The 72,089-nt window shown below is 35.7% G+C and overlaps 1 protein-coding gene and 1 pseudogene across 1 annotated transcript; both read right to left on the bottom strand.

The window, feature by feature from the left end:
• Positions 1–21,498: 21,498 nt before the first annotated feature.
• LOC150036031 (uncharacterized) lies at positions 21,499–22,269 on the bottom strand. The gene is made up of 2 exons (XM_090313550.1): positions 21,808–22,269; positions 21,499–21,699 (listed from the first exon to the last, which is right to left on the bottom strand). The coding sequence occupies exons 1-2, from the start codon at positions 22,267–22,269 to the stop codon at positions 21,499–21,501; spliced, it is 663 nt and encodes a 220-aa protein (XP_090169676.1).
• Positions 22,270–37,370: 15,101 nt separating this feature from the next.
• LOC120077277 (thaumatin-like protein 1b pseudogene) lies at positions 37,371–57,513 on the bottom strand (annotated as a pseudogene).
• Positions 57,514–72,089: the final 14,576 nt, after the last annotated feature.

Below are 72,089 nucleotides of genomic sequence, written 5' to 3'. Positions count from 1 at the left end.
CTTGCGATGAAGATTTGGAGTTCAAAGAAGAAGATGAAGAAAGAGAAGATGCGACAACATCCTTAGAATCCTGCCATGTAATAACAGAGACAGTGAACAATGAAGAAAAGTTGAATTTGAATGGAGAGAGAAAAAAACATAAACCTTCCTTAGAGCAACCACCTACACAGGAGCTGACAACTCTACCAAATCATTTAAAGTACATTTTCCTTGGCTAGAATGAAACCTTGCCAGTAATAATATCCTTTGTGTTACCAAAAGAAAAAGAAAATGCACTGCTCAGTACTCTGAAGAAGTATATTAAAGCAATTGGATGGATGCTAGTAGATATCAGAGGTATTAGCCCAACGTATTGCATGCACAAAATTCGGCTCGAAGAAAACCAGAAAGGCTCGATAGAACCTCAACGTAGACTGAATCCTGCGATGAAAAAGATTTTTAAAAAGGAAATCATTAAATGGTTAGACACCGGTATCATATACCCTATCACCGATAGCACGTGGATTAGCCCCATGCAATGCGTTCCCAAGAAGGACGGAATGACAGTAGTCCCGAATGCAAACAACGAGTTAATCCCCATGAGGACCTTCACTGGCTAGCGGATTTGTATGGACTACCGAAAGCTCAATGCGGTGACTAAGAAAGATCATTTCCCTTTACCTTTCATTGATCAAATGCTCAACCGACTAGCAGGGAATGATTGTTTCTATTTTTCTCAATGGGTATGCGGGCTATAACAAGATTATGATACACCAGAAGACCAAGAAAAGACCACATTCACCTGTCCATATGGAACGTTTGCTTTTCACCACATGCCTTTTGGATTATGCAATACGCCGAGTATGTTTTAGAGGTGTATGATGGCAATCTTCTCTGAGTACCTGGAAGACTCAGTTGAAATCTTTATGGATGATTTCTTAGTCTATGGGCAGACGTATGAAGTCTGTCTGAAAAACTTGGAGAGAATATTGAAAAGATGCGAAGAGACCAATCTGGTGCTGAATTTGGAAAAATGCCATTTTGTGGTTAAAGAACGAATTGTGCTCGAGCATAAGGTTTCAAAGGAGGGGCTAGAGGTGGATAAAGCAAAAATTGAAGCCATTGAAAAACTTTCAGTTCTACAAATGTGAAGGCTTTAAGGAGTTTCTTGGGACATGCAAGGTTCTACAGACGATTTGTGAAGGAATTCTCTAAAATAGCTTGACCGTTGAATGCGTTGCTGGAAGAAAATAGAACTTTTTACTTTGATTCACAATGCCTCACCGCATTCAAAGCACTGAAGGACGCATTGACTACAGTGCCTATTTTGATCGCACCCGATTGGACAAAGCCATTCGAGCTGATGTGCGATGCCAGAGGATATGTGATGGGGGCTGGTTTAGTACAGAAGGAAAAGACAACGTTACATCCCATTGCATATGTGAGCAGAACATTGAACTCCACGCAGGCAAACTACACCACCACAAAGAAAGAGCTTCTAGTGGTAATCTTTGCAATTGAAAAATTCGGACCTTACTTTTTGGGATCCAAAGTTATAGTTCATACCGACTAATCGACAATAAGATATTTAATGACCAAAAAAGATGTGAAGCCGAGACGAGGAAGCCAAAAGAAATTGCTCCCAGAAAGATCGAGAGACTACCAGAAGAAATACAAAGGAGAGAGGGTCAACCCTTGCGAGAGCAAGAATCCACAACTAGAACAGAGTTGAAGTGACAAAGAGCAACGTAAAAGGCCACGGGAAGCAAGACATTGCTTACCGGGATTGTTATCTTTCAAATCCATTTGTTCCCTTTCACTAACTTCTAGTCCCCTCGGTGTGGCTTTGAATGTATATTGATTTTCGCTTCATGACTTTCGAAGTCATGCACGGCAGTGCCACGCCGGTTTAGAATTCGATTCTCTCCTGGGCATTCGATCTTTTAAGTCCCTACTTTACCTTCGGACCATTAGTCATCCCTTTTTTTTAGGAGTTCTGGTAAGGGGGGTGGGACCTTACCCGAGAAAACCATCTAAATCTTCGCTATTTCACACAGGAATTTTAGTGAACCTAATAGGGTGCAGTGCATTCTGTTTTTTGTTTACTTTATTTGCAGAAAATGAAAAATTCATTTCAATCTATGTTCAATCTCTCCATACCACGCATGAGTGGCTAAATTTCTGAATGGGTTGAGGAGCACTTAGCTAACATGACTTAAGATTTATATTTTATGCGATCATCTTGTCTTATGTATGCATCATTCACCTTTGGACATACATGAGAAAGTAGTCTAAAGATAGAATCTAGGATTGAGAGAGTCGAATTAAATCACATAAGCAAGACTAGAAACTTAGACATAAGTTCTATCTGTGTTGGATAAGAAATTTTTTTTTATTTATTTAGGAAAAGGGAAAATTTATTAGGGACAGATGAGGTTGTGCACGCAATCATGTGTTAGACATGACTTATGCATTTATGCCCATGCGTCTGAGGCCATGCGTCGGAATGAAAATGCATGAATCTAGTATGCAATGACCATGCGTTCCTATCATAAGTTTTCTTACACTCGCGCCAAGTATAACCCGAACTCAAGTTTCTCGGGTAATTCGAGGTTGAACACAGGGACTTGTCACTCAATAATGCTTGTGAAGCAATGCGTTTAAGGCAATGAAAAGAAAAATAAAAAGATGAAGTTTAATGGATTTACACTCCTACTCCTAACTAAATAGATTGAGCAGTAGAAGATTGCATTGAGAATAGGTAGATGCACAACAACCATTAACGCATAATAATGTTTATTATCTTAAATAGCCGGACTAATCCCAGCTCATTGCACTAACGTATCGCACACCTCTTGGTGGTCAGCCGCATGACTATATCTCTATAGTGCATGGTTGCGTCGAGCATAAGATTGTGCCTATCTCTAGGAACAATGCATACTTTGCTTTAGTGTGTTTCATCTCTTACCTTCTCAGGCAGTTAGACGTGGCAACTTAACTTATAGACAAGTAATGCAACATTCCATAGACAAGCGTTACTACAACCTTTCACCAAGCAAAGAGGATTTACTCACTATACTCACACAACGCACACCTCTCGGTGGGTTGCTGCATGTGTCCTATCTCTAGGCTACACGATTAAGCATGCAATCACCTTTGATAAATAAACACTGAAGATAAGCAATGATAGAGATAAAGATGATATAGAAGATGGCAATGAAGGAATCAAGATATATGTTGATCACAAAATGTCTTAATAACTTAAGCTAAAATGTAATACAATACAGAGGTTAGAAGAGAAATGAAGGACTCTACGTCAAGGCTGCCGGTGGTGCCATGGATGAATGGTGGAGATGTCTCTCTCGAGCTCTATCTCCAGTGTAAGTTCCGGTCGTAACTCAGTCTGGTTTGTGGAGATGAAGAATTCTCACTGAAAATCTTGCTCAAGCTCTCATCTGTGATCGCAAACCTCTGACTTGAGGCAGAAGTTCGGATGTCTTGAAATGAAGGTCCAAAAGGCTATTTATAGAGTTTAAATGCCGACAGCTATCATTATTGCGTTATGGCTCACTGATACTTTTGTCGCGGTATGGGCAATGTCACATCGTCTTATCTTGTTGATACTCCTAAGGTATGTGTCCGAGCTTGATTCAGCTGAAGCATTAATATGTCCTTCCCATCTTGCGATCATCCTTCTATTATGGTTGTCACTTTGTGGCTGTAATTCCCAAATGATCACCACATCCGCTTATCACCGCAACTTTCGTGCTATGGACGCATTCGATCACTGCAACTTCCATGCGATGGGCACATGCGATTCAACTTTCAGCGTATGCATTTGTCTTTGCGATCGCCTGGCTTCAACGCATGCATTTGTCTGCGATTGCGTTTTTTAAACGCATGCGTTTGATTCTTGTGATAGCTACAAAAATAGACACTTTGGCTTGGAGTAACGCATAATATTGGGGTCAGTGAGGATTTAGGTGCTAATCGACGCAAAACTAAAATTTTCACAAATTCTAAGTATTATCACCACGTTTTCTACTTGTTAACCCTTATAATTCTAAAGAAAAGGCTTATAATAATTGGCATTTCTGTTAGTTATCAATCTACTATTTACACATTGCATACGCCCTAGAAATAAGATTGGTGGTATGCGGTCACCTTGTCTTATGTGTGCATCATTCATCATTTGGACATACTTGAGAGAGTAGTCTAAAGATTATCGCATCAGCAAGACTAAAAACTTAGAAATAAGTTCTATAGACTTTTTTGCATATGCATCGCATGCGTTTTAGAAATAGGAATTGTGGCATTCTGCATTGAGAAATGTAGTACCGATATTTGTGTGTAGCATGATCGCATAACTTGTGCAAAATCTTAGGAAATGTTAGCTAAACCACTTCTCATCCCCTTCATCGCATACTTATTGTAACTTTATGCTTTCATCACTCTACGTTCAAGTCCATTTCATAAGAAAAATCTCGATCAAAACACTATCCACTTCATTTACTTACCACTGCAATAGAATCGAAAAGTCTGTTGCATACAAACTTAGTAGTCCCTATGTTCGACCCAGGACTTACCAGGAAACCTAAGAAGGCTTATACTTTGGTCTTGTTAGGAAAACTTGCATGATCACCGCATAACACACATCACCGCAAACTTACACCATAACATACCATAATTTTACGTATCAATTTATAATTGAACGACTTCTCCTTATTCACCGAAATCTAGATTTATGTTAAAAAATACTTTCTGTATGGAGGTAACTCCAAGGGTGACATGAAGTACCACTTAAATCTCGATTGTGAACTCTTAGGGACGTGAGAGCTAAAAATAACATATCGTATATGTTATTAATCTCCCACTGAAGTGTTCTAATAACTTTATCATATATAAGTTATTAAACTTCTAGTGAATATTATATATAAGTTATTAAACTTCTAGTGAAGTGTTATATTAATATGGGTAAAAATATATTTAGGTTTTTTTTGGCTAATAAAAACAACCCTAAGCCTAAGTGGTTTATCCAAGTATAACACTTATAATTGGATTTTAACCTACAATGTCTAGGTGATAAACAGTTTTATTACGTCACACTGCTCACGTATGCTTATAAAAACCGGTTAGCAACACTCAATTATTCGATCATAATCTCAAGATCGGAGGTGTTCCATAGACCATCAACTTAAGTACTCTCAGCCTTAGACAAGATTATATATAGGTTGAGTTTGTAACTATGATTTATAAGATAGAAACCTATTTTAACTATTAAAAGAAGTGTTTAATCTAAGTGAGCATGCAACTTATCTTTGTTATGGATTTTAATGTCTAAGTCAAATTTATAACAATTTATAAAAATTAGACATGCTTTACATCCATAACAAGCATCAAAGGCATTTAAATTTAATATAACAGTTCTACTAAATAATAGAAACCCTAAACATGCATTCTTTACATTATAACATATTATAACATATACATAATGCATGTAATATGCTTTTTATGGTGGGATTTTAAATCTACATGGCATACTGTAGGCACATACAAGATTTATTTAATTATAACATATATCACATGCATAAACACATACTGATATGATTTTAGTTTTGGCATAAACAAGCAAACAAAGACCTAAGAAAAATAGCAAGAAACAGCTACAAACTGCTTTTGAACCACTCGAACCACTCCAAACTGGACCCATACAGCTTGAATCAGATGAGAACCACCTAAACCAAACAAATCAAAACACTTTTAAAGGTGAACCGGGTCAAGTTTTAAAAAAACCGGTCAAACCGGTCAATCCTCGATGGTCCTCATTCCCTCAACATGTCAAGCTCGTCAAACCGGTTAAAAAAATCTCGCTCAAACTTGATCTTTCACTCCTAGTTCGAAATCTCACTCGAACTCGATTCAAAATATCGCTCGAACTTGATCTCTCACTTAAAATACTATTAGAATCTCGCTCGAACTAGAAATCTCGCTCAAACTTAATTTAACATCTCGCTTGAACTCAAAATCTCGCTCGAAAATTCCTTCAGAATCTAGTTCGAAACGAAATCTCGTTTAAAACTTGAAATCTCGTTGTCTGTACATTGAATCTCGCTGGAATTGTGAAGATCTAGCTATCGCTTGAACTTCAAATGGTAATCTTGTTGGATTTTTTAGTAGCGTTGCAACATTACCTGTTGTATATCTCGCTGTCGGTGGTTTTGACCAGGAATCTCGCTCGAACTTTGAGCAACATTGCAACGCTCAAAATGAGCATTGCAACACTACCTGGGTAGAAGCACACGATCTGGAAACTACAGCTCGACCTTCTTCACTTTTTTCTACAATTACATCTTAATTTCAACTCCAATGACTCTAAATAATTTACAGACTCTTGAGCACACATATAAGCTCATCCAACAAGAACCAATTACAAATTTAATGAAGGAATCAAATTGAAACTAAATGTCACAACTCAGAAAACCATATCAGTTATAACTTGTAAATAATTTACAAGTTATTTATACTGCCTTATCTAGATATTGTTGCCAGAAGAGAATAAATATGCGCCAATTGTATGAAAATTAGCTTAGAAATACAATAATTTTGAATTATCAAAATTACACCCACTAACATCATCGAGATGGAAAAAATGAGATTTCTACTCTGTTTTGCAGGAAACCAAGTCACCACTTGCGATTAAGGCTCAAGACAAACTGACCAACGCATCTCTGTCACATTGCGCCCATCAATCAACAATGAGAAGATGATTAATGTAGTGACGGCGCAATGCGACAGTCGATCCAGAGCTGACTTTCAACTGCATGCGGTAATAAAAACAACACCGCATGCGAACATTCGATCGAATGATAAAGCTGATCAATGCAAATGCGAAGGATTGTGCTATGTGTACGCCTAACGGTTGTGTAGATTTGACCCTCTGATTGCATAACAGAAGGAATAATATCCCTCCATCTTTGAAATTTCCATAACAACAAGTGGGGACCACAAGGCCGGAGTCAAAGATCTTCAGCTATAAATACCTCATAAAATTCACAGAAAAAGATGCTACTTGATAAGGGGCTAATTGCTGCTATTATATTGAGAAAAATGCTGAGCTGAGTGTTAAACTAAAGAAATCTGGGAACAAGAAGAGACAAGGCCGAGAGGTGAGTCTCAGTGTTAATCTGCCATATCCCCACCGAGAAACTTTATATTCAGATCCCTGCTACCGGTTGAGCAAGCTTGAGAGAGAAGCTTATCCTTCCACACGATCCATCCATTCTGACAAGAAAATCTCCATCCAAATCGGTGCCAAGACGTTGGCGCTTGTTTGTATTTGTTTCTATCTCTTTTCATCATTGTATCTCATCTTCTTTATCTCTTCATTTACACACCATGTATCAGACGCTCAATAGATATATTGAATGTTTCGATCGTTTTCATTACCACTTCTCTGTCTATTTTTGTTCCTTCATTTACCGTTTTCTTCATGAAATGTTCTTAATCCCCTGGTAGTCAATATGAATCAAACGAGTACTTAATCTGTGTTAGAGAGAGATAATTACGTTTAGCTAAGGCATGCTAGACGGCATCTTCACCTGTGAGAGCATAAGTGAAGATGTCATTCTGATCTATCGAGAGAAGGTCAGAAGAATGCATTAACTAGAGAAACTTGCGACGGAATTATACTTGGTTCCAATGCAAGGAAACTTGTGACAACGCACAGCATACTACAAGAGCATCCATTAATAACGTATATCTAAAAGTAGTATTGCTTAAATTGAGTCAAGTCAGGTCATTAGTGCATATCAATGGACTTGTATCTCGTGTGTGCATCACTATATAGCTCAAATTCTTTGTCCAACAAGTTTATGGCCTGTAGCACATTATCTGTCATCTCAGTGCATGCATAATAAGGAATTAATTTCACCATTACAAGTTTAAGGCGTCGTTTTCGGGGATTGGTTAACGGTTTATTATTTGAGTGTGTTTTTAGTATTTTGCAGGACAGATCTCATTGTACTGGCCTTTCGACGCAGAGAGCAACTTGACAGTTTATGAGTATTAGTGCTGAACCAAAATTTGAAGCTGACCCTGAGATCGAGCGTACCTTTTGCACACGGGCATGTCAGAATTGAATTAGGCGAAAGAAGGCAGCAAGTATGGCGGACAACAACGATAATGCGGTATCGGTAGTGAATGAAGGAACTATTCGACCAGTGCAGGATCCTGTCTTCCTGGCAGCTGACCGCAACATTCCCATGAAAAATTACGTAGCACCCAACCTGTATGAATTTTCGCCTAGGATTTCGAGGCCTACTGTCGAGGAGAAAGCAAGGTTCAAAATTAAGCCGGTCATGCTTCAGATGATCCAAAATGTCGGGCAATTTGGGGGTCTACAAGATGAAGAACCATATGCCCACCTGACCAGCTTTGTCGAAATGTGCGGCAACTTCTCTCTACCTGGCATAATCCTGGAGAGTATAAAACTGTATTTGTTCCCTTACACCTTGAGGGACGAGGCCAAGAAGTGGGCTCACTCATTAGAGCCAAATGAAATTACATCGTGGGACCAACTGATGGAGCGATTTATGAAGAAGTTCTTCCCACCAGCCGTCAACATAAGGCGATGGAAGGATGTGCTGAACTTCGAGCAAAAAGAGAATGAGACCCTGAACACTGCCTGGGTGCGATTTAGAAGATTGGTGAAAAACTGCCCGCATATCGGGATCCTCGATTGCGTCTTGATGGAAACTTTTTATAATGGCCTAAACAGATCAACGCAGGTTGTTGCTGATGCTTCCGCAGCAGGAGGTTTTATGGATAAAACATACACAGAGGCTAAGGTCATCCTTGACCGCATATCGTGGAACATAGATGACTGGATTGACGATGGATATGGAGGCCAAGACGCCAACAGAAGAAAAAGCGAAAATGCCATTGTCCCTACGGAGACAATGACCACGTTTGCCGCACAGATGGTCGCGGTGACTTCCATCCTCCAATCGATGGCAAGTAATCAAAGAGCCATTTCTCAACAATCAGTGCAACCTGCTGCGCCGGCTCAAGTGGCCGCATTAAGTTGCATCAATTGTAGAGGGGCTCATGGAGCTGAAGTGTGCCCATCGAACATCCAGCAAGTATGTTCCATCCAGAACAACCCCTTCAGCAACACCTATAATCGTGGCTGGAGGAGCCATCCAAACTTTGGTTGGGGAGGTAATCCCAACCAAGGAAGGCCATTCAACCATCAAGGTGGCGAACAAGGGAATCCTCCTTTTCACCAAAATTCAAATCAAGGGCAGCCAAGACAGACGCATCACCAGCAACCCTCATCTTCTAACATTTTTGGAAGCTCTTTGGAGACCTTGCTGAAGGAATATATGGATAAAAATGACGCAGTGATGCAAGCGCAAGCTTCTTCAATTAGAAATTTAGAGGTCCAGGTGGGCCAACTGGCTTCCGAGCTGAGAAGCAAAGCACCAGGAACGTTGCCTAGCAATTCAGAAGCCCCGGGATCTATAGGAAAGGAGCAATGTCCCTAGGACATTGGGCAGGCAAGTAGGACCGCCTGCGGAGATGTGGATTGCGCTCATTCAAGAAACACATCTGTCGGTCCATATCTCACCATTATGTTTAATGCTTTTTTAAATTCTTGTCTCTTTGAATTCTTGAATTTTGTCTTCACTTGCTTATTTAATTCGTTCTTGACTTTATGAATTTAATTCTTCATTTATTTCCTTGGCATTTATTTCCGTATAGTCTTTAATTCTTTAAGCTTTTCTGTAATTAATGCATTGATCTTTAAATGGTGAATGATTGAGTAATAAAGAAAAATTTATTGCCGCAAGTCATAGCACTTACATTGATGAAGGAAAAAATAATAAATAAAAATAAAATCATATAATCAACAAGTATGCAAGGGAATAATGGACGCAACTTGAACCAATAAGATATGCTTTGTGTTCACTCAACTTAACTGTATTGAGCTGAGGGGTGTGTTGTGCTCGTATATGCCCTTTTCCTATCCTTAGCTAAATGCACTATGTTGAGGTATCCTCCAGAAATGTGTTTGGTTAAGGGGTGTGTTGCGGGGATGTATGCATTGTTGCCCGTCCTCTGCGAAGATGCATTTGCGTTGGTGAGCACATTGTATTAATCTTTATCTTGCGTCCATTTGAATAAAATATTAAAGAAAATTCTTTTTATAATGTGGGGAAGTCCAATCATTTCGTATTCCAAAGTAATGATGATTCGACAGACGAAAGGAAATTTTTTTTTCTGAAATCCCATAAATGAGAGAAGTCGAACGATGCGCCTTTTGAGTGTCTCGAGGCCAGTCGCAACAAAAATTACGTTGGGCCCACTACGGCCCAACCTATAAATAGGACCCTTACCTCATTTTTGGAAACGTTACCTCATCTTTGCATTCAGAAACCTTAGCGCCGTAGCATACAGACTTCCTTCTTCCCCAGCATCCCAGCATTTTACCAGTTCTTCCGAGCTTAGCTTCCATGGCTGACCAAACTTCCAACCACTCTGCTTCACCATCCACCCCTACCTCTGACCAAGTAGGCATGCGAGAGGCAGCATTTCTGACTGTCAGTCGCAGACTCGCCGCCCAAGCCCACATTGTCCCCAGACTCGCCAGGAGAGCCCGGAGAAACCCCCTGGTTGTTAGACCTCCTCTGTTCAAAAGGGGAGGAAGCACTGAAAGCATATTTGTTCTAACACCTACCGTCTCCACTGAGAGTGAAAGGAAGAGACGCGATGATACGGAGGTGTTTGGCAACATTCTGAGTAATCTGGAGCTAGGAGGTGGACTACCCGAGGCAGGGGTTGTAAATCAACCACTGTTTATGGAGAAGGAGATGGGGCTAATGACGGAAGGAGTGGTGGAGGAGGAGGCAGTGGTGACTGAAGAAGAAACGAGAAAAGGCGTTTTGGCCCCAGAGATCCCGAGGTGACTGTCAACGCAGAAGCCTATGATGGACCTCCCAGAATTGCGGATGAAGAGATTGCGGTGGAGGAGGCCAAGGAGGCTGAAGTTGCATTGGAGACCCTTGACGTTGCATTGGAGGAGGTTGCAGGGGAGGCACAACCAGAAGGGGCTGAGAAAAAAAAGAAGAAGAAGAAAAACAAAGGAAGGAAAGCTGGAGAGGTTGAATCTTCCCATCATCGCAAGGAGAGAAAGAGCAAAGAGAAAAAGGATGATGATGAAGATAAGGAGGCCAAAAAGGAAAGAAAGAAGAAGGAGAAGGAAGAAAACAAAAATGCGCCGGTGTGAAGAGAGGCGCCTAAAAAGAGCAGAAAAAGAAAAGCAGAGGGCTGCGAGCCCACAGAAGGATGGATAATCAACCTCCATGAGGGACGATAGGGGGGAAATGGCACAGTTGATGGAATCAATGCAACCCGAAACAACGCAAATGGTTTCAACAGATGAAGAAGAAAAAGCAGAAGGAACCCCCTGATGCGGCGTCGCAAGGAGAATGCGCTGCAAGAGTCCATTATTGACCCGCAAATATTAATGATCACAATGGAAGAAAAAGAAAGAAAAAGAAAAGAAGAGGAGGAGAAGCAAGAAAAGATGGAGAGGGGAAAGCTCATCATCGCAGAAGGAAATAGAAGAAGAAGATTGGAGTTCGAAGAAATGCGAAGCAATAATGAGCTTGCAAGACTTGAAAGGATACGGAGGCGCGAGGAGGAACAGCGTCTGTTGCTGGCCTCTGAGCAATTTGAAAAAGAATTTGCGAGGGAAGAACAAGAAAAAGAAGATGAAGAAAGAAGGAAAAAGAAGGAAGAGGAGAGGACATTGTTGGAAGAGAATGAGAAAAAGCGCGAAGCTAATATGCGGTGCTTAATGAAGAAAAAGGGCAAAGAATTCGCAAAGCACGAGAAGAAGGAACAACGCAAAGAGTGGGAGAAGAAACAAAGACAAACAGCCCGCCATGCGTTGACTAAGGAAAAAGGAAAGGCAATCGCGGAGAGCAACAAACTCGCATCGGTCAGAAAGCGTTCATCAAAAAGAAAGGAGAACGATGACGTGTTGATTGAGATAGCCTTCTATCCCACGCCGACACCACTACTTGACCTCATCACGAGCGTGATTGTGGAACATGGGTGGGACACATTCTGCCAGTGCCCATCCATTATTGTGCCTCAGGTGGTGCAGGACTTCTATCGCGGGCGTCTACATGGAAATAGGGATGTGGTGACCTTTAAAAGAGAAATAGTATCCTTCAGCGCAAGGGATATCAATGAAATATATCAGATGAAGGACAACCCTGATGCACCAAGGAATAAGATTATTGATGATCCCATAGAGCAACAGATGGAAGATGCGATGAGGGTATTAACGCAACCGAGTACGAAGTGTCGGTTTCGTTCAAAGGCATCCGCACCCTGGAGTCCAAGTCCTTGCTTTCGGAGGGAAGGATTTGGGTTTACCTGGTCAAGAAGCGGCTGATCCCAACAATGCATGACAGAACTATATCAAGGGATCGAGTCATGGCCATATACTACATCGCACACGGCATTCCTATCGACGTAGTGCAGTTGATCGCAAGGAAGCTCAGATCATTAATGGGGCATATCCGGGGGAAGTACTTCTTCCCATGGGTCGTTTCAAGTCTGTGCCTGTCTATGGGCGTAGGCATTGATGAGGAGCCCATGCCAAAAGTCCACAGCCTCATCAACATCAAAATCTTGAGGATGCTCCTCAAAGACTTCCCACACTGCCCCAAGCTGCCAGCAAAGAGGCCCGAGATCGATTTGAATCCGCCGTAAGAGCCCAGGCCAAAAAGACCACGAACAGAAGATAAGGGAAAAGAAAGGGTTCAAGAGTTGCCAACGTAAGATCCAGAACCTGCGGACCCTCTTCCCTTGTCATTCGCCCTCCAAGTCCTAGCCCACTCGCGCAACCTTTTTCTCCACTACACGAACATTTTACCAATCTTCTCCTTGTCCCAACATCCTCACCTGTTTACCCAGCAGCCCCACCTTCACCAACAACATCATCAACGCAGCCCCCCATTCCACCGCCGTAAGTTGATGACCCACACGATTTGGGTGAAGGCACCTTTACCCAACCCCAAAACGATGCTGGCGAGACATCGCAGGCACAACCCTCCATCACCTCCATGGCTGCTGAGTTAGCAGAAATGAGATCCCTCTTCTCTCAACAACAACAACTTTTCTCTCAACAACAACACTTCTTCAACCAAAGATTGAAATGGTAATGGAGCATATTGATGATATTCAACGCAGTGCTGCCACATCATGAGAGGCGCTGATCAACATACAGCGCAACATTTATAAGGTCCATATGCACCAGAGATTGATTGCGAAGCGTAATCAAGAGTACTTCAACTTTCTCACTACATATCTTCATGGTCCAATGGTACCTCCACATCTCCAGTCGCACTTAAATTTTGAAGAAGTTTCTCCAGCACCACCTCAAAATCCTCCTCTAGACCCGCCAGCCCCTCAGCAATAATCTTCCTATATTTTTTTCTTTCATCTATGCGACCATTATGTATTCTTTTCAATTCATTTATTCTTTTATGAGTTAATCAATTCTTTTATTCTTGTACAAGCACAAATTTTGTATTGCGTTAATTTGTAATTATTTGTATACTTTGTTAATATTCAATACAATGAGTGCATATTCACTCCACTTTTTGCCTGTGCCTTTCTCCTTATCATCCTTTATCAATATTTGCAATGTTCTTAATCTTTTACTTTTGTGTTCTTCATTGCGTTGCTATGATGTAATATACATTTTATTTAAAAATATTTCCTATACTTTGTAAATTCTGACTAACACTTAGTTAATTCTTAGTTAGCAGTACTTTACCTTTTATCTTTCAAAGTTCTGCTCAAACCTTCTTTTTGAAATTTTTCTTCTAAGTGTTTGTCTAATCTATCCAAACAACGTAATGAGGACTTTACTCATCTTTAAATTTGGGGGTGGGGAAGGGCTGAGAAGATACGATCAAGAATATGCAGTATTTAAGAAAATGCATTCATTTTCTATGGAAAAAAAAAAGTTTATGCAAAACTCCAATGTCAGCGCAAGGGAAACCCTTAAAAAAATATTTAAGAAAAGAATGCAAGAGACAACTCCTCTGAATATCATGAGTTAAGGTTAAGATTGACACACAACCGTAGTTGGATGTTCGCATGACACCCGTGGGGACAGGCCAAAACGAAGAGTGTAACCATGACCAACTGTCTCTAGTAAATTATGAAAAAGATTTGACCACTGTATGAAGACATATCAGGTGTTTTGACAAGAAGAGATAAACATTCTATTTTGAAAAAAAAAATAGAAAAGCATCTTTGAGCGGAATTTTTCATATAGAAGAATAAAGTAGGGATTGCTAAGAATTAGCAAGGATAGGAAGAAATTGTGATGGCAAGAAATGTGCCTAAGTGTAACATTCTGAGCAACCAATTGATGCAGAAGTATAGGATAGGAATTGAGCTTTATTGCCTTAGTAGAAGATATGCTTGAGAACAAGCATATATCTAAATTTGAGGGTTTGATAACTTGTAGAAATACAAGTTATTTATATTGCCTTATCTAGATATTGCTGCCAAAAGAGAATAAATATGCGCCAATTGTATGAAAATTAGCTTAGAAATACAATAATTCTGATATATCACAATTACACCCACTAACATCATCGAGATGGAAGAAAAGGAGATTTCTACTCTGTTTTGCAGGCAACCAAGTCACCGCTTGCGATTAAGGCTCAAGACAAACTGACCAACGCATCTCTGTCACATTGCGCCCATCAATCAACAATGAAAAGATGATTAACACAGTGACGGCACAATGCGGCAGTCGATCCAGAGCTGACTTTCAACCACATGCGGTAATAAAAACAACACCGCATGCGAACATTCGATCGAAAAATGCAGCTGAGCAACGCAAATACGGAGGATTGTGCCACGTGTACGTCTAACGGTTGTGCAGATTTGATGCTCTGATTGCATAACAGAAGGAATAATATCCCTCCATCTTTGGAATTTCCATAACAAAAATTGGAGACCACAAGGCCAGAGTTAAAGATCTTCACCTATAAATACCCCATAGAATTCACAGAAAAAGATGCTACTTGATATGGGGCTAATTATTGCTATTATATTGAAAAAAATGCTGAGTTGAATGTTAAACTGAAGAAATCCGAGAAGAAGAAGAGACAAGGTCGAGAGGTGAGTCTCAGTGTTAATCTGCCATATCCCCACCGCGAAGCTTTATATTCAGATCCCTGCTACCGGTTGAGCAAGCCTGAGAGGAAGCTCATCCTTCCACGCGATCCATCCATTCCGACAAGCAAATCTCCATCCAAATCGGTGCCGAGACGTTGGCGCTTGTCTGTATCTGTTTCTATCTCTTTTCATCATTGTATCTCATCTTCTTTATCTCTTCATTCACACACCATGTATCAGACGTTAAATAGATATATTGAATGTCTCAATCGTTTTCATTACCACTTCTCTGTCTATTTCCGTTCCTCCGTTATCGTTTTCTTCATGAAGTATTCTTAATCCCCTGGTAGTCAATATGGATTAAACAAGTACTTAATCTATGTTAGAGATAGATAATTGCGTTTAGCTAAGGCATGCTAGATGACATCTTCACCTGTGAGAGCAGAAGTGAAGATGTCATTCTAATCTATCGAGAGAAGGTCAGAAGAATATGTTAACTAGAGCGAGTAATACTTATAGGAATGTAAGCAACCTTGCATTCATTACATTCGTCTCTGTTTCACCACAAACATGTGGGAACGCGGCTGATCACTGAAAAATGTACACTAAGGGAAAAACGGAACTGTACTTATAACTTTAATGCAATTAAGGAACTTGCGATGTTTATATTAGTTATCTTCCTCTTTCTACTTCGTACATAAGACTTGCCATCGCATCACATGATCTGTGTATAGTCTTTACAGCCAGCCTTGCCCTCAGTATTTTGTATCATGCTGCCTGTATCTTGTACCATCTTAGCTTAGGTTTACTGCATTTTATTTTATTATCCCATTTTTACTATTTTCCTTTACTTTATCGCAGCTTTATATACTTGTACACAAATACTTTGATTAAATTGAAAAACCTAGTCGCATGTATAATAAACATAACGCAATAACCTCAAACAGTCCCTGTGTTCGACCTCGGATCACACCGAGAAACTTAAGGTGGAATTATACTTAGTTCCAATGCACAGCATACTACAAGAGCATCCATTAATAACGCATATTTAGAAGTAGTATTGCATGAATTGAGTCAAGTCAGGTCATTAGTGCATATCAATGGACTTGTATCTCGTGTGTGCATCACTATATAGCTCAAATTCTTTGTCCAACAAGTTTATGGCTTGTAGCACATTATTTATCATCTTAGTGCATGCATAATAAGGAATTAATTTTATCGTTACAATCAGCAACAAGGATAAATAAGAATTCTAATTCATTAATGTTGGCTATAAGTAAAGCATGCTCATAGAATAATAAGAGGGTTTCAAGCAATACCTTTGTAGAACTTCTTGAATCTCGATTCTCAACTACAATTCCTCTCCAAATCTAATTGTAAATCACCTCAAGATCTTCCCCACTATTCTCTTGGAGCTTTAGATTGATTTGTGAGACTCGAGATAAGCTTTAAATGAAAGGAACTTACTGAAAAACTCACTACAACACCCACTTGAAGAACAACTTCTTCAATATGAATTTTTCAGCAAAAACTCAATAGATGCATGCCTCAATTCCAGTTCCATCTTCTCTCTTTATTGCATGATTTTCATGCAAAGAAGATTGCTGCATGAGATGTAGCTCATGCTTGGATCATCGAAGCTAGAGGCTAATGGATGTTGTGAAAGCAAGTTGAAGGTGTTAATGGAAAAGTCCATAATTCCGTTTTGTGGGTTTTAAATTTGAAATATTATTAATTTTACAAAATTAATTTCACAAATTAATTTTTAATAAAATTAATGATAACAAATAATTAATTAAACAAATTACTTAATTCTAATTAATTTAATAACTAATGTGAAATTAATTTTACATAAATACCACCTTCATGAATTTAATATTTAAATCATATTTAAATATTAATTAATTCTCCAATTCCATTTAATTCTAATTTGAATGTTTCAAATTAACTTATCACGCTACTCTAAAGCTAATTCATTTACGAGCTAGTAGGGGGATCTCACGGACCTACAGATCATGGACTCCAACGATCCAAGATTAATTGGCTAAACTCTTTACACCAAATTAATCCCCATTCGTTAACTAATGGGTCACTCCAGCAAAGCCTATACATGCACTCCCCTCACTATAGATATATTATGTGCACATGATTTAACCATGATTAGTAAGTCGACCCTTCACAGATTGTTCGTAATAACGGTTGGGTCTAATGTCTTTTTTACCCCCGAGATTACGTCTTATTCCTTAAGTTCTTACTGATCCTCTAACGAACAATTGGTTTGTGATCCAGTCACTAAACCAGATCCCTCTCAGCCTAGTGAGAGGGTGAAGTCCCTTGTTCAAGACCTGGATTCAGTACTTAAGAGAACAACATTTCTCCTATCTCTAAATCGGGTAGGCGTGAGTTTCGTCTTGCACCATATGTCCTCAGCTATCTACCCGATCTTACCCCGAAATGGGAGGCTTATTAAGTCGGCACTGTTGAACCAATTCTCACCTATGTAAATCTAAGAATAATCTTGAATAAACAGGAGAACATAGTTAGCTTAGGATTAACATCGAGTTACCTAGGTCACCTAAGTGAAATAGTCAGTCTTATACAGTAAACATTGTTATAAAGTAAGAGTGACTTATTTCTTGGTCCCATCATATGCAAACTCATTGCATACAACGCCCCCACTTCTCATGTCAAAACATGAACGAATCTGGATCACTTCGTTTGTAGTATCTTTACAACAACTTGTAACAGCTACAGAGTGTTACTAGAATAAGGTACCCAAGTTATTTACTGGAACTTGATCCATCTCTATGTCTCTACATAAAGTTCAAGTATTCATATAATAGCCGTGAATCGTAGTTTATTGGATTTAGACTTTTACGTATGCAATTTAATAAAATCAATAATAAGTTTATTGACTATAGAATATGTTTATGTTTTACAAATTGCAACTTTTAGGACGTAAAACCCAACACTTCATGCCCCGCCTAGATAACTCTTTACACCATTATCCGGCCACCAACACCATGCGTCCACCATGGTTTTTCCAAGCATAACACCCCTTACTTGGTGTCTTGGCCGCAAGCTTTACACCAACGCATGGTGTTTCCTAAGCCTCCACACTTAATAAACTTGCCTAACCTCTAATGACAATGTCAACGCCTACACTTCAAATGGCAAGGCCATTGTTTTGTACTCCTTCATCCTATTGCATGGTATCAATGCTACTTCTCATACTTAGCCACAAATTTTATCCTTTAAAACTTCACTTAGCTACAACTTATGTTTTAGCCTTTAAGGTCCAATTTTAAACACTTAAAACATTTTCCTCCTTTATTATTCCTCTACACGCTTCCTTATTCACCAAGTTTTAAACCAATTCACTTAGGTGAAATTTAGGGTTTCACACCTATAGATCAAAAGCTTCAATGATATGAGATTAAATTGGATAAACTCATTAACCAAATTAATCAATATTCGTATAACGGCATGCAGTGAAAGAAACAAGGATCAGCAAGCATTCTAATTCATTAATTGTGTCTATAAATAAAGCATGTTCATACAATAACAAGAGGGTTTCAAACAATGCCTTTGTAGAACCTTTAGAATCTCGATTCTCAACTGCAAAACTTCTCCAAATCTCGTTGTGAACTATCTCAAGATCTTCTCCATTATTCTCTTGAAGCTTTAGATTGAGTTATAGGACTCAACAATGAAGGGAACTTGGAGAAAAACTCACTGCAACAACCTACTTGAAGAACAACTTCTTCAATTCGAATTTTTAGCAAAAACTCAATTGATGCATGCTTCAATTTTACTTCCATCTTCTCTATTTATTGCAGGACATTCATGCAAAGAAGATGGCTACATGAGATACAGCTCATGCTTGGATAGTTGAAGCAAAACTTAAGTGGGTTTAGTGTGAGTTAGTTGAATGAGTAGTGGAGAAATCCCACATTTCAAATTTTGTGTTTTTGCAATTTTGATTTTCAAAATGATTTCTAAAAATCAATTTTTTTTTTCAAAACTGAAAAAAATTTATTAATTTTACAAAATTAATTTTATAATAAAATTAATAATAAATAATTAATTAAATAATTTAAATAATTTTAGTTAATTTAATATCAAATATTTAATTAATTTTACACAAATTCCACCTTCATGAATTTAATATTTAAATCACATTTAAATATATATTAAATTTTCTAATTTCGTTTAATTCCAAAATTAAATGCGTAATTATATCTCATATAATTACTAATTCCCTTAATTCTAATTTGAACGTTTCAAATTAACTTATCACGCTACTCTAAAGCTAACTATTTACGAGTTAGTAGAAATATCTCGTGAACCTCTAGATCATGGGCTCCAACAATCTGAGATTAATGGGTCATTCCACTAAAGCCCATAGCTGTCTCACCTCACCATAGATATATTATGTTCACTCGATATAACCATGATTAGTAAGTTACCCTTCACAAGTTGTTTGTAATAATGGCTAGGTCAGATGTCTGTTTTACCCCCAAGATTACCTCTTGTTCCTTAAGTCCAATTGATCCTCTAATGAACAATTGATTTGTGATACGTTCAACAAACCGAGTCCCTCTCAGGCCAATGAGAGGGTGGGGCCCCTTGTCCAAGACCCGAAGTCAGAATTTAAGGGAATAACATCTCTACTATCCCTAAAAGTGGGTAGGAGTGAATTCCATCTTGCACCCTATGTCCCCAGCTATCTATCCGGTCATATCCTTGAAATAGAGGTTTATTGAGTCGGCGCTGTTGAGCCAACCCTCACCTATGAAAATCTAAGGATAATCCTGAATAAACAGGAGTTCATAGTTATCTAAGGATTAAGGTCAAGTTACCTAGGTCATCGCATTGAAATAGTCAATCTTAAATAGTAAACAACGTTATAAAGTAAGAGTGACTATTTTCATGGTCCAATCTTGTACCCGTTGCATAGAATGCCCCCACTCTTCATGTCACAAGATGTATGAATTAGGATCACATCGTTTGTAGCACTTTACAACTCTTTATAACAACTACAGAGTGGGTCATATCTAATAATGTTACCAGAATAAGGCACCCAACCTCATTCATATACTATAAATCATTTTGACTATTTACTCAAACCTGATCCACTTTATGTCTCCACATAAAGTTCAAGTATTCATGTAATGGGTCTTTTAGGTTATTGGACTTCTAAAAACGAAACATGCAATATATATTTTCAATAACAACTTATTGAATTTTTCAGAATAAGTTTTATTGTTTACAAACCACGAGTTTTAGGACATAAAATCCAACAAACTCCCACTTGGATTAAAACTCCAGTGGTAACTTATATATCCAGATATATAATACTTAGTTTCTGAGTTTTATAGGAAAATACAATAAACTAGGGCATCCCATACCCATGGTTTACTATTTGGTATCCCATACCTAATATTTCTCCCATTGCCTTAGGTTATTAGCCTGGTGTTCCTAGTCTTACTAGGTAATTCTCAAACAATTTAGTTGAGAGAATCATTGTAAACATATTAGTGTACAATAGACTTATTATTAAACTATATGGGGAATTTATCTTATTCTCAATAATGACCAGGAAGTCATACTTTCCTCCCACTACATCGAGGTACTCTGAACTCTTTGAGTAAGACACATCTGACCTATTTAAACAACTCTTGTTAATAGTGTTAGTTCAATAACTCTTTATTGATTTATGCAAGTTTTATGGAAATAAATAATACAAGGTGATATGAAACATCATTCCAATAATGTTGAGAAAACAATTTAAGGTAATTAGAAAGTTATCCACTGAATTTCAAGTTCTATCAAATAGATCTAGAAATCTTTAAACTTTCTATTCTTTGATCTAATCGAAGTATCTTGGTTTTATTTTACCTAACAAGTTTTGTACACATTGAACGTTTCAAGTGTTCTAAACTTATCACTTAGGTTAAATAACTACCTGCCTTAACCGATTTCTAGCCATTTTAAATATCTAAATATTTGCAAATGGCTTTCAACTAGGTTGGTTCTTAATAGAAGTTGTTATGCGATAGAACAAACATAATTTTCAAAAATGAACATTTCATTTACAACAAAAATATATACAATTTATTATTTACATAATCACAAAAGCAGGTAAGATTATCATCAAACAGCAACATCTCAAACTAGTTAAGCTGGATAAGCGGTCCTCAGGAACTAGTTTGCCTGGTTTGCTTTCTCTGTTCTCTTCTCAGCAAGTTATCGAAGGCAGTTCCTCTTCCAATGCCCTTCCTCGTTACAGTGGAAACACTTTCATCTGTCTACAGCGTTATTCTTGCCTTTCTTCCCAACGGGTTTCTTCATCCCTTTCCCATTGCTCTTCTTGACAGGAATAATCTTATTCTGTGAAGAGGAAACAACATTAGGCTTCTTGGAGGACATTCCTCTCTTCTCAGCAATAGTAACGTGTACTTCCGGTTCCAAACCTTTAGCTCTCATCATTGTCTGGTAAGCCTGTAGCTCATTCAGCAGAGTAGTCAAGCTGTATTCAATTTTATTCATGACTTCATTCGTGAAGAACTGCAGAAAACTCTTCGGAAGAGATTCTAGAATAAAACTAACTTGACTTCTCTCGTAAATGACAACGCCATTTACTTCCGCCACATAGAAGTGGACCATCATGTCCAGGACATGTTCACGAATAGAGGCCCCCTCTTTCATGTGGCAGTTGTAAACGTATTTAATGGCATCATGCTTTATGGAGAAGGATGATTGACCAAACATTCCTCGTAGAGATTCCATAATCTCTTTGGCAGTACCTATATCCTCATGTTTCTTCGCCAAAACATTAGATATGTTGGCGAGGATATAGGCACGGACTTTATCAATTGCCTTGATCCATCTATCGTACGCATCCCAAACAATTTCGTTTGTGTTAGAGTCTGGAATGGGAGGACAATCATCTATTAAGACGAACCGTAAATCGTCTATCACCAGTATAGTATTCATATTTAATTTCCAAGTTGCATAATTATCCCCAATCAGTTTATCAGTTGTCAATAATTGTACTAGTGAACTAGTCATTTTGAAATTATAAACAAATTTTGTAAGTGAATTTCTTTTTAAACCCAAACAAGTTTTAGAACAGTAATAATATACCCAAGATTATTTTTGCAATGATACTATAGCAAGATATTCTTAACTAAACACTATCTCCAGAATAACTCATATTCCGATAGTCATTTAGTTACCATTTTTTGTCAGAAATTACTAACTTCTTAGTAATTCTATAAGTGTAACCCTCTATTTTCAGACTTCAGAAGTTCGATCCCAACGATGATCCCAAAGTTGGAAAGTCAAAGTTGAAACCAACATTAGAAATCCTATCTATTTCTAGAGTTTGAGTTGTTTCGAATCCTATGTTAAAACCCTCCGAGGGGATAGCCATCGTTAAACGACTAGCAAGGCTGACTTAAAGATGACAAGCAGATGCAACATAGAAATCTCACAGTTCGAACCAACATAAGAGACCGTAGGATATGTTGACACATTTCCTTCATCCACATACTATGAACTACTTCCCCTATTCGCTTTGGTCTTGATCTATGACGAACACTTTCTGAATGGAGGTCACTTCCAGGGTGACACGAAGTCAGCACGAATCTCACAGTGAGAATTATATAGGGACGTGAGAATTGAAATCAATATATCATATATTTGATTTTCTAGTGAACAACTTCCCCTCATTCACCATGATCAATACACGCAAACACTTTCTGAATGGAGGTTACTTCCAGGGTGACACAAAGTGCCGCAAGACCTTTCGGTGTGAACACCTTGAGAACGTGAAAATTTTAAAATCAAAACATCATAATTTTATTTTAAAGTGAACAACTTCCCACATTCACCAAAATCTCAATTCATGTAAACACTTTCTAAATGGAGGTCACTTCCACGGTGACACGAACTGCCAGATAAATTTTTTTATTGTGAACTCTTAGGGTCGTGAGAGCTAGAAATAATCATATCATATATGTTTATTAATCTCTCACTGAAGTGTTCTAACATATCATATACATTATTTTATTTTCACTGAAGTGTTCTAATAGCATATCATATATGTTATTAAACTCTCACTGAAGTGTTCTAACGATGTAACGGGGATGCTTGTTCCAGCTAATTCAACAACCTAAATCTAGGTGTTTATCCAAGTATAACGTTTACGTTTATAATTGGATTGAACTTACGATGTCTAGGTGATGAACCAGTTTTAAAACCTCGCATTGCTTACATATTACTCATAAAACCAGTAAACAATGCTCAATTATTTGGCCATAATCCCTAGGTAGGAAGTGTTCCGTAGACCGCCAACTTAAAAACCTCCAGCCTTCGATAGGATTATATAGCGGTTGAGTTTGTAACCCGAGTTTTAACATTTTAACAACCTATTTTAACTATTAAAACGAGTGGTTAACCTACGTGAGCATGCAGTTGTTCTTTATAGATTTTAAATGTCTAGCCCTAATTTTATAACAGCTTACAAAATTTTAGACATGTTAAACATCCACAACAGACATCAAAGGCATTCAATATTTAATATAACAATTATATTAAATAAAATAAACCCTAAACATGCATACTATATATTATAACATTTTATAACATACTTTCAATGCAACATGCTTCCTATGGTGAGATTTTTAAATCTACATGGTATATTGTATGCACATACAAGATTTATTTAATTATAACATACATCACATGCATAAATAATTAAACACATATTGTTTTAGTTTCGGCATAAACAAGCAAACAAAAACCTAAGAATTACAAAAAAAAAAATTAACAAGAAACAGCTTCAAACCACTTCCATACCGCTCAAACTGCTTCAAACCAAACCCAAACAGCTTGAACCGGATGTGAACCACCTGAACCAGACCAATCAAAAGACTTTTGAAACTAAACGGGATCAAGTTTGAAGAAAACTGATCAAACCGGCCAATCCTCGATGGTTCTCTCTCAGTCAACGGGTCAAACTCATCAAAACCAGTTCAAAGATCTCGCTCAAACTTGATCTCTCACTCCTAGCTCGAAATCTCACTTGAACTTGATTCAAAATCTCGCTCAACTCGATCTCTCACTCGAAATTCCAATAGAATCTCGCTCGAACTAGAAATCTTGCTCAAACTTGATTCAAAATCTCGCTTGAAAACGAAATATCGCTCGAAACAAAATCTCGCTTGAAACTTGATCAAATCTCACTGCTTCAACCCAATCTCGCTAGAATTGTGAGTAGCGTTGCAACGCTCAAGGACAGCATCGCAACATTACCTAATGTAAATCTCGTTGTTGATGGTTTTGATAAGATATCTCACTTGATCTCCAAACGAACATCTCGCTCTCGCTGGAATGTTTTAGCAGGGTCGCAATGCTCAAGGGCAGCATTGCAACACTGCATGGGTAGAAGCTCACGATCTTTAAATAGCAGCTCGGCCTTCTTCATTTGTTTCTTCAATTACATTTTAATTTCAACTCTAATGACTCCAAATAAATTATAGACTCTTGAACACAAATATATGTTTATCAAACAAGAGCCAATTATAAATTTAATCATGGAATAAAAGTGAAATTAAATGCCAAAACTCAAAAAACCATATCAGTTCACTATTTTCATATATCTCATAAAAAAAACACCCATCACACCAAAATTAAAGTAAATTGAATACTTGAATGAAGCTTTGATACCAATTGTAGGAGTATATCAGCATACAACAGAAGCAACAAGGATCAATAAGCATTCTAATTCATTAATTTTGGCTATAAATAAAGCATGCTCATACAATAACAAGAGGGTTTCAAGCAATACCTTTGTAGAACCTTCAAAATTTCGATTCTCAACTACAAAACTTCTCCAAATCTCATTGTGAATCCCCTCAAGATCTTTCCCACTATTTTCTTCGAGCTTTAGATTGAGTTGTGGGACTCAAAATAAGCTTGAATGAAGAGAACTTAGAGAAAAACTCACTGCAACAACCTACTTGAAGAACAACTTCTTCAATTCGAATTTTTAGCAAAAACTCAATTGATGCATGCTTCAATTTTACTTCCATCTTCTCTATTTATTGCAGGACATTCATGCAAAGAAGATGGCTACATGAGATACAGCTCATGCTTGGATAGTTGAAGCAAAACTTAAGTGGGTTTAGTGTGAGTTAGTTGAATGAGTAGTGGAGAAATCCCACATTTCAAATTTTGTGTTTTTGCAATTTTGATTTTCAAAATGATTTCTAAAAATCAATTTTTTTTTTCAAAACTGAAAAAAAAATTATTAATTTTACAAAATTAATTTCATAAATTAATTTTATAATAAAATTAATAATAAATAATGAATTAAATAATTTAATTAATTTTAACTAATTTAATGTCAAATATTAAATTAATTTTATACAAATTCCACCTTCATGAATTTAATATTTAAATCATATTTAAATATTAATTAAAATTTTCAATTTCATTTAATTTCAAAATTAAACGTGTAATTATATCTCATATAATTACTAATTTCCTTAATTCAAATTTGAACGTTTCAAATTATCTTTATCGCGGAGCGGTATACCGAAAAAGAAAAGAAGAAAAAGCCCATTCCGAAACCTTCACTATCAAGTTCAAGATAATGAAAGAAATTCCAATGAGAAATTTAGGAACTCGGATGAAGATCAGAAAAAAGCAGCACGCTACTCTAACGCTAATCCATTTATGAGCTAGTACGGGGACCTCACAAACCTACAGATCATGGGCTCTAATGATCCGAGATTAATTGACTAAACTTTTTACACCTGAAATGGAGGTTTATTAAGTCGGTCTTACCCCTGAAATGGAGGTTTATTGAGCCGATGTTGTTGACCTATCCCTCACCTATGCAAATCTAAGGATAATCCTGAATAAACAGGAGTTCATAGTTAGCTCAAGATTAAGGTCAAGTTACCTAGGTCATCACTTTGAAATAGTCAGTCTTAAATAGTAAACAACATTATAAAGTAAGAGTGACTGATTTCGTTGTCCGATCTTGTACAAACCCATGGCACAGGACGCCCCACTTCTCATATCACGACATGTAAAAATTAGGATCACATCGTCTATAGTACTTTACAACTCTTTGTAACAACTACAGAGTGGGCAACATCCAATAGTATTACTAGAATAAGGCACTCAATCTCATTCATATACTATAGATCATTTTGACTATTTACTCAAACCTGATCCACTTTTATGTCTCCACATAAAGTTCAAGTACTCAGTAATAGACATGGGGTTTTTAGGTTGTTGGATTTTTAAAACAAAATAAGCAATACATATTTTTAATAACAACTTATTGAATTTTAAGAATAAGTTTTATTGTTTACAAACCACGAGTTTTAGGACATAAAACCCAACACAACCAATAAACAGAAACCCCCCTCAGGCCAATGAGAGGGTAGAGCTGTTTGTTCATGTCCCAGAGACACCACTTAAGGGAACACTCATCTACTTACCTTCTTAAGATATAAATGAGTGAATTTCATCTTGAATTATTATGTTCTCGGTTCCCCACTCGGTCTTATCCCCAAAATTAATTTAATTATATCATGTATAATTATTATGATATATAATTAGTTTCCCTTAATTAATTTGAACAATTCAAATTAACCAAAACTTAATTCTCAATTAAATCCCTGTTGAGCTATAGAGGGGAACGTATGGACCCGTAGATTGAAGGTCCAATGGTTCTTGGATAATTAATTAAACTCTCTAATTAAATTACCCAACTTCCATTAATTATCGGTCATTTGATGTGGGGTGCAAGCGCACGTGTCAGATTATATATAGTAAAATGATCAAGAAACCGAGTATCGTCCTCTGAGGAATTTGTTTGACTCTTTTAGCTATTTAGAGATTCTTCTAATTTTATTTAGGGGACCAGACTGTAATGAAAACCTAACTAATCTAGTCCATAAAAGCAAGAAAAGATAAAAGGGGGATGAACCTAGACAAAGACACTATCTAAGGTATGATTTCGTTAAACATATGAACTAAATTCATTATTTTAACCTTAGATTGATTCATGCAAATTATAGATCTAGGAGTCTTTTATCCAGGTATCCTCTCTCGAGCTCAACCCTTTCTAATGACTAACCATCGACCTAAATCTCCTCTATCGCTTGACTAGCCACAACATTAAGTTCCTCTGTCGACAATCTCTATTAATCTCCAATCACTCTCATGCATACTTGATTAATAATTTAACATACTAGATCCAACTCAACATCTTCTCTCTTGAGACATACATTAAGTAAAAAACATTCAATTAGTGATCAATTAATCAAAAGCATTAAGAACAAGCATGCTAAAATAATTATGCATAAATTTAGTCCAATAAATAACCAAATCAGTTTTCGCAATCCATAAAACTAGATCAACACCCTAGAAACACAAATCAGTCAGTCATGGTTACAACACAAACATAGACCATTCATGAGGTTTCTAAACATAAAGGACATAAAATAAATGAGGGAAGAAATTACAAGTCGTATTCTTGACTCTCGTCCTCGAATTCGGAATCGCAACCCAACAATCTCTTCAAATCTTCTATCCTTTGAAGCTTCGAGATGCCGCCTTTGTCCAAAATTACACTCCCATACTCCCAAGGGAGGCCTCGTTGAAATATTGCTTTACGCTCTCAAAATAGCCCTAAAAGTGCCTCTATTGGCCCACAATCGTCCTTCACTCGGCCTCCTCGAATCAAATCGGCCATAAACTGCTTATATAAGTAGGCGTTGCAACACTGACGTTAAATAATCGGTAGCACGCCTCTACTATTCGTAGCGTTGCAACGCTGCCCTATTTCCATGAGCTCTCTGCCTAGCAGCGTCATGGTGCAACGTTGCAATGCTTGTTCAACGCTGCCTTGCCTCTGAATTCCACATTTTATTTCCCTTTTTTCCATTGATCAATGCTCTAAGTCAAAACTTTGACCTTCTCAGGGGTATTTTGGTCATTAAAATTTTTAAATTGCTTGTTCTCATCCAATTGCTCGATTTTCCACAATCAAAAAATAAAAGTATCAAAGATCTTAAATTAAGCATAAAACTAACTAAATTTTAAGCCTAGAAAACACACTTTTTGGATGCGTTTCATCACTCTACTAAAGATCGACAGCTGCACTCTACGCATTACAAATATATTTTTGTGTCTATTAGATATAACCAGTTAACAGTGTGATGATCCTTTACAAATTGCTCGTAAGTACAGCTAGGCCAAATTACCATTTTGCCTCTGTAGTTGCATCTAACTTCTTAAGCACAACTGATTCCTCTAATGAACAATAAGTGATATTGCAACTATGACCAAGTCCCTCTCGGGCCAAGAGAGGGTGTGGCCACATTGTTCAAGCCCCAAAATCAGCCCTTAAGTGAGCAATTTATCTACTTACCCCGACATCAAGGAAGAAGTGAATTATGTCTTGTATAGCTGTGTTCCCATCTCCCCCATCAGACGAATCCCTAAAATGGTAAACTTATTGAATTGGCAATATGGAAATTCTCACCCATACAAATTAAAGGACTGCCTTCATGAGCAGGAGTTCACAACTCACACAGGATTCAGGTCATGTCACCTATGGTCATCCTGGTGAAATGTAAGTATCTACTATTAACGGTGTTATATTATGACACTAATTATTTCGTGGTCCGGTCTTATACAAACTCTTTGTATAGGACACCTCCGCTCACATGTGTCCACATTAATGATTAGGATTAGATCATTTGTAACACTTTACAACACTTATAACATCTACAATGTAGGTCGTATCCATAGTGTCACCAGGATAAGGTACCCAACCTTATGCATCTACTACAGACCAATTAGGTTATTATTTAAACAAGATCCACCTTTATGTCTCTACATACTTGTTTAAATTACATCTATTTAGAGAAGACCTATGAGCGGAAGCGGATCGTCCAAACTCCATTGTGAAAGAACTCATACATTTACAGTCATCCTAAATAGATTATGCACATAAGTTAAATTACAACATGCTTCTTGAAATAAATACAAAGGATAAAGAGACAATACTTTTGAAGAACCATTATTCAAGTGTATCCCTTAATCGTTCACCAATGCATTTAACAACATGAACGCAACGAGCAAGACAATCTCCCTCGAATAGCAACGAGTTGAAACTCGATCCTCGAACAAACCGGACACAACCATAAGATTACCTTGGTATTCTCGACGTGAGAATCCAAGAGTGGTCGGCTATGGCTTATTTTGGTTTGAAGGAAGGATTGGAGGGACGGCGTAGACGATCGAGTAACCGCTGACGCAATCATGTAATAGATGAAGTCTATCATATAGACTCGATGCTAGATCGTTTAGATATCAAGGCTATCGTGTAGCCTCCGAAGCAATTGTGTAGTAACTCGATAGTGTATCTAATGTAAGTTGTGAGAGATTTTTGAAATCAAATTTCATTTTATCTCAAAAGTGTCATAAAATCGTATAACCACCCACTAAAGGTAGTTATGGAGAAAAAAGAAATTTAATTATTATATAAATAATAAATTATAAATAAATACAATAACTAACTTATCATATAATTTTTATAACCTATAGTTTTAATATTGCATCATATACAATATATAAACCATAGTTCTTTTTCTTTATTTTATGGTATTTAAAATAAATCATATTTATATTAAATTTAATAACTATGAATCATCTTCATGGAATTTATATTTGAATCATATTCAAATACTAGTTCCTCCAATCAAACAATAATGTATCAAATACATTATATTAATTATATCATATATAATTGAAATTAATTTAATATGTAATATATAATCAAATTATCTCTCATTAATTTGAAAATTTCAAATTAACCAAAAAACTTATTCTCAACTTGAATCCATTGAGCTACCAAGGGAACTTTATGAACCTGTAGCTTGAAGCTCCAACGGTACGTGCATAACTGACTAAATTCCTTTAATCACATTATCCACCATCCATTAACTGTCGAGCACTCCACTAAAGACCGACAGTTGCACCCTTCACACTACAGATATATTTCTTTGTCCATTGGATATAACCAATCAATAGTACGATGATCCATCACAAATCGCTCGTAAGTATAGTTGGACCAAATTACCGTTTTGTCCCAGTAGTTACATCTAACTTCTTAAGTACCACTGATCCCTCTAATGAACAATAGATCATAATCCCACTATGGCTAAACCCCTCTTGGGCCAAGAGAGGGTGTAGCACCACGATGTTCAAGATCGAAATCAGCCCTTAAGGGTGCAATTTATCTACTTACCCTTGCTTCTGGGAAGGAGTGAATTCCATCTTGTGTAGCTAAGTTTCCAGCTCCCCAATCAGACAAATCCCCAAAATGTTGGGCTTGTTGAGTCGGCGATCTGGCTACTCTCACCCATGCAAATCAAACGACTGCCATCATAGGCAGGTGTTCACAACTCACTCAGGATTAAGGTCATGTTACCTATAGTCATCCTAGTGAAATGAAAGTCTCAATTATTAACGGCGTTATATAACGAGACTAAACATTTTGTGGTCCGGTCTTTTACAAACTTCTTTGTACAGAATATCTCCACTCATATGTCTAATACACGAATGATCAGGATCAAATCATTTGTAACACTTCGTAACATTTGTAACACCTACAAAGCGGGCCATACTCCTAGTACCACCAGGATAAAGTATCCATCCTTATCCATATACTACAGACTATTTAGGTTATCGCTTAAAACACAATCCACTTGTATGTCTCCATATACATGTTTAAGTTACAACGATAACCATGGATCTTAGTTTATTGGTTTGTTATTAATGCAACTAAATATCAAATATTTCATAGACTGAAGTGAATAAAATATCATATATTATAAATCAAAAAATATTTGTTCATACAAGTGTTTACAAACTACAAGACCCTACAAGATTTAGGGCATCAACTCCACCAAAAATAACCTACGATGTTAGTTTATTGGATTGAATGTATGCCCAAAAAATAACAATTATTTTATTAAAAATAATTTTTTTATGTAATGTTTACAAACTATGAGAATACAAGAGATTTAGGACATCAATCCCAACAATAACATCATCAAGCGAAGATAGACTGGATATTGAAGTTTCCCTTTCCTAATAATCTTTTGATTTTCACCATCACCAAAAGTTACTCGCCCGAAATTTATAGTCTTCAACTCCGAAATATAGTTCTTCTCGTCTGTCATATGTTGTGAGCTCCCACTATTAAAGAACCAATATCCTCTAGCAGATGATCTAATAGATGTAAAAACGACAATGCACCTGTCGGAGGTACCTTTGACATGCCACTTTTTCTTGTTCTAGAACAACTTGAATTGGTAGGGTGGTGTTTCTGAGTTGTTAAGGATGTATTCCAGTTGTAATAGTACCCATGTAGATGAAAACAGAATGGTCTTATGTGGCTTCCTTTTCCTCAGTAGTGACAGTTCATCTTGTATGATCTATCCGCTTTCTGAGCAGAATGATCGATGGTGGATATTGATCAATTGCTAGCAACATTTTTTCCCTCTAATAAACTCTATCTTTTGTTTGTTTCTATAAGAGGCTCTCTTGTTGACTTTGTACCCTAGATCAGAGTTTCTTAAACTAGATTCTCACTTATTTGCACATTGACTTCTTTTCTGCCCACAGGTTATTCTGTTCATAATTCAGATCAACAATGGTGGGCATGAGTCTATGGTTATCAACTAGAACAGATTCAATCAAGTTTTTTTAAGTAACAATAGCTTTTGCATCCTCTTGCCACTTTTGATGTTACACAGGATATGAAATATCATATCTCAGGTTAAATTCTTATTTTCACTGCTTACAAACACATCAAGCTTAGAATTTTCATATGAAGAAGTGCCAGATGATATACGTCTAAAAAAAGCTTTAACATCCTCCTCAGATTCACAACATTCACCAAAATCGTCATCAGATAGGATCAGAATATAGCATTTATTTTTTATTTTTTAGAAAATTTGGACACCCAAATTGGACTTGTCCGTATCCATCACATTCCCAACATCGAAAATATTTTTCCTTGCCTGGGCCAACGCTATTCCAAATTTTGTTAGCATCCTTTCTGAAATTCTATGATCTGTACTGTTTTGTAAATGTTACACCACTCGTCCTGCCACTTCAAGGAACATAATTTCTATATCTTTTCTCAAACTGCTTCATTATTATGTTAATTAATTGTTTAGATAACAGCGATATTTCGTCAGAAAGAGAATCTTCTAGTGATCCCTTATTTTCTTCATTCAAAATTTCAACTGTAGACTGAAAAGTTAATCCCATGTCCTTCTTACTTGGTTTGTTCTTAAAAGAAATTTCAAATGTCAATAAAGACCCAAATAGCCTATCAACTTTCATGTTTAAGATATCCTGAGCCTCATCAATAGCAATAACTTTCATGTCAAACTTTTTGGATAAAGATTAAAGAACTTTTCTAACTAGTTTCTCTTCAGGGATCGTTTCTCCTAGAGCATACGATTCTTTTGCAATATCCAACAAACGAAAATTAAAATCAATAACAATTTTTTCTTCAAGCATTCTTAAGTTTTCAAACTTTGAAGTTAGAAGTTGAAACCTTGACATCTTGACTTTTGAAGTTCCTTCATGAGCCATAGACAAAATGTCTCATGCTTCTTTGGTAAAAACGCAAGTATTAATTAATCGAAATATGTATTTGTCAGCGTCTTTAATGATAGCGCTAAGAGCATGAGATTTTCCAAGAAAAGAATATCATCTGCCCCATTCGTCCACTCATTTTCAGGTTTTAGAACCTCATTACATGTTGGGAATGTCCTAGAACTCGCAATTCGTGTTAAACATTCTATTTATCAATAATAACCAATTGTTGATTTTGCATTCTATTATGAAAATCCAATAAACATATCCATGGCTATAGTCTGAATATTGTAACTTTATGTAGTGACATAAACAGGATCAAGTTAACAGTATATAGCCTAAATGGTCTAATAAGTATAGGGATGGAATCGGGTATCTCATCTGGTAACACTATTGGATGCGGCCAACTCTGTAGTTGTTACAAAGAGTTGTAAAGTGCTACAAATGATATGATCCACAGATCGTTCAAGTTGAGATATGTGAGTGGGGGCATTCTATGCAATGAGTTTTCGTATAGACTAGACCACAAAACTTTATAACGATCGTTTATCGTTAAAACTGACTAGTACATAACCTAGGTTAGCTCAATCTTAATCTTGAGCTAGCTATGATCTCCTATTTGTTCGGGATTATGCTTTGATCTGCAAACGGTGAGAGTAGTCCAATAACGGTGCTTAATAAGCCTCTCGTTTGGGGGATAAGACAGGATGAATAGCTAGGGATATAGCCCTATAAGATGGAATTCGCTCCTACCCGATTTAGGGTTAGTAGATAGGTTATTCTCTTAAGTACTGATTCTACGTCTTGAACAATCGGAGCCTTGCCTTCTCATGATAGCGAAACGACTTGATTCATAGGTGTTACGAATCAAAATTGTTCATTAGAGGGTCAATGGGAACTTAAGGAACAAGATGTATTCACAGAGGTAAAACGATTATCTTGACCCAGTTGTTATTACGAACAACCTGTGAAGCGACTTATGATTATGGTTATATAAAGTGGACATAATATATCTACAGTGAGGGAAGTTCAACTACGGGCTATAGTGGAGTGACCCATTAGTTAACGAATTGGGGTTAGATCGGTCTAATGAGTTTAGCCGATTAATCTCAGATCGTTGGAGCCCATGATCTGTAGGTCTGCGAGGTCACCCTACTAGCTCGTAAATGGATAAGCTTTAGAGTAGCTTGAGAAGTTCATTTGAAACATTCTAATTAGTATTAAACAGAATAAGAGAATATATATTTAAATATGATTTAAATATATGAAGATGGAATTGTACAAAAATTAATTTAATATCTGATATTAAATTTATTAGTATTTTTATAAAATTAATTTTACAAAATTAATAATGTTTTCAGTTTTAAAATCAAAATTGAATTTTGAAATCGGTTTTGATTATAGAAAATTGAAAAGTTTTTCCATTACCCATCTTCTACATGCTCACACAAACACCATTACCATTCTCTTCATTTACTCCAAGCATGAGCTGCAATCCATGCAACATTCTTCTTTGCATGTTCACCTGCAATAAATAAAGAAGATTGGAGTGAATTTGAGGCATGCATTCAATAGAAATTTTAGAGAAAATTTTGAGTTGAAGAAGAGATCTTCGAGCGTGCTAGTGTAGTGAGCTTTTCTCTGGTTTTTCGTTGCTTCAAGTTGTTCTTGAGTCCACAACTCGTTCTAAAGATCCAAGAGGATAGTAGGGAAGATCTTGAGGTGGTTCATGGTGATCTTTCGAGGAGACAACTGTTGTTCATCAAGATCTTGAAGAGTTCTACAAAGGTATGACTATAAACCCTCTTTTATTATATGAACATGCTTTAGTTTCTGCCAAAATTAGTGAATTTGAATACTTACTGATCCTTGTTACTTCCAGTACATGTTATTATACTCTTACATTACAATCATCAATAGTTCAGGGATGAGAAAGACACAACACATTTTCCTATCTTATAGTTAATGAACTTAAGGAAGGCTTTCACTTGAGCAATGTAATAAGAATAGTTGGCGCCATCTAAAATAGGAGGTCGAGTTGTTGAATCATCTCTTTTGTTCTTTCCATGATCGATGCATCTAAAAGTGATTCACTCTGATATCAATTGGTCAAGTAAAGGTTATATACCACAAAGTACAATGATGTCTCACACAATGCGTCAACTTTTGCAAGAACAAGCAGAAAATAAAATAAATAAACTCTAAAAGATATAACACAAGGTTTGGTAACCCAATTCGGTGTTGTATCACTTGCATTTGGAGGCAGTGTGCCAAGGAAATATACTTTTACTAATATGAAGTTAAGCCATTACAACTTTGTACTTATCTGTAAATTGACGGTAAATATAGTGATGCATGAATAACTCAACTTGATGAATGATCACTTAAGCTCCTCCTAAATGTGAGACCTCCTCTCAAGTAAACTCGGGTTCCCTGTAAGTATGTGTATATAAGAGAGCAATTGCTTAGGCTCGTCCTAAGTATGAGACTCCCTCTCAATTGTAATTTTTACTCCTTCTAGTGAAGACCACTTCACTTGATGAACTTAGGCTCCACCTAAGTTTGAGAAACGCTTTTCAAGTAATAATGTCTTAGGCTCTCCCCTAAGAACAAGCCAACATTCTCACGAAGCATGCTTCAACATCGGTCTAGAATACAACCTCAAGATCATCAAGAACTATGAATTACAATCACGGTGATTGGCATACAACCACAATATTCAGCCACCAGCTTACAAAGCGAAAGGCTTCAATAAAAGTACTCAAAAGTGACAACCCTAAAAAGGCAGCAACTTGCTCTTAAATAGGTACAACAGAAAAAAGAAAACACCCCATTTAAAATTTACAGAACCTAAATAAGAAAAATATACAAAAGAAATAAAACAATATGATATTCCAAATAAAGAAAAAATAATTTGTAGGATCAACATTTTGAGTGACATCCTACAAGATAATTTCTGAGATATCTAGCAAGACAACTCTTAAACAAATATAGCCAATTTTGAAGCTCTTAGATACTCAACAAGACGACTCTTTAACAAATATAGCTACTTTCAAATCTCTATGAGCTTCTGTATACTAATTTTTCTTGTTGGTTTTTATGAACTTTTCTTCTCTGTATTTGTATGGGTGGCCATGTGATTTCATGTACTAAAAGATGGAATAAAATCCATAAGTTTTTAGAAATTTGATGGTCTCTTGAAATCTATTGGGTTCTTGAAAAACTATCATGCATTAGATATAGTTTTTATTTTATTTATTTTTTGTTTTTGAAAATTTAAAATATTGATTTGTGAAAAAAACTAAAACAGAAATAATGGTTAAGAAGACAAAACAAAACAGGGTGGAAAATATTTAAGATCCAATTGCATTCATATAAGACTTTTCAAATAATTAACTAATAGAAATTTAATATGCTAAAAAATCAAGACATAAACAATTAAGCCTATTTTTATTCAATTTCATACTATAATTTGCATCTTTCTTAAGTACAATGGTTGAATTCTTAGTCAAATTAAAAAAAAAAAATAAAAGTTACTATTTTTAGTTCTCAAATTTTTGCTTGATTTTTTAAATTATTGGTAAGAAGTAAATAAAAAAAAAAAAAAGAAAGAAAGAAATTTAAGGTTGAAATAGTGTCTATAGACTTAATTTTCAAAAAAAATTAAAAATAAAATGGTTAATTAACAAACGGGGCCTAAAAAACTTGTTTTTGTTTTTGAAATTTGGCTAAGAACTCAACTATTGCACTTAAGAAAGATGTAAATTGTTCTAAGAAATGGAGAAAAATCTAGGCTTTATTTTCGAAAACCAAAAACGAAAAATGAAATGTTTACCAAATGAGAACTTAATTTTTGGTTTTTTGTTTTTGAAAATTAAGCCTATACATCCTACTTCCACCTCCAAATTTCTTAAAGTATGCTTAATTTTTAAAAACAAAAAACAAAAATAAACAAAATGGTTAATAACGAAATCTTAAAAGTGTAACATCATTAAACTTAAGGACAAATGTGATTATTATATTTTATTAAGACAAAGATGATCGTTAGAAACATAGTAGATTATATTAGTGTATGCACGTTGTGCGTTTGGAAGAAGAGAAGTTAGGTAAAGAATAAAGGTGTGAGACATAGAATGTATAGGAGGAAAAGTATACATAATTAATTTCATGTAACATCATCAATAAAATGCATTTTATTCATTAGCTAGGCTTGAACAATATTCATGAATTCGCTGATTATTTTATCGAAATGATAATAAAAATGATTTTAGAAATATATATGGTTGTTATGGTGTGTGGGTATGTGGTCATGGGCAGAAGGTAACATCATAGCTGGTTGTACTGTTATTTTCGTCGTCATAAGCATAGCTATAAGCCTGGGGGCATTCTTCCTCGAAGATCTTAGCAGAGATGCCAGATTGACATATTTTTTGGTCATTAAATTTAGTCGTGTAACAATCCTCTAGTCAGTTATATGCGAGACACGAACTCTTACAGCCAATAACCCCATTTTTCCCTTGGACAATCAAATCAGATGGACACACCATATTCACATCTGAACAACATTTGGGCGATACACATTGCCTCGTTCCACCATTTGGAGTTATGGATGCAGGTAAGTTGAAGCCATCAACGAAGCTGATATCGTAGAAATCTGTGCCTCCATTTTGAGCTAATGTGAATTCAGCTAACGTAGCTGGTGGAATTCCTCCAGTGCCATTGCAAAATACAAAGCTAGTGACACAATCTCCAGTTTCACAAGAAAACCTCGAAGAGTCATCTATAGTGCAACCTGTTCGAGCCCAAATTCTACTAGTCCATGGTGTAGGAACATTTATAATCTCATTCGCTCCAGAAGCTCATCCAAATCAAGTGGCAGATAATTGGCTTTGTCTGTTACCACTAGTTAATGTTGCGGGCCATATCGTATGTCTACAATTATTTTTAATCATAATTGTAGCGGCATAGCCTGTTTAACAAAATTGTCAATTATCAAATACAAGACGTAAAAAGAAAAACATTAAAACACACACACAAAGGTACTATTATGTAAATCTTATTCGAGGACAATAGAAAAGCAAATGTGAAGAGGGTTGCTTGGATGAATGCCATTTAATTAATTTCAAGATGTTTCTTCTATTGCTAATAATCAATATTGTGAGTTATGTTGAAAATCACGTGTTGCCTCCCTACTTATACTTGTTGGAAAAATAGCAAAAATTCATGAGTTTGGCTAAGCCAATTTCTATGGGGCTGCCAGTTTAGTTTATTTACAATATAACCCAAATAAATATTTAAAATGCTTAATTTGTCATTTTCAAAGTTGACCATGGAATTTAATTGACATATATATAAACTATAAATTCATAATAGCTGCCCAAGTTGTAATTTAATTTGTATAATATAATACTTAATTTCTTTCGTATCCTTAACTTCATCAAACGCATCACATTTCAAACTAAATTTCATTCCTTAATCCTCCATGCTACCAACCTTTTTTTTTGTGGGGGGGGGGTATTTTCTGTTTTCGGTTTTTATTTTTCTACTTTCTGTCTTTGTTTTCTAAAATCAATTAAAATTTGATAAACTTAAAAACAATTATTATTTTTCTTTAAATTTGTCTAGAAGTTTAAGTATTTTTATAAAAGAAAGGTGGAAATCATAGAAAAAAAATTGTGAGGAGACAATTGTAATTTAAAAAAAAAAATTAAACCATACCTCAATTATCAAATGATACCCTCTTTTTTTTTTCTTCATTAAAACTTGACTTTGACAATATTTTTTAGAAACTATAATTAAAACTAGGGGCAAATGCAAGAGTATAACAAGTATTACAAAAATTGTAAATGTTTATGAATGGTTATAGAATGATCATTATGAAGAAGCCATAAATTAAGATGTTCTATTGAATAAAATTCTCACGAAGTGTAAAATGAATTCTTTTTCTATTTCATTCCTTTCAATTTCTAAATATTCTTTTTCTTTACAAACAAACCATTTTACTACTACAATATAAGATTCATCGACACACCTAAAATTTATAAATTTCAACGTTTAGGTTAACAATCACTTTTGAAAATATGAAAGTAATTTAGTGGACAATTACGAAAATTAAGAACAATCTATAAGAATTTTGCAAAAACTGTTGGAATAAATGGTAATGACCTTTCATGTAGAGTTGCATTGTTTCATGAATGAACATGTCTCTTTAAAAATAACCAACTGGAAGAAGAGATACGACCATTTAAATGATACGAATAGTCTATAAATATGCTTATTCTTAAAATTTCATTAAAGACAACTTTTTCATAAGCTTTTTTCTCTTATTCTCTCACGTTTACAAGGTTATGTATTTTTTCATTTTTTATGAAATTATTCGCATAACAATCTTAAGACAATATTCTACCATTTTTTTCTGTTTTGCTTCAATTTTTCTCCTCAATTTATCTCCTTGTATAGACTTTGTACCCAACCATATCGTTGTTATTATGTTTGTAATCCATTTTGTCCTTGTGTGCATATTCTTATCGTTCTCGATTTAGTACTTTCCATTGTGAGCATGTAAAACCCAGTGCATGTTGTTTTTCCTTTTTAATTATTTTGTCTTAGAAAATTTTGTGAAAATGTAATTATTATGTTTTTTTTTTTTCATGTGAAATATGCATTAAGTTTTGAATATATAACTATTTTTCAAAAGCTAGAAAAAAAGATTTAAAGAAAAACTCCAGTTTACACCAGTTTTTCTCTTTTACAGCAATCCACGAAGAGAAGATTAGTGGGAGAGGGGAAAAAAAAAGTTGTGTTGCTGTATTGGTTCAAGGCATATACTTTTGCTTTAGAAAAAAATATCTGAATTCTCTCTATATATAAAGATGTTATAGTTTAAAATTATTTATACATATATAATATTCCTATTTTGATCTTTCTTGTTTCTATGTGATTGAGTAATTACTACGATTTTACTATCAGCTAGGCGTTTGCTGGATTGAACACTGCCTATATTATTGACAATCTGTTGCATCTGACAATTGCAAGAACTTTCAGGTTGTATTTTGGCAATTTTGTGATTGATTCACAATTTTGTACTATTGCTTTAAAAGGTGTTTTTTTTTTTAATGGTATTTACATTAATTTTTTTAACAATACTTTTGCATACATGAAGTACAAATATGTTGGTTATTATTATCATTATTCCTTAAAAAAAATTGTTTTGGCAACTTGAATTATTGAATTATTTGTGTTTTTTTCTTTATTGAAAGTGAGTTTAATTGGTTACTAGAAATTGATCGATTATGATTTTTTCCCTCTTGGCTTACTTAAAAAAAATACAAAAATAAATCTCTTATTTCAAATTGATTGTGTTTTGGAAGTGCCATTATATGTTGAGAGTAGGATATTTCATATTCTACATTAGAAGAGATGGTCCTCCTTAAATCATATTTTTTCATAGGTTGAAACCAATATTTTTTTTAGCATGAGTTCATCGTTTGGCATATGTGTAGTGGATTGTTGTTTGATGTTTTGAACTAATTTTGCATTTATACAGTTATCTGTATGAGAATGATGATTTAAGTCATGACTGTTGTACTATTTCTGTTATTATTGGCTTATTTTGGTATATTATGTATAATGGGTATCAGACATAATATGCTCAAGTCGTTTTACGTTTCAAGCCTAATGAATAATATCTTAAGTTTATTTATTGTCTTATTGATTTTATTTTGTGAGAACTTGTTCAGTAAAATTATTTACTTTGGTTCATAAATAAAGGATCGATTTCATATAAATGTCATAAAAAATACTAAATTGTTGTACCACAATATGTGGAAATTATGGCAAAATTCATGAGAAATTTAATGGAAATGATTTCAATGGATGGCAAGAAGAAATGCTATTCTATGATTTTGGGAAGATTTTGAAAGGACATGCTATTGTAATGTTGAAGTTGAAGGTTGCTTACATTTGAGGCATAGAAACTCGCACAATATTTATGCCAAAACCACATTTTAAATGGACTAGATAACACACTATATAATGACTATTATGGTGGATTTAGTAAGGGCTTGTGAGATTCATTAGAGAAAAATAGTATATATAAGATAGAAGATGTCATAACAATGAAGTTCATAGTAAAAAATTGATGCCAAAATCATGATAAGACACATTCTGTGAGTATGTCTCGTCGTTTGAAAGTTAAATATATATTTTTATGACATTTTATATATGGAACCTATTGGGTTTTATATCCTAAAACTCGTGGCTTGTAAACAATTAAACTTATTCTGAAAATTCAATAAGTTGTTATTGAATATATGAATTACTTATTTTGTTTTAGAAATAAATCCAACAAACTAAAAGATTTATGACTATTATATGAGTACTTGAACTTTATGTGGAGACATAAAAGTAGATCAGGTTCAAGTAAATAGTAAAAAAGATCTATAGTATATGAATAAGATTAGGTGTCTTATTCCATTAACACTATTGGATGCGGCCCACTCTGTAGTTGTTACAAGGAGTTGTAAAGTGCTATAGATGAAGTGATCCTAATTCATACATGTCATGACATGAAGAGTGGGGGCGTCCTATGCAATGAGTTTGTACAAGATCGAACGACGAAATAAGTCACTCTTACTTTTTAACGTTGTTTAATATTTTAAGACTGACTATTTCAAATCGATGACCTACGTAACTTGACCTTAATCTTAAGCTAACCATGAACTCTGGTTTATTCGAGATTATCCTTAGATTTGCATAACTGAGGGATGGCTCAGTGCCAGCTCAATAAACCATCATTTCAGGGGTAAGACCGGGTAGATAGCTGGGGACATAAGGTGCAAGATGGAACTTACTCCTACCCGCTTTCAAGGATGGTAGAGAGGTTGCTACCTTAAGTGCTGACTTCAGGTCTTGATCGAGGGGCCCCACCCTCTCATTGGCCCGAGAGGGATTCAGTTTGATGATCGGATCGCAAACCATTTATTCATTAGATGTTCAGTGGGACTTAAAGAACAAGAGGTAATCTCAAGGCTAAAATAATTATTTGACCTAGCCATTATTACGAACAACCTTTGAAGAGTTAACTAAATAATCATGGTTATATCGAGTGGATATAATATATCTACAGTAAGGAAAGTGCAATTCTAGGCTTTAGTGGAGTAACCTAGTAGTTAACGAATGAGGGTTAATTCGGTGTAAAGAGTTTACCTAATTAATCTCAGATCATTGGAGTCCATTCTCTGTAGGTCCATGAGGTTCCCCTACTAGCTCATAAATGGATAGCCTTGGAGTAGAGAGATAAGTTAATTTGAAACGTTCAAATTAGAATTAAGGGAACTATTAATTATATGTGATATAATTATACGTCTAATTTTGGAATTAAACAAAATTAGAGAATCAATTAATATTTAAATATGATTTAAATATTAAATTCATGAATAGAGATTCATGATGGTGGAATTAGTGTTAAATTAATTTAATATTTGATATTGATTTGATTAGAATTAATTAAATTATTTAATTAATTATTTATTACTAATTTTATTAGAAAATTAATTATTGAATTAATTTCGTAAAATTAATAAAGATTTCATGGTTGAAAAACTGATTTTGAAAATTAATTGGAAAATCAAAATTGAAAAAGATGGAAAATGGAAAATCTCAAAAGTGGGTTTTTCCCACTTTCCATTCCAAGAAGCTCATATACACTCCAGCATAGTTTTGAGTCAATCTTCCAACCATGACATATAATTCATGCAGCAATTCTCTTTATATGAAAGTCATGCCATAAATAGAGAAGATTGAAGTGGAAATCGGGTATGCTTTTTAGTGGATTAAGCTGAAAAATCTTTAAAGGTTGAAGAAGACTCTTCAGTTGATAAACCAGAACCTTTTCTCTATTTTCTCTTAATCCATGCTTATTTTGAGTCTTACAACTTAATCTAAGGCACCAAGAGGATAGTAGGGAAGGCCTTGAGGCGATTACCAAGCAGATTTAGAGAAGATTTGCAATTGAAATTCAAGTTTCAAGAGGTTCTTCAAAGATATGTCATGAAACTCTCTTATTAGTTTATGAGCATGCTTAATTTAAAACCAAAATTAATGAATTATAATTCTTAATGATCAATTTTACTTTCGCTGTGTGTTTTCAAACTCTAACAGAACCACGAAAAATTCCTTGTGAATTATGAAAAAGTCGAAGTCTTCTTAAAATATTATGTTATTGTGAAGTATTTGGGAAAAGTGACTATTCCCCAATTGAATATCCAAGTTTGAGAATATTTGATAACAATTTAAAAAGAGGTTGGGATTGTTTTAGTTGGCTACAGATTTTTTATATGGTATTCCTGAAGTGTGAGACTACAAAATTCTTGTAAGGTATTCTTAAAAGTGTGAATATAACCTAAACCTCTTTAGTGAAAAATAATAAGTCTCAACATATAGGATGAAGTTTTAATACAATTAGACAACTACTTTCTAGAGAAATTATCACAATTGACTTTGTAAGGTCAGAAAATAATGTTGCGGATCCGCTTGTAAAAGGCCTAAATAGATAGTTTGTTGAAAGTTCATCAAGGATAATGAGATTAAAGTCTTTAATTTTAAAAAGTTAACCAGTGAAGAAACCCAACCTAGTTGACTGGAGATCCTAAGATCCAGGTTCAACAGGTAAACCGACCTTTAGATAATTTAGTGAACACTGCATTGATTTTTTTCTTACCCATTCTAGGATGACGAGATAGTGCAAGTGTGGTTTTAGGGTAAGAATTATGCTTTTAATGATTTCTATAAGTTGTTGAATAATTATTTACGTAAAGACCATATATAATGTTCTTTATAGAAATCACCTATGTGAGTGTGAAGGGGTCGCTTCTATAAAAATTTTAAGACAAATTATTTGAAACATTCATGAGACCAAGTGGTGTTCAAGGTCAAAATGAACAAAATTATGAGAACAAACTTTGTTATAATTAGAAACTGTATGACTTTAATTGTTTTAGTTTACTCAAGAACAACTGATAGTTCAAGGCATCATGTCCACTGATTAGCTAAGTAAACTTTATTGATGTTTACTAGGTAGAGTTCAAAGTGTTTACTACTTATCTTGATGCAGATTCTTCATTGGAAAATACCGAATATTTTCTTTTTTCTTTTACCATGAATTGTCAACTTACCATTTATAGATAGATTATTGAAATAAATCGTAGTGATCTTTTATGTAGAGTTGTATTATTTCATGAATAAATATGTCATTTTGAAAATAACCAATTTGAAGAAGAGACATGACTATTTGAATGACCACGAATAGTCTATAAATATGAATCTACTTCAAATTGATTTTAGGAACTTTTTCACAATCACTTTTCTTTTATTAAAACTTTTTCCTTTTTATAAAGTCGTTGAAGTTCGATTTATTTCCATAAAATACAGTTCGTTGGATCTTGTGGACAAGATGTTTCTTCCATGAGAAAGGTAGTTTATTTTATCCTAAGAGACAATTACTCATGATAATCAGGCACTAATTCTCTCACGTTTACAATGTGTTTTCTCATATTTTTGGTGAAATTATTCATATGACAAAAGCAACACCACTACAACATATGTCACTTACAATAGCATTAAAAAAAGCTACGGTAGATTTTTCATAACGTTTTTGAAATGCTACCATAGCCTATGTTATTGAAAAATCTTGACTTTTTAGTGTTTCTTTAACACTATAAAGAAAATTCATTTTCAATATCTTAGATTTAAAGCTATGGAAACTTTCATAGTGTAGCAAAAAACGGTATAGAATGTCTTTTAGGGCTCATTTGTTAAAAAATTTTCCTATGGAATTTTATAATATTCTTGTTTATTTCATATAATTTTAGTTTTTAAAACTATGGATATTATCATTCAGGGAACTTCAAAACCCATCTGACGTCGATTTTTTAATATCTTGCAAAAGGGTGAGATTTTTATGCCAGGGAAATGACCAATAAAAATATAGCTTAATTAATTAATAAATTATATCAAATACTTATTATTATGAATTTTAATTAACTATTAAATATAAATACATTCATTAGACTTAATAAATTTCAACAAATATCTTTATAATTAATATTTTACGTTATCTTAACTATTTAATATAAATTATTATTATAATGATTATCAATATTCTAATTAATTTATAATAATTTAATTATTTTAATAATTAATTTAAATTAATTAATTATGTTTAATATAAAATTATTCATTCATTTTTATATTTATTGATTAAATAATGCTAAATTTATTTGATGTCTACAATAATTGTGTTTTGTATTTAATTAAGTAATTATTTAACTTTGGTTTCTATATACAACATTCGTAAATTGAACTCATATACTTAACTTCCAAAAATTAATCATGTTGCATAATGTTTGCCTCTGATTCTAACTTTTCGAGGTTCCTTTGAATTTGCTACTGTTCCACTATTGTCACAATAGAGAGTGATAGGCAGGTGCATATTAGGAACTACTTCCAGGTCAGTCGGGAATTTTCTAAGCCATACTGCTTCTTTTGCTGCTTCACTTGCAGCTACATACTCAACTTCCATTGCGGAATCAGTAATATAACTTTGTTTAATACTTCTCCACACAACAGCTCCTCCATCCAGAGTGAATACTGACCCCGAAGTTGATTTCATAGAATCAATATCGGTTTGAAAGTTAGAATCAGTGTATTCAGTAAGGATCAGATCCACAGCACTATACACGAGCATATAATTTCTTATTCTCCAAAGATACTTGAGAATATTCTTAACGACAGTTCAATGATCATATCCAGGATTGGACTAAAAAACTGCTGACTATTCCAATAGCATAACATATATTGGGACGAGTACACAACATTGCATACATTAAACTCCCTACTACTAATGCATATGGAATTCGTTTCATAACCTCAACCTCTTGAGGTGTCTTAGGACTTCGTTCCTTAAACAGATGAATTCTATGTCTGAAAGGCAACATTTCTTTATGCTAATGTTATGTTCTTGCAATTCCAAGCTATTTGGATCCCAAGAACATATTGTGCTTCTCCCAAATCTTTCATTTAAAATTGTGTAGCCAACCATCTCTTGTCGTCAGCTAGAAATTCTACTTCATTCCCTATGAGTAGAATATCATCAACATACAACACCAGAAAAGCGACAGATTTATTAACAATTTTCTTGTAAACACAAGGTTCATCAAAATTTTGTTCAAAGCCATAAGATTTTATCGTAATATCAAATCTCATATTCTAGGATCTAGTTGCTTGTTTCAATCTATAAATGGATCGATTAAGTTTGCAAACCTTTTGCTCTTGACCCTGTTCAATAAACCCTTCTGGTTGAGACATATAGATACTCTCTTCAAGATAGCCATCCAGAAAGGATGTCTTGACATCCATTTTCCATATTTCATAATCATAAAATGTAGTTATAGATAAGAGTATTCTAATTGAATTTATCATGGCAACCGGAGAGAAAGTTTCTTCATAGTCTACCCCCTCTCTTTAGGGTAAACCCTTTTGCCACAAGTCTCATTTTATAGGTCAGTACCTTACCAGCTCGGCCTCGTTTTCTCTTGTAGATCCATTTTGCACCCGATGGATTTTACCCCTTTAGGTTGATCTACAAGGTCCCAGAAAGAATTGAAATATATAGATTCCATTTCAAGGTCAAAGGCTTTAATTAGTTGGTCTTTATCCACATCATTCATTGCTTGTTTAAAAGACAATGGATCCTCTAAGCCATCATTTGGTATGATGACTTGAGTTTCAGTTGAACCCATGTACCAATTAGGTTGTTGCACAATCCTCCCACTACGACGAGGCATTCTCAACTCTTGACAAAGATGTGAAGTACCAATTTCATCAAAAACTCTTGTTAATGGGCCTACTCTATCAACAACACTTGTTGATGCATTTGTCATTTCTCTGGACATTTCCTCTATTACTAGCTTACTGCGAGGTTGATGATTCTTCATGTGGTCTTCCTCCAAGAAGGTTATATTTGTCGATACAAATACCTTGTCTTCCTGAGGATCGTAAAAGATACCACCATTTGTCTCTTTAGGGGAGCCTACAAATAGGCATACTTTTGAACGGCGTTCCAACTTTTTAGGATTTTGCAACAACATATGTGCTGGGCAACCCCAAATTCTAAAATGACGTTAATTTCCTTTACGTCCTCTCTAGAACTCGTAAGGTGTTTCACAAACACTTTTCGAGAGAACTATGTTCAAAATATACACTATAGTTTCAAGTACATGTCCCAAGAAAGAATTTGGTAACTGAGCATAACTCATCATTGAACGAACCATGTCCAATAAAGTTCTGTTTCTCCTTTCTGCCACACTATTTTGCTGAGATGTGCCAGGGGCTGTGAGTTGAGACTGGATTCCATGTTCTATTAAATAGTTATGGAATTCTAAGTCCATATACTCACCACCTCGATCTGATCGAAGCGTTTTAATCCTTTTACTTAATTGGTTTTCAACCTCAGCCTTATATTCTTTGAACTTTTTAAATGTTTCAGACTTTTGGTACATTGGGTAAATATGCCCATACCTAGAATAGTCATCAAAGAAGCTGATGAAATATTTATACCCTCTTCTAGCTCTAAAATTTAGAGGACCACACAAGTCTAAGTGTACGAGTTCTAAGGGTTCTTTGGCTCTAAGACTTTTTCCATAAAAATATCTTTTGGTCATTTTTCCCTCAAGACAGGATTCACAAGATGGTAATGAACTGTCCTCTAACTTATTTAGATGATCGTTCTTAACCAGTCTCTCATTTTAGTTGAAATTTATATGACCCAGTCTCAAGTGCCAAAGATAAATATTTAGAGAAATTTTCCTTTTTTTTTATGAGTCTCGGCAGTTTTAAACATCTCTATGTTCGAAACGGCTTTAACCTCAGTTGGTTTTAACAAATACAAGTTATTTTCTAATTTTGCAGAACAAATTTTTTTACTTCTTATATTGATGAACACTTCATCATTATCGAAAGAAACTTTATAATTTTGTTATAGCAAATAAGATATAGATATTAGATTCCTTTTCATAGAAGGAATGTAATAAACATTCTTGAGATAAATAACTTCATATCTCCCACTACTTTAGCTGAAACAATGTCCCTGGTCCCTATCTTAAAGATTGTTTCGCCTTTTATTAACTATCTACAGAAACTTGTTTCCTGTGAGAAAGTACAGACAAGATTAGTGGCATTTGAATTTATTATCCAGGTTTTATCATTTTCCACTAACCATGCTTTGATAACAAGCAAATCATATTTATCTTGTTGTTCGAATTTTGCATTGTCATCTATATTGTCAAAAACTTTAGATGTGTTGGGAGATAGAGGACAATCCTCTGGTAAAACTTTATTGAAGATATCAACTGCTAGTAATTTGTTTGTTGATTCGATTTTACCATTAACTAATTCAGAAGCGAGTATTCTAGAAGAATTTGACATGCTGAAAATTATAAACAAATTCTTATTAGCAAATTGCAACTAATTTCAAAATCATGTTTTAGCAAAACAAGTAATAATGTACCCATAACCATTATTTATTGTTAACAATACTATAGTGAGTCAGAATACGTGCTACCGAGGGGTAGTCAGATACTCCTTCACTAAAGCAAAAAATTTTGACCAAACACTATCTCTGAAATAGCTCTTATTCCTATAGTCATTTAGTTACCTTTTTGGGTCAGAAATTACTAACACTTTAGTAATTCTGTAAGTGTAACCCTCGGTTTTCAGACGTCAGAGGTCAGCTCCAACTATGCTATCGAAATGGAGAGTCAAGATTGGGAATGGACCTAAGAAATCTTATCCATTTCTAGAGTTTAAGTTGTTCTGAATCCTATGTTACAACCCTTCGTGGGGATAGCCGTCGTTAAATGACTAGCAAGGCCCGCCTAAAGCAAACCAACAGGCACAACATAGGAATCTCACGTTCCAAACTAATAGAAGAGACTGCATATCCTTTACCCACTTACTATGAACTACTTCCCTCGTTCACCTTGTTATTGAATCATACAAACATTTTCCATATGGAGATCACTCCAGGGTGACACAAAGCGTCATATGAATCTCACGGTGTGAATTATGTGGAGACGTGACAATTGAAATCTATTTATCATATATTTGATTTATATTTGAATGACTTCTCCTTATTCACTGAAATCTAGATTTATGCTAAAAAATACTTTCCGTATGGAGGTCACTCCAAGGGTAACACGAAGTACCTCTTAGATCTCGATTGTGAACTCTTCAGGACGTGAGAGCTAAAAATAATGTATCACTTGAATGGAAATCTCACTCTCACTTGAAATTCAAATGGTAATCTCGCTGGATTTTTTTAATAGCATTGCAACGCTCAAGGACAGCGTCACAACACTACCTGTTTTATATCTCGTTGTTGCTGGTTTTGAACTAGATTCTCACTCAAACTTTGAACGGCATGGCAACTGCAACTCCGTCTTCTTCATTTGTTTCTTCAATTACATCTTAATTTCAACTCTAATGACTCCAAATAATGTACAGACTCTTGAACACACATATAAGCTCATCAAACAAGAGCCAATTACAAAGTTAATGAAGGAATCAAAGAGAAATTAAATGTCAAAACTCAAAAAACCATATCAGCAACAAGGATCAATAAACATTCTAATTCATTAACTTTGGATATAACTAAAGCATGCTCATATAATAATAAGACGGCTTCAAGCAATACCTTTGTACAACTTCTTGAATCTCGATTCTCAGCTGTAATTCCTTTCCAAATCTCGTTGTGGACCACCACAAGATCTTCCACACTATTCACTTGGAGCTTTAGATTGAGTTATGGACTCAAGATAAGCTTTGAATGAAAGGAACTTGGAGAAGAACTCACTACAACACCCACTTGAAGAACAGCTTCTTCAATTCGAATTTTTCAGGAAAAACTCAATAGATGCATGCCTCAATTCCACTTCCATCTTCTCTATTTATTGCAGGACTTTCATGCAAATAAGATGGTTGCATGAGATGTAGCTCATGCTTGGATCATTGAAGCTAGCGAATAATGGATGTTGTGAGAGCAAGTTGAAGGTGTTAATGGAAAAGTCCATAATTCCATTTTGTGGGTTTCAAACTTTTCCAATTTTACAAAATGATTTCAAAAATCAATTTAATTTTAAATTTGAAAATATTATTAATTATACAAAATTAATTTCACAAATTAATTTTAAATAAAATTAATGATTAAAAATAATTAATTCAACAGTTTAATTAATTATAATTAATTTAATAACTAATTTTAAATTAATTTTGCACAAATAACATCTTCATGAATTTAATATTTAAATCATATTTAAATATTAATTAATTCTCCAATTTCGTTTAATTCTAATTTGAACGTTCCAAATTAACTTATCACGTGACTTTAAAGCTAATTCATTTATGAGCTAGTAGGCGGACCTCACGGACCTACAGATCATGGACTCCAACGATCCGAGATTAATTGGCTAAAATCTTTACACTGAATTAATTCTCATTCGTTAACTAATGGGTCACTCCAGTAAAGCTCATAATTGCACTCCTCTCACTTTAGATATATTATGTCCACATGATTTAACCATAATTAATAAGTTGATCCTTCACAGTTTGTTCGTAATAATGGATGGGTCAAATGTCTGTTTTACCCCCAAGATTATGTCGTATTCCTTAAGTTCTTACTGATCCTCTAATGGACAATTGGTTTGTGATTCCGTCACTAAACCATATCCCTCTCAGCCTAGTGAGAGGGTGGGGTCCCTTATTCAAGGCTTGGATTCAGTACTTAAGAGAACAACCTTTCTCTTATCCCTAAATCGGGTAGGCGTGAATTTCGTCTTGCACCATATTTTCCTAGCTATCTACCCGGTCTTACCCCTGAAATGGGAGCTTATTGAGCCGACACTGTTGAGCCAACCCTTACCTATGCAAATCTAAGAATAATCTCGAATAAACAAGAGTTCATAGTTAGCTCAGGATCAAGATCCAGTTACCTAGGTCTTCTAAATGAAATAGTCAGACTTATACAGTAAACAGTTTTATAAAGTAAGAGTGACTTATTTCTTGGTCCGATCTTATGCAAACTCATTGCATAGGATGCCCCCACTTCTCATGTCAATACATGAACGAATCTGGATCACTTCATTTGTAGTATCTTTACAATAACTTGTAACAGCTATAGAGTAGGTCGCATCTAATAGTATTACGAGAATAAGGTACCCAATCTTGATCATATACTATAGATCATTTTTGCTATTTACTCGAACTTGAACCACCTCTATGTTTCTACATAAAGTTTAAATATTCATATAATAGTCGTGGATCTTAGTTTATTGTATTTAAACTTTTACATATGCAATTTACTAGAATCACTAATAAGTTTATTGACTATAGAATATGTTTATCTTTTACAAACTGTGAGTTTTAGGACGTAAAACCCAACACTTCATGCCCCGCCTAGAAAACTCTTTACACCATTATTTGGCCACCAACACCATGCATCCACCATGGTGTTTCCAAGCACAACACCCCTTGCTTGGTGTCTTGGCCGCAAGCTTCACACCAACGTATGGTGTTTTCTAAGCCTCCACACTTAATAAGCTTGTCTAACCTCTAATGACAATGTCAACGCCTACACTTCAAATGGCAAGGCCATTGTTTTGCACTCTCTCATCCTATTGCATGGTATCGATGCATACTTCTCATACTTGGCCAAAAATTTTATCCTTTAAAACCTCACTTAGCTACAACTTATGTTTTAGCCTTTAAGGTCCAATTTTCAACACTTAAAGAATTTTCCTCCTCTTTTATTCCTCTACAAGCTTCCTTATTAACAAAGTTTTAACCCAATTCACTCAGGTGAAATTCAGGGTTTTACACCTATAGATCAAAAGCTCCAACGATATGAGATTAAATTTGATAAACTCATCAACCAAATTAATCAATATTCATTAACTGTGGGTACACTCCACTAAAGACCCATAGTTGCACTCTTCTCACTACAGATATATTTGTATGTCCATGGATATAGACCAATACTAGCAAGTTAGTCCTTCACGAGTGTTCATAACTCCAACTGGGTCAAACTACCATTTTACCCTTGGGTTACCTCTGACTCCTTAAGTACCAATGCTCCTCTAAGAACAAGATGTTTATGGTCCAACCAGTAGGAGTATATCGACATGCAGTGGAAGAAACAAGGATCAATAAGCATTCTAATTTATTAATTTTTGCTGTAAATAAAGCATGCCCATACAATAACAAGAGGGTTTCAAGCAATACCATTGTAGAACCTTCAGAATCTCGATTCTCAGCTTCAAAACTTCTCCAAATCTCATTCTGAACTACCTCAAGCTCTTCCCCACTATTCTATTGGAGCTTTATATTGAGTTATAAGACTCAAAACAATCTTGAATGAAGGGAACTTGGAGAAAAACTCACTGCAACAACCCACTTGAAGAACAGTTTCTTCAATAAGAATTTTCAACAAAAACTCAATTGATGCATGCTTCAATTCCACTTCCATCTTCTCAATTTATTGCAGGACATTCATGCAAGAAGATGGTTGCATGAGATCCAAATCATGCTTGGATATTTGAAGTAAAATTTAAGTGGGTTTAGTGTGAGCTAATTGAATGAGTAGTGGAGAAATCCAACATTTCATAATTTGTGTTGCAATTTAGATTTCCAAAATGATTTCTAAAATTCAATTTTGTTTTTCAAAACTGAAAACATTTATTAATTTTACAAAACAAATTTCATAAATTAATTTTATAATAAAATTAAAAATAATTAATTAATTAATTAATTTAATTAATTTTAATTAATTTAATATCAAATCTTAAATTAATTTTATACTAATTTCACCTTCATGAATTTAATATTTAAATCATATTTAAATATTAATTAAATTTTCTAATTCCATTTAATTCCAAAATTAAATGCGTAATTATATCAAATATAATTACTAATTTTCTTAGTTCTAATTTCAATGTTTCAAATTAATTTATCACGCTACTCTAAAGCTAATCCATTTACGAGCTAGTAAGAGGACCTCGCGAACCTACAGATCATGGGCTCCAACGATCTGAGATTAATTGGCTAAACTCTTTATACCGAATTAACCTTCATTCGTTAACTAATGGGTCACTCCACTAAAGCCCATAGCTGCCTCCCCTCATTGTAGATATATTATGTTCACTCGATATAACCATGATTAGTAAGTTAACCTTTCACAGGTTGTTTGTAATAACGGCTAGGTCAAATGTCTGTTTTACCCCCAAGATTATCTCTTGTTCCTTTAGTCCCACTGATCCTCTAATGAACAATTGATTTGTGATTCGATCAACAAACCGAGTCTCTCTCGGGCCAATGAGAGGGTGGGGCCCCTTATCCAAAACTCGGAGTCAGCACTCAAGGGAACAACCTCTCTACTATCTCTAAAAGTGGGTAGGAGTGAATTCCATCTTGCACCTTATGTCCTCAGTTATCTACCCAGTCTTACCCCTGAAATAGAGGTTTATTGAGTCGGCGTTGTTGAGCCAACCCTCACCTATGCAAATCTAAGGATAATCTCGAATAAACAGGAGTTCATAGTTAGCTCAAGATTAAGGTCAAGTTACCTAGGTCATCGCTTTGAAATAGTAAGTCTTAAACAGTAAATAGCGTTATAAAGTAAGAGTGACTGTTTTCGTGGTCCGATCTTATACTAACCCATTGCACAAGATACCCCCACTCCTCATGTCACAATATGTACAAATTAGGATCACATCGTCTATAGCACTTTACAGCTCTTTGTAACAACTATAAAGTGGATTACATCCAATAGTGTTACTAGAATAAGGCACCCAACCTCATTCATATACTATAAATCATTTCGATTATTTACTCGAACCTGATCCACTTTTATGCCTCCACATAAAGTTCAAGTACTCATGTAATAGTCATGGGTCTCTTAGGTTATTTTATTTCTAAAACAAAATAAGCAATATATATATTTTTAATAACAATTTATTGAGATTTCAGAATAAGTTTTATTGTTTACAAACCACGAGTTTTAAGACATAAAACCCATCAAACTCTCACTTGGACTAAAACTCCAGTCGTAACTTATATATCCAAATATATTCGGTATCCCATACCCGATATTTCACCCATTACCCTAGGTTATTAACCTGGTATTCCTAGCCTTACTAGGTAATTCTCAAACATTTTAGTTGAGAGAATCATTGTAAACATGTTAGTGTACAATAGACTTCTTATTAAACTATATGGGGAACGTATCTTATTCTCAATAATGACCAGGAAGTCATACTTTCCTCCCACTACATCAAAGTACTCTCAACTCTTTGAGTAAGACGCATCTGAATTGTTTAAACAACTCTTGTTAAAAGTATTAATCAATAACTCTTTATTGATTTATGCAAGTTTTATGGAAATAAATAATACAAGGTGATCTAGAACATCATTCCAATAATGTTGAGAAACCAATTTAAGGTAATTAGAAAGTTTTTCACTGGATTTCAAGTTCTATTAAATAGATCTAGAAATTTTTAAACTTTCTAATCGAAGTATTTTGGTTTTATTTTACCTAACAAGTTTTGTACACTTTGAACGTTTCAAGTATTCTAAACGTATCACTTAGGTTAAATAACTACTTGCCTTAATCAATTTCTAGCTGTTTTAAATATCTAAATATTTGCAAATGGCTTCAACTAGGTTGGTTCTTAACAGAAGTTGCTATGCGTTAAAACACAAACATAATTTTTGAAAATGAACATTTCATTTAAACAAAATATATACATTTGTCTTTACATGATAACAAAAGCAGGTAAGATTATCATCAAATAGCAACATCTCGCACTGGTTAAGCTGATCAAACTGTCCTCAGGAACTAGTTTGTCTGTTTTGCTTTCTTTGTTCTCTTCTCAGTAAGGTACTGAGGCAGTTTCTCTTCCAGTGCTCTTCCTCGTTGTAGTGGAAATACTTTCCTTTGTCTACAGTGTTATTCTTGAAAGAAATCATAAATTGAAATTTCCATTAGCAGTGGAAGTAGACTATTCCAAATTACAATCATGAATCAACAATACATTTACAGTCGACTACAAAACAAACGGTTATACAATTATACAGAGAAATTACAGCATGAACAATATAGAAGAACAGAGATCAAACTCTATAGAACATCGGCAGAAGCATCTTCACGCTCCGATGCATAACTCTGATCGAACAATAGTAACCATGAGCGCTCGATCTACACGACCGCAATACTGCACGAACTCTTCGCACTCGTCCTCGACGATCTCTCGGTCACGATCTCCTCCACAATAGGAACTTCTCTGCAACAACGAACAACCTCCACAACACCACGAACGGCCTCCAGAAAACCGCGACAATGTCGAGTTGAGTCTGACACCATCAACAAGACAACCTTGGTATTCTCGGTGTGAGAATCTAGAAGATGGGCTCTGTTCGGACTTAGTATGAGGCAGACGAACGGAGGAAACAACGATTGCGTACACGACTGGGCAAGTGGGAGAAAGCGGAGACCTATCGTATAGGTCGATGCCCAATCGTTTAGATAAAACTATGCGATCGTTTAGCTCTATCGTTTAGCTCGGTCTGTCGCATACAAACTCTACACGATTGTGTACCTTGGGCCAACGATCGTCTAGCAAAGCTATGCGATCGTTTAGTAAACACTGCACGATCGTTTAGCTTGCACCTGCACGATCGTTTAGCTCGCCCAACCGTCGTTTAGTAAATATGTATTTACTTGACGACTTTGTGAGTTTCTTTTTCGTCGAAGAGAAAACTCAAAATCTTTTACAAACTTTTAAAAGACCACTTTTCAAAATAGGAAACTACTTTTCTTTTAAACTCATAGTTACCATGATCCAATAACCACCCACTACTTTGGTTATTTAAAAGAAAAAGTATAAATTATCTTATAATTTAATATTATTATAAACATAAATGATAACCAACTTATCATACTATATTTATAACCTATAGTTTTAATATTTCATCTCATGAAACATATAAACCATAGTTCTTTTTCTATTCCATGGTACTTAATGTAAATCTCGTTTACATCAATCCTCCACTAGATGCATCTTATATATCATACCGATTATATCATATATAACCAAAATACCTCTTGTTAATTTGAACATTTCAAATCAACACCAAGAACTAATCCTCAACAGAATCCAAGCTACCAAGGGGACCTCATAGACCTGTAGATCTGAAGCTCTAACGGTACGTGAATAACTAACTAAACTCTTTAGTCATGGGATCCACCATCCGTTAACTACCAGGCACTTCACTAAAGACCGACAACTGAACTCTTCTCATTACAGATATATTATGTGTTCATCTTAACCAATCAGCAGTACGACAACTCTTCACAGATCGCTAGTAAGTACAGCTAGGCCAATAACCGTTATGCCCATGTAGTTACATCTTTCTCCTTGAACATAAGTCATAGTTCTACTATGACTCAGTCTTCTCTTCCAAAGAGAAGCTGTGGCCACTATGTTTAAGCTCTGGAATCAACCCTTAAGGGAACAATCTCTCTACTTATCCCTGCTTCGGAAAAGAAGTGAATTCCATCTTGTGGATTGAGTTTCCAACTCCCAGATCAGACAAGTCCCCAAAAAGGTAGGCATGTTGAGTTGGCAATCTGGCCACTCTCACCCATACTAATCAAAGGACCGCCCTCAAAGGCAGAAGTTCCTAAAACACTCAAGATTGAGGTTGTGTCACCTATGGTTGTCTAGGTGAGATGCAAGTCTCTAGTATCAACGACGTTATATACAGAGTCTAGTCATCTCGTAGTCCAGGTCTTATACAAACTCTTTGTATAGGACACCCCCGCTCCATGTCTCCACATGAATGGTCAGGATCTACCATCTGTAGTAGTTTACAATACTTGCAAATCTCTACAAAGCAGGCCGTATCCGTAGTGTCACCAAGATCAAGTATCCCACCTTAATCTTTATACTACAGACCGATTGAGGTTCTCACTTAAGGCATGATCCACTTGTATATCACATATACATGCTTAAGTTCACATAAGATAACCAAGGAGCTTTGTTTATTGGATATGAGTAAATGCCAGAATTAAATAACATTCATTTTATTCATTGAACAAAGTGTATCTTTACAAAACAACGAGACTCCGGAAGAATTAGGACACCAATCCCAACAATTCTTGTCTTTCTTCCCAACGGGTTTCTTCTTCCATTTTCCTTTGCTCTTCTTGACAGGAATACTCTTACTCTGTGAAGAGGAAACAACATCAAGCTTTTTGGAGGACGTTCCTCTCTTCTCAGTGGTAGTAACGTGTACTTCTGATTCCAGACCTTTAGCTCTCATCATTGTCTGGTAAGCCTGTAGCTCATTCAGCAGAGTAGTCAAGTTGTATTCAATTTTATTCATGAGTGCATTCGTGAAGAACTGCATGAAACTCTTCGGAAGAGATTTTAGAATAAAACTGACTTGACTTCTTTCATCAACGACAACGCCATTTACTTTCACCACATTGATGTGGACCATCATGTCTAGGACATGTTCACTAATATAGGCCCCCTCTTTCATGTGGTAGTTGTAAATGTATTTGATGGTATCATGTTTTAGGGAGAAGGATGGTTGCCCAAACATCCCTTGTAGAGATTCCATAATCTCTTTGCCAATACCTATATCCTCGTGTTTCTTCACCAAAACATCAAATATGATGGTGAAGATATAGGCACGGGCTTTATCATTCGCCTTGACCCATCAATCGTACGCATCCCGAATAGTTCGATTTGTGTTAGAGCTTGGAATGGAAGGACAATTCTTCGTTAAGACAAACCATAAATCATCTATCACCAGTATAGTATTCAGATTTAATTTCAAAGTTAAATAATTATCCCCAATCAGTTTATCAGATGCCAATAATTGTACTAGTGAACTCATCATTCTGAAATTATAAACAAATTTTATAAGTGAATTACTTTTTAAACTCAATCAAGTTTTAGCAAAGTAATAATCTATCCAAGATTATTTTTGCAACGATACTATAGCACGACATTCTTGACTAAACACTATCTCCAAATAACTCATATTTTGATAGCTACCGTTTTTGGTCGGAAATTACTAACTCCTTAGTAATCCTATAAGTGTAACCCTCTGTTTTTCAGACTTCAGAAGTCCAATCCCAACGATGATCCCGAGGTTGGAAAGTCAAAATTGAAACCAACTTTAGAAATCCTATCTATTTCTAGAGTTTGAGTTATTTCGAATCCTATGTTAAAACCCTCCGAGGGGTTAGCCATCATTAAACGACTAGCGAGGCTGACTTAAAGACAACAAGCAAATGCAACATAGGAATCTCACAGTTCAAAGCAACAGAAGAGACCATAGGACATGTTAACACATTTCCTTCACCCACTTATTATGAACTACTTCCGTCATTCACTTTGGTCTTGATCTATGACGAACACTTTCCGAATGGAGGTCACTTCCAGGGTGACACGAAGTCTGCATGGATCTCACGGCGGGAATTATATAGGGATGTGAGAATTGAAATCAATATATCATTGATGATGGGAAATTAGAAATCAATTTTACTCGACAACCAAAATCCCATAGACGCGGTATACGATGCATGTTCCTAAGATATGCGTTGATAGTCATACGTCGATGGTCATGCGTTGGACTTATAATGCGTTAATGAATGTATGTGATGACCATGCGTCCTGACACAAGTTTTCTTGTGCTCATGCCAGGTATAACGCGAACGCAAGTTTCTCGGGTAATCCGAGGTCAAACACAGGGACTTGTAGCTATATGTATGCGATGATGTACATGCGGCGGTTTAAATAAAGAATGGAAGGGAGGTTGCTAAGTTAATCCTACTCCTACGCCTATCTAACAAACAACGCAATGAGAATATGCATGAAAGGTAGAGATACGACAAACCTTGACATGAAATAAATGTATGGAAAAATAGATAAAATGCGGAGATGATTTCATTGCAACCCTTAAGAGTGACCGCAATGGCAACCTTAGTCAATGCAAGTCATATAATCATGCTACACTCATGCACGGCAAATCATTTTTCAATGCAAATGTGGTGCTCCTAAGTCTAGGACGCATGTGTTGAATGCAAAAGTGTCCATAGAGGTTATTTCTAAGTCTCTACTCTTTTCCTATGCGATGATGTAAAATACACACAATGCTGCGGTGATCGCACACAATCGTATCCTATCCCTAAGATGCATGTGATGGGTTAATAGCAAACAATACTTATTCATAAGCTCCTATCTCTTGTATTATGTGTTCTAATCTGACTCTCCCGAGCCTAGATTCTGACATGACCTTTCCAAGCCTAGATTCTATCCTTAGACTACCCTTCCGAGTATCCCTAATGGACGAATGAAGCATACATAATACAAGACAATCGCATGAACTTGGTTGACGCAAGATTGTTCCTATCCCTAGTGAACAATGCATACATTGCTTAATGCGTCCAACCACTTACCCTCTTAGGCAGTTGATTGTTGCTAACTTTACTCATAGACAAGCAATGTGTTACCTTATAGATAGGCATTGCAGTAGCTTCACACTAAGCAAATAAGATTACTCACACACTCACACAACACACACCTCTCGGTGGTTTGCTACATGCTTCATATCCCTAATCCACATGACTAAGTATGTGATACCCAAGCAATCCCACTAAGTGTTGCAATGAAAGTAAAGATGCTAAGTAAGGAAGATGGAGATGGAGTTGAAGGAGACAGAGAAATGCATTGAAAAAAAATTGTATTAATTCCTTAATCACAAAATATCATACAATACAATATAGGGAAGAAAAGGAAATGACCGGCTGGAAGCAAAGACTTGCTCCCAGCCGATGTGCATCAAGGCTGCCGATGGTGTCATGGATGGGCGAAGGAATTGACTCTCTCGAGATCTAGCTCCGGTCGAAGGCTCCGTCGTCACTCGGAATGGATGAAGGAGGTGAAGAACTCTTAAACTTCTTCTCACGCGTTTGTCTGGATCGCAAGGATCCGCCCTAGGCGAACCTCAGGCAAAAACCTTGGAAAACTTGAATTTCTACTCATTGGCTTCTATTTATAGAGCTTGGGTCGCCGACAGCATTAATTGGACTGCTCTGAGTCTGACATTCGGTGCGTTAGTCCTTTTCTGAACCTCTGCCACTAACGGCATGGTAGGTGAAATGTCAGCATCATCTTTTGATTTTTCTCGAGGTAGATGCATTGATGCGTTCATTCCACCAACCTTGCATTGATCCCATTAGTATGCATTGTCGCGTAGCCACAATCATTCAATGACTGCATTCGCTTAATACTGCAACTCTACATGATGACTGCAATCGCTTGACGAGCGCAACTCCCATGTGATAGACACATACGACTGATTACCGCAACATTCATGCATTGGTCGATGTGTTTGCCTTTGCGATGGAGTGTTTCTCTATATGCGGTCGTCTATGCGGTGGTCCGATTTTCGCGTTTGCGTCCATTTCCTGTATTAGCTACAAAAATAAACATTGAACGCATAATAATGTAAAATAACGGGTTAGCTGAGATTCAACATGCTGATCGACGCAAGCTCATTTTCTCATGAATTTCTATCATGATTGCTGCATATTCTGCCTAACAACCTTCATAATTCAAAGTAATTGGCCTAAGATGACATGCATTTCTGCATGTCATCAATCATATATTTGATTTTCCAGCGAACAACTTCCCTTCATTCACCATGATCAATTCACACAAACACTTTCCGAATAGATGTTACTTCCAGGTTGACATGAAGTACCGCATGAACCTTTCAGTGTGAACATCTTGAGAACTTGAAAATTTTAAAATCAAAACATCATAATTTGATTTTAAAGTGAAAAATTTCCCCCATTCACCATAATCTCAATTCATGTAAACAGTTTCCAAATGCATGTCACTTCCAGGGTGACACGAAGTGTCAGATGAATTTTTTATTGTGAACTCTGAGGGACGTGAGAGCTAGAAATAATCATATCATATATGTTTATTAATCTCTCACTGAAGTGTTCTAACATATCATATACGTTATTTTGTTTTCACTGAAGTGTTCTAATAGCATATCATATATGTTATTAAACTTCCACTGAAGTATTCTAACGATTAAACAGGGTATACGTTTCTTAGGCTTTTTTCGACTAATTAAACAACCTAAGTCAAAGTGTTTATCCAAGTATAATATTTATAATTAGATTTAACTTACGATGTCTAGTTGATGAACCAGTTTTAATACCTCACATCACTCATATGTTACTCATAAAATTGGTAAACAATGTTTAATTATTCGGTCATAATCCCCATGTAGGAGGTGATTCGTAGACCGTCAACTTAAATACCTCCAGCCTTCGACATGATTATATACCGGCTGAGTTTGTAGCCCGAGTTTTACAATTTCAACGACCTATTTTATCTATTAAAACGAGTGTTTAACCTACATGGGCATGTAGTTATTCTTTGTTATGGATTTTAAATGTCTAACCCTAATTTTATATCAGTTTACAAAATTTTAAACATGTTAAACATCCACAACAGACATCAAAGGCATTCAATATTTAATATAACAATTATATTAAATAAAAGAAACCCTAAACATGCATACTATATATTATAACATTTTATAACATACTTTCAATGCATGTAACATGCTTCCTATGATGGGATTTTTAAATCTATATGGCATATTGTATGCACATACAAGATTTATTTATTTATAACATACATGATATGCATAAATAATTAAACACATTGATATGGTTTTAGTTTTGGCATAAACAAGCAAACAAAAACCTAAGAATTACAAAAAAAAGAAGCAAGAAACAGATTCAAACTACTTCCGTAACCTCGAACTGCTTCAAATCGAACCCAAACAGCTTGAACCGGATGTGAACCACCTGAACCAGAAAAATCAAAACACTTTTGAAACTAAACTGGATCAAGTTTGAAGAAAATTGGTCAAACTGGTCAATTCTCGATGGTCCTCTCTCAGTCAACGGGTCAAACTCATCAAAATCGGTTCAAAGATCTCGCTCAAACTTGATCTCTCACTCCTAGCTCGAAATTTCACTTAAACTTGATTCAAAATCTCGCTCAACTCGATCTCTCGCACGAACTACAAATCTCGCTCAAACTTGATTCAAAATCTCGCTTGAACTCGAAATCTCTCTCGAAAATTACATCAGAATCTCACTCAAAACAAAATCTTGCTTGAAACTTGATCAAATATCACTGCTTGAACTCAATCTCGCTAGAGTTATGAGTAGCGTTGCAACGATATCACTGCTTGAACTCAATCTCGCTAGAGTTATGAGTAGCGTTGCAACGCTCATCAAGGGCAGCGTCTCAACGCTACCTAATGTAAATCTCGTTGTCGCTGGTTTTGATCAGATATCTCGCTTGACCTTCAAACAAACACCTCATTCTCACTAGAATTTTTTAACTGTGTCGCAATGCTCAATGGCAGCATTGCAACGTTGCCTGGGCAGAAGCTCACGATCTTTAAACAACAGCTTGGCCTTCTTCACTTGTTTCTTCAATTACATCTTAATTTCAACTCTACTGACTCCAAATAAATTATAGACGCTTGAGCACAAATATAAGCTCATCAAACAAGAGCCAATTACAAATTTAATCAAGGAATCAAAGAGAAATTAAATGCCATAACTCAAAAAACCATATCAGTTCACCATTTTCGTATATCTCATGAAAAAAAACACCCACCACACCATAATTAAACCAAATTGAATGCTTAAATGATGTTATGATACCAATTTAGGAGTATATCAGCGTGCAGTGGAAGTAACAAAGATCAATAAGCATTCTAATTCATTAATTTTGGCTATAAATATACCATGTTTATATAATAACAAGAGGGTTTCAAGCAATACCTTTGTAGAATCTTTAGAATTTCTATTCTCAGCTACAAAACTTCTCCAAATCTCATCGTGAACCACCTCAAGATCTTCCCCACTATTCTCTTCAAGCTTTAGATTTAGTTGTGGGACTCAAAATACGCTTGAATGAAAGAAACTTGGAGAAAAACTCACTGCAATAACCCACTTAAAGAACAGCTTCTTCAATTCGAATTTTCAATAAAAACTCAATTGATGCATGCTTGAATTCCACTTCCATTTTCTTTATTTATTGCAGGACATTCATGCAAAGAAGGTGGCTGCATGAAATGCAGCTCATGCTTGGATATTTGAAGCAAAACTTAGGTGGGTTTAGTGATTTAGTTGAATGAGTAATGGAGAAATCCAACATTTCAAATTTTATGTTTTTGCAATTTTGATTTTCAAAATGATTTCTAACAATCAATTTTGTTTTTCAAAACTGAAAAATATTTATTAATTTTACAAAATTAATTTCATAAATTGAATTTCTAATAAAGTTAATAAGAAATAAATAATTTAATTAATTTTAATTAATTTAATATCAAATATTAAATTAATTTTACAAAAATTCCACCTTCATATATTTAATATTTAAATCATATTTAAATATTAATTAAATTTTTCAATTTCGTTTAATTTCAAAATTAAATGCGGAAGTATATCTCATATAATTACTAATTTCTTTATTTCTAATTTGAATGTTTTAAATTAACTTATCACGCTATTCTAAAGTTGATCCATTTATGAGCTTGTAAGGAGACCTCGTGAACCTACAGATCATGGGCTCTAACGATACGAGATTAATTGGCTAAACTCTTTACACCTAAAATGGAGGTTTATTAAACCAATCTTACCCTTGAAATGGAGGTTTATTGAGCCGGTTCTGTTGAGCCAACCCTCACCTATGAAAATCTAAGGATAATCTCATATAAACAGGAGTTTGTAATTAGCTCAGGATTAAGATCAAGTTACCTAAGTCATCGCTTTAAAATAGTCAGTCTTAAACAGTAAACAGCGTTATAAAGTAAGAGTGACTGATTTCTGATGACATAAATTAGGAAGAACGCAATTATGCGGTGCATGTCTTAGGTTATTCGTTTATACTCATGCGTCAGTGATCATGCATTGGAATGAAATGTATGCGTTGATCTCACATGCAATGACCATGTATTCCTGTGACAAGTTTTCTTATGCTCTCGCTAAGTATAACATGAACGCAAGTTTCTCGGGTGATCCGAGTTCGAACTCAGGGACTTGTAGCTAAAGGGTATGCGGTGTTGTGTTTTCGGAAAATAAATAAAAGAATGATGGGGGTTATGAGCTATAAACTACTCCTACTCCTATCTAACAGACAAAGCAGTGGAAATATGGCTGAGAGGTAGAGACACGGCAACTGTTGATGCATAGTAAATGCATGGAAAAAATAGATGAAAAGGTGAGGATTTCTTCACTGCAACACTGAGCTTGACCGCAGGGGTAACCCCAGCCAATGCAAGCTATGCGATCATGCTACCCACACTTGTGCCTAATTCTAGGATGCATGTGATGTATATGCGATAGTGTTGAAAAGCCTATTCCTAAGTCTCCATAGCCCGCTCATGTTCTCTCATACATAAACAAGATGACCACATACCACCGTATCCTACTTCTGGACGGATGCAATATCCTATCCGTAGGGTGCATACGCTGTGTAATAGAAAACGGAGCTTATTCCTAAGTTCCTCACTCTTGCTTATGAGATTCAGTCTGCTCTCTCAAGACTTAGATTTGGTTTTTAGACTGCTCTCCCAAGTATGCCTAAATTATGATGATGTGCTCATAAGACAAGGTAATCGCATAAACTTGGCTGACATAAGATTATTCCTATTCCTAGTGAACACTTGTTTACATTGCTTAATGTGACCAACCACTTACCCTCCCAGGCAGTTGGTTGTTGCTGATTTTACTCATAGACAAGCATTGCATCTGCTTATAGACAAGCGTTGCTACAGCTTCACACTAAGCAAATAAGGCTTTCTCACAACACTCATGCAACGCACACCTCCCAGTGGTTTGCTACATGTTTCATATTCCTATGCTGCATGATTAAGTATGCGATACTCTAACAATCTTACTCAATGATGCAATGAAAGTTAAGGATACTAAGTAAATGAAGATGCAGATGGAATTGAAGGAAGCATAGAAATGCATTGATCATAAAATGTATTAATTCCTTAAGCCAAAATGTAATACAATACAATATAAGGAAAGAAGAGGAATCGAAAGGCTAGTTGGAAGCAATGTCTTGCTTCCAGCAGATGTGTGTCAAGGCTGCCGATGGTGCCATGGAAGGGTGATGGAGCAGACTTTCTCGAGCTCTAACTCCAGCAAAGGCTCCGGTTGTCACTCGGAATGGATGAAGGAGATGAAGAAATCTCAAGCTTTCTTCTTACGCTTTCGTCTGGATCACAAGAATCCGCCCTAAGAAAGAAACTTGGATGATTTGAAATTCTGCTCATCGGCTTCTATTTATAGAGCTTGATCGCCGACAGCATTAATGGACCTGCTCTAATTCTGACATTCGCGACGCGATGGTCCTTTTCTGAATCTCTGCTGCTAATGGTGTGGTAGGTGAAATGTCAACATCATCTTTTGATACTCTCGAGTTATGCATTCATGTTGCATTCCACCAACCTTGCGGCTGCCCTTCTATTATGGTCATCATTATGTAGCCGCAATCTCCTTGCGATGACCGCATTCGCTTAACGGCCGCAACTTTTCTTCAATGACCACATTCGCTAGACAGCTGCAACTTCTATGGATGGACACATGCGGCTGATGGCCGCAACATCTATGCGTCGAACGTATGCGTTCGCCTTTGCAATGGAAAGATTTCCCATATGCAGTCGTCTTTACGATAGCCCGGCTTTCGCATATGCATCCGCTTCCTGCATTAGCTACAAAGATAGACAATTGAACGCATAATAACGCATAATAGTAGGTTAGCCAAGATTCTTAATGCCGATCGACACAAACTCGTTTTCTCATGAATTCCTAACATATTCGCCGCATATTTTACTTAACAACCCTCAAAATTCTACATAAAAGTCCTAAGATGAAGTGCATTTCTGCCCGTCATCAATTTTGTTGTCCGATCTTGTATAAACCCATCGTACAGGACACCCCCACTCCTCATGTCACAACATGTATGAATTAGGATCAAATCATTTATAGCACTTTACAACTCTTTGTAACAACTACAGAGTGGGAAGTATCCAATAATATTACCAGAATAAGGCACCCAACCTCATTCATATACTATAGATCATTTTGAGTATTTACTCGAACTTGATCCACTTTTATGTCTCCACATAAAGTTCAAGTACTCATGTAATAGACATGGTTTTTTTAGGTTGTTGGATTTCTAAAAACGAAATAAGCAATACATATTTTCAATAACAACTTATTGAATTTTAAGAATAAGTTTTATTGTTTATAAACTACGAGTTTTAGGACATAAAACCCAACACAAACAATAAACAGAAACCCCTCTCGGGACAATGAGAGGGTAAGACCATTTGTTTAGGTCCCGGAGACACCACTTAAGGGAACACTCATCTACTTACCTTTAAGACGGGAAGGAGTGAATTTCATGTTGAATTATTATGTTCTCAGCTCCCTACTCGGTCTTATCCCCAAAATTAATTTAATTATATCATATATAATTAGTTTCCCTCAATTAATTTGAATAATTCAAATTAACCAAAAATTAATTCTCAATTAAATCCCTGTTGAGCTATAGAGAGGACCTTATGGACCCGTAGATTGAAACTCCAATGGTTCTTGGATAATTAATTAAACTCTTTAATTAAATTACCCAACTTCCATTAATTATCGGTCACTTGATGTGGGGCACATGTGCATGCATCAGATTATATATAGTAAAACGATCAAGAGACCGAGTATCGTCCTCTGAGGAATTGGTTTGACTCTTTTAGCTATTCAGAGATTCTTCTAATTTTATTTAGAGGACCAGACTGTAATGAGAACCTAACTAGCTAATCTTAAAAAGCAAAAAAAGATAAAACTAGGGTGAAACTAGACAAAGACACTATCTAAGGTATGATTTTGTTAAACGAATTAACTAAATTAATTATTTTAACCTTAGATTGATTCATGAAAATTATAGATCTAGGAGTCTGTAACGACCCGAGTTCAGGAGGGGTACATGATGAACCGATATCACATCCGAATGAGAGGGATCCTAAGGACATGAAAGTATGGTTAAGAAATGCTTAAGAGAATTGAAAGTTACTACCTATACCAACAAGGTGCACCTTCCTTTTCGGTGGCTCAATCATAAGAACTCCAAAGTTAAGTGTGCTTAGCTTGGAGCAATCCTATGTTAGGTGACCTCCTGGGAATTTTCCTAGGATACATATGAATGAGGACAAAGCATGCTGAAAGGACCCGTATTGGTTTGTGGGGACAACTTTCACTTCTAGAAGTATTCGAGGCAAGTGAGGATAACGTAGCTAGGTCGCAGGGGATGTAGGGGAATGCTGGGGCTATTAGAGGCCGAATTCGGATTCCAAATCCTGGTCCGAATCCTGGGCCTGGGGCATTACAGAGTCTTTTATCCAAGTATCCTCTCTCGAGCTCAACCCTTTCTAATGACTGACCATCGACCCAAATCTCTTCTATTGCTAGATTAGCCACAGCACTAAGTTCCTCTATCGACAATCTCTATTAATCTCTTATCACTGACCTAACTCAACACCTTCTCTCTTGAGACAGACATTAAGTAAAGAACATTCAATTAGTGATAAGTTAATCAAAAGCATTAAGAACAAACATGCTAAAATAATTATGCATAAATTCAATCCAATAAATAACCAAATTAATTTTCGCAATACATAAAACTATATCAACACCCTAGAAACACAAATCAGTCACTCATGGTTACAACACAAACATAGACCATTCATGAGGTTTCTAAACACAAAGGACAGAAAATAAATGAGGGAAGAAATTGCAAGCCGTGATCTAGACTCTCGTCCTCAAATCTGGAAACGCAACCCAACAATCTCTTCAAATCTTCTATCCTTTGAAGCTTCAAGATGCCGTCTCTGTCCAGAATTATACTCCCAAGGGAGGCCTCAATAGGCAACAATCGCAGCGTTGTAACGCTCCAATGTAGCATTGCAGAGTTGACATTAAATAATCCATAGCGCGCCTCTTATAATCGTAGCGTTCCAACACTGCCCTATTTCCATGAGCTCTCTACTCTGCAGCATCATGGGGCAGTGTTGCAATGTTGTTCAATGCTACTCTACCTCCAAATTTCACATTTTCTTTCCTTTTTCTCCATTGATCAATGCCCTAAGTCAAACCTTTGACCTTCTTGAGGGTATTTTGGTCATTAATCTTCTGAAATTGCTTGTTCTCATCCAATTGCTCGATTTTCTACAATCAAATAATAAAAGCATCAAAGATCTCGAATTAAGCATAAAACTAACTAAATTCTAAGCCCAGAAAACACACTTTTTGGATGCATTTCATCACTCTACTAAAGACTGGTAGCTGCACTTTTCACGCTACAAATATATTTTTATGTCCATTGGATATAACCAATCAACAATGCGATGACCTTTCACAAATTGCTCGTAAGTACAGCTGGGCCAAAATTATCGTTTTGTCCCTGTAGTTACATCTAACTCCTTAAGCACAACTTATTCCTCTAGTGAACAATAAGTGATAGTGCAACTATGACCAAGTCCCTCTCGGGCTAAGAGAGGGTGTGACCACATTGTTCAAGCCCCAAAATCAGTCCTTAAATGAGCAATTTATCTACTTACCACGACATCAAGGAAGGAGTGAATTCTGTCTTGTATAACTATGTTCCCAGCTACCCAATCAGATGAATCCCCAAAATGGTAGGCTTTTTGAATTGGAAATCTGGCCACTCTCACCCATACATATTAAAGGACCGCCTTCATGAGCAAGAGTTCATAACTCAGTCAGGATTCAGGTCATGTCACCTATGGTCCTCCTGGTGAAATGTAAGTCTCTACTATTAAAGGTGTTATAATGACACTAATCATTTTGTGGTTCGGTCTTATACAAACTCTTTGTATAAGATACCCCCACTCACATGTCTCTACATGAATGATAAAGATCAGATCAGATCATTTGTAGTCCTTTACAACACTTGTAACATCTACAATGTAAGTCGTATCCATAGTGTCACCAGGCTAAGGTATCCAACCTTATGCATCTACTACAGACCAATTAGGTTATTATTTAAACAAGATCCACCTTTATGTCGCTACATACTCGTTTAAATTACATCTATTTAGAGAGGACCTATGAGCGAAAGCGGATCGTCCAAACTCCACTGTGAAAGAACTCATACATTTACAGTCATGCTAAACATATTATGCACTTAAGTTAAATTACAACATGTTTCTTGAAATAAATATAAAGGATAAAGAGACAATACCTTTGAAGAACCATTCTTCAAGAGACAATACTTGTATGTGTTAAAACCAACTGAGGTCAAAGCTGTTTTGAATATAGAGATGTTTAAAACTATTGGGACTCATAAGAAGAGGAAGATTTCTCCAAATGTCTATCTTTGGCACTTGAGACTGGGTCACATAAATCTCAACAGGATTGAGAGATTGGTTAAGAATGATCATCTAAATAAGTTGGAAGAGAGTTCATTACCACCTTGTGAGTCTTGCCTCGAGGGTAAAATGACAAAAAGATCTTTTTCTGGAAAATGTCTTAGAGCCAAAGAACCCCTAGAGCTGATTCACTCAGATCTTTGTGGGCCTCTAAATGTTAGAGCAAGAGGAAGGTATGAATATTTCATCAGTTTTATAGATGATTATTCCAGGTATAGGCATGTTTACCTAATGCGTCAAAAGTCTGAAACTTTTGAAAAGTTCAAAGAGTATAAGGCTGAGGTTGAGAACCAATTAGGTAAAAAGATTAAAACGCTTTGATCGGATCGAGGTGGTGAGTATATGTACACAGAATTCCATAAGTTTTTTATAGAACATGGAATTAAATCTTAACTCATAGCCCATGGCACACATTAGCAAAACGATGTGGTAGAAAGGAGAAACGGAACCTTGTTGGACATGGTTCATTCCATGATGAGTTATGCTCAGTTACCAAATTCTTTTTGGGGACACGCATTTGGGACTGCGGTGTCTATTTTGAACAAGGTTCCCTCGAAAAGCATTTCTAAAACACCTTACGAGCTCTGGATGGGAAGCAAAGGGAATTTACATCACTTCAGGATTTGGGGTTGTCCAGCACATGTATTGGTGTAAAATCCTAAAAAGCTGGAATACCGTACAAAAGTATGCCTATTTGTAGACTACTCAAAAGAAACAAAAGGTGGTTTATTTTATGATCCTCAGGAAGATAAGGTTTTTGTGTCGACAAATGCAATCTTTCTAGAGGAAGATTATATAAAGAATCATCAACCTCGCAGTAAGCTATTAATAGAAGAAATAACCAGAGAAACGATAAATGTATCAACAAAAGTTGTTGATAAAGCAGGTCCATCAACAAGAATTGTTGATGAAACTGATACTCCACATCCTTCTCAAGAGTTGGGAATGCCTCATTGTAGTGGGAGGGTTGTGTAACAGCTTGACCGATACATGGGTTTAACTGAAACTCAAGTCATCATACCAGATGATAGTTTAGAGGATCCATTGTCTTTTAATCAAGCAATGAACGATGTGGACAAAGACCAATGGATTAAAGTCAAGGACCTCGAAATGGAATCTATGTAATTCAATTCTGTCTGGGGTCTTGTAGATCAACCTGAAGGGGTAAAACCTAGGTTGCAAATAGTTCTACAAGAGAAAACGAGACCAAACTAGTAGGGCACAGACCTACAAAGCTAAACTAGTGGCAAAAGGGTTTACCAAAAGAGAGGGGTTAGATTTTGAAGAAACCATCTCTCCAGTTGCCATGATAAAGTCTATTAGAATACTCATGCCCATAGCCACATTTTATGATTATGAAATATGGCAAATGGATGTCAAGATAGCTTTTCTGAATGGCTATCTTGAAGAAAGTATCTATATGTCTCAACCAGAAGAGTTTATACAGCAGGGTCAAGAGTAAAAGGTTTGCAAGCTTAAAAGAAGCTTCTAGATCTTGAAATATGAGATTTGACGTTGCAATCAATTCTTTTGGCTTTAAACAAAATGTTGACGAACCCTGTGTATACAAGAAAATCTTCAACAAAGCTGTCGCTTTTCTGGTGTTGTATGTTGATGATATTCTACTCATTGGGAATGAGGTAAAATATCTAGCCGACATTAAGAAGTGGCTAGCTTTGCAATTCCAAATGAAAGAATCCAAATAGTTTGGAATCGCAAGAACAGAACATTGGCTTTATCTCAAGCATCTTATATAGACAAGATGTTGTCTAGGTATAAAATGCAAAATTCCAAGAAAGGATTTTTACCTTTTAGGAATGGAATCTACCTGTCTAAGGAATAGAGTCCTAAGACACCTCAAGAGGTTGGGGACATGAATCAAATGCCATATGCATCTGCAGTTGGGAGTTTGATTTATGCAATATTGTGTACTCGTCCCAATATATGCTATGTTGTAGGAATTGTCAACAGATTTCAGTCCAATCCTGGTCATGACCATTGGACTGCTGTTAAAAACATTCTCAAGTATCTTCGGAGAACGAGAGATTATATGCTCGTATATGGCACTAAGGATCTGATCCTTACTGGATACACTGATTCTGAATTTCAGACCGATATTGACTCGAGAAAATCAACTTCGGGTATTCACTCTAAATGAAGGAGCAGTTGTGTAGAGAAGCATCAAGCAGAGTTGTATTGCAAACTCCACAATAAAAGCTAAGTATGTAGCTTCAAGTGATGCAGTAAAAGAAGCAGTATGGCTCAGAAAGTTCCTGACAGATCTGGAAGTACTTCCTAATATGCACCTGTGTGTCACTCTTTATTGTGACAATAGTGGAGTAGTTGCAAATTCAAAGGAACCACGAATCCATAAAAAGCGAAAGCACATCAAACGAAAGTACCATCTCATCAGGGAAATTATACATAGAGGAGACGAATCGTCATCCAGATTGCTTCCAAAGACAACTTAGCTGATCCATTTACGAAGGCCCTCTCGGCTAAAG

Source organism: Benincasa hispida, chromosome 5, assembly GCF_027475165.1.
Source record: "Benincasa hispida cultivar pf3 chromosome 5, pf3_genome.v1.1, whole genome shotgun sequence".
NCBI lineage: Eukaryota > Viridiplantae > Streptophyta > Magnoliopsida > Cucurbitales > Cucurbitaceae > Benincasa > Benincasa hispida.
Note: the sequence above shows the minus strand (reverse complement) of the source record. Positions and strands in the feature narration are given on the sequence as shown.

Coding starts and splice junctions, on each gene's coding strand:
- LOC150036031 (XM_090313550.1), bottom strand. CDS start 22,269: ATGACTAGTTCACTAGTACAATTATTGACAACTGATAAACTGATTGGG. Junction 21,700..21,807: donor TCATTTACGAGAGAAGTCAA/GTTAGTTTTATT, acceptor AATGAGCTACAG/GCTTACCAGACAATGATGAG.